Source organism: Salvia splendens, chromosome 6 (assembly GCF_004379255.2).
Source record: "Salvia splendens isolate huo1 chromosome 6, SspV2, whole genome shotgun sequence".
NCBI classification, from domain to species: domain Eukaryota; kingdom Viridiplantae; phylum Streptophyta; class Magnoliopsida; order Lamiales; family Lamiaceae; genus Salvia; species Salvia splendens.
Genome location: NC_056037.1, coordinates 26,899,739 through 26,971,827, shown reverse-complemented (window position 1 = coordinate 26,971,827; position 72,089 = coordinate 26,899,739). Strand labels below are relative to the sequence as shown.

Below are 72,089 nucleotides of genomic sequence, written 5' to 3'. Positions count from 1 at the left end.
CTTTCCCAGTTTCATTGTCTCGTTGTCCCCATCTATCGTTCTGATTTGTAGCTGGCTTGTGAGGTAAAATGCTGGGCCTTGGCAAGTCAAAATCTCTATCCCAACAATTTCCGTTGTTTGAATATCCAATATCTCATCCTTGCTCCACAAACCCATGCCCTGTGTCACGCTCATCATCGACCCAATCAGACCTTGGATTCATGCGAACGAGTGGCAGTGGATCAAGCAACAGATGTTCCTGCTTCTTAATTTGACCAGACATCCTTCTACCAGCCTTTATGTGGACTGCACTACCATTTTCCACCGACGGATTTATTCCCAAGGACTGTCCGGGTGGATGCATCTCATCCTTTGGACCCAAATGATAGCTTTCCTCTTTATCCTGAGTAGAATCATCATGTAAGACTTGCTTCTGCTTCTGGTTTAACCCATCCTTGTGTTTCTGTGATGCCCCGGATGAGACAAGCCTTGCAGCCTGCAGAGATGGGAAATCCTCACCTTTCAAAAGAATAGCTTTCTCTGCAGACGGTAAGAATTCTCGAGATACAGAAGCAGCAGCCCCCGTAGAAAGAGCAGACGGCTTTCCGGGACGTCCGTCGTAACGTCTACAATTGCGGTGCCACGACAGATATTTTTTTTGTGGATGTCCATCGGGATGTCCTTAGCGATGTCCGTCATTGTGCAGTGGGATATCCTTATGACATAACAGTGCAGTGGGAGGTCCTTATGACGTGACAATAGGTGTTTTTGGGATGTCCGTCTTGACATCCGCACCATTGCGGATGCTCTTAGTATGAGGAAGAGACATTGTACAGTTTCATAGATTTCTACTACTATTTGCTTTTCTTTTCATTTTCGTCTTTCTTTTATTTTTCTATTTCTATTTCTATTTCTATTTCCCCTCGACAATAAATTCCAGCGGGAACACACTTTTGCCTGGTCTTTTTATGTCAATAAATTCATAGAAATTTCCAATTTACATGTAGCAACTTTAGGGCATTAGCAGTGGGGCGCCCTAGAGCCCGCCCTATGCACCGCCACGTCAGCATTTTATCCTTCTACCCTTCCACCTGCAGTGGGGCGCCTATAAGCCGCCCTAAAGGCCGCCATATAGGTTTCACTATTGTTTTGTTAATTAATTTAAAATTTTCAAATATGTCAATGCAAAATAATTAAAAAATACCACGATTAATTAAAAACGGTAAATCCTATATTGATCAAAAACAGACGCTTCACCCATACATAAAAAAATGTTTTACGTTCATATAAAAATAATAAAGTGATCATAAATACGACATAAAATGATTATTCGTCAAATCTCAACCAGTTGCATGCTAGTACTTTCATACTCCATCCGTCCCTAAAAATTTGTCATATATTTCCCTTTTCATTTGTCCCTAAAAATTTGTCACATTTCACTTTTACCATTTTTGGTAGTGGACCCTACATTCTACTAACTCATTCACACTCACATTTCACTATAAAATTAATATATAAAAGTAGGACCCACCTTTCACCAACTTTTTCAACCCACTTTCTATTACATTTTTTAAAACCCGTGCTTGGTTAAATGGTGACGAATTATTAGCTACGAAGGGAGTAATTAACTTCACCGTTTTAAGAAATAAAACTGAATATACTGCCCCTCATCCATTTTATATAGAAGTTAAGTCTATTATTAGGTTGATTCTTAATCTTCCTCTGAATCCATGACTTAGCATAAATAATATAATCCCTATAACTTAATATAGGTGAATGATGAATATTACTTCATCCGTCTCCTAAATTTTGTCACAGTTTGATCGGGCACGAGTTTTAAGAAATGTAATAGAAAGTGAGTTGAAAAAGTTGTTAGGATGTGGGTCCTACTTTTAAAGTATTAGTTTTATAATAAAATGTGAGTGAGAATAATTTAGTTGAATGTGGGGTCTATTTCCAAAAATGGTAAAAAGTGAAATGTGACAAATTTTGTGGGACGAACGAAAATGGAAAAATGTGATAAAATTTCAAGGACAGAGGGAGTATAAGGTTTAAATGAGTGAAAATTGTTATCTTTATTATGGTGCGTGTTCTTTTGATTTTTTCTCTCCACCATAACTATTAAGGGATGGTTAGATCCTACCGACATGAAAAGGTGCATGAAGAAAAAAATATGACGTTGACTAATATTACAATATTGTTGGAACTTTAAAAAAGGAATGCTATGACTTTGACTAGAATTGCATACTTTAACAATGAATCTAAGTTCGACAATAATTAAGTGCAACCACAAGGAATTTTGGATAAATTATTCAATGTTGAAGATGAATGTCACAATAAAGTCTTTTGAATGTTTTACAATGTTCAAAAGTTGTCAAGATAAAACCCTAATATGGGTATTTATACTAAGAGTCTAAGAAGAGTAAAAGTAACAAAAAATGGAAGTCAAAACGTGGTTCCGTAAAAAACGCCCGGTTGGACGCTTTACTCCGGGCCCAATCGCCTGGTCGGGCGAACTCTTTGGACTCCAAACCAAAACACCAAAAATGCCCAGTTGGGCATTTACTCCTTGCACATTCGCCCGGGGGTAAATACTCTAGACTTCGAAAGTTATGCTGATCAAATGCCCATTCGGCGTCCATGTCGCCAAGGTCGGGTGATCCTCCTGTTCCCCTCTTCAACTCAGCTTTCAGCACTATCTTTAGCCTTCGGTCCTCCTGTCACGACCACATCTCCCCTAGTGTTAGTGAGCGTAGCTATATCGTGTCTAAATAATCTTAAAATAAAGGGATAAACATAAGGAATAAGTCAAACTCAAAACATTAATTTCGAAGGCGAAGATGGTACATGGTCAAAATAAAAATCAGAGTATAATAACCGGGTTCATAAACTCCTAGTACAAAGTCCTATTGCAGCGGAAGAGACCAAGACAAAGTAGCATGTGTGAAGACAAACTACTTTGGGCTACCTATTGCTACTTATTAAAAACCATTACCCAACACATTCGTCTCCTCGTACATTAACTCAATAAGCGTCGTTCTGTATGGTGACTGAGATAACGTGGCTAGTTCAAGCCATTCATTAATTATTTTATATCGTCTGACTGATGAAACCATTCCCCATATTAGATTTCATCGTCAGATACTAAGTTCTTTAATGCTTGCATCGATCGTAATTGTAGCCATTGAGCTAGCGGTCTATCACTATTTGAAATATCATCTAAGTAGGGTCTATCACTATTTGAAAACCGTTTTTCCTGTATGGGGTCATCTATAGGAGGCCTTTTCCCACTAGAAGCAATAAAGGGTCTGGACAATGCATTATTCTGAAAAATATCAGCTTTAAACCTATTAGGTTGGTCAAAGGCATGGCCATCCCGAGAATTACGATCTGTCCCTCTATTATTATATGAATCACATGAACTATTTCGTTGCATCTGTTGTCCTACAAGTCCCATGGTCCTCCTCCCAAATGCAGAATCCTTGATGCCATCATGAACAATGTCTCCTCCACAATAAGGTGGGGCATATTTGTTCTCCTTTGCCATATTATTAATCGTCATTCTTGCACCAATATCAACTCTATGATTTCCAATTTCGTTAACCCCATCTTTAGGAAGATATGTTCTCCATTTGTTGACTTCCTTACCTTCCTAACTAGGTGTCCTCACATCTTTGTTATACGGGTCCATTTTAAAGACTTCACTAGAAATAACTTTCCCAGTTTCATTGTCTCGTTGTCCCCATCTATCGTTCTGATTTGTAGCTGGCTTGTGAGGTAAAATGCTGGGCCTTGGCAAGTCAAAATCTCTATCCCAACAATTTCCGTTGTTTGAATATCCAATATCTCATCCTTGCTCCACAAACCCATGCCCTGTGTCACGCTCATCATCGACCCAATCAGACCTTGGATTCATGCGAACAAGTGGCAGTGGATCAAGCAACAGATGTTCCTGCTTCTTAATTTGATCAGACATCCTTCCACCAGCCTTTATGTGGACTGCACTACCATTTTCCACCGACGGATTTATTCCCAAGGACTGTCCGGGTGGATGCATCTCATCCTTTGGACCCAAATGATAGCTTTCCTCTTTATCCTGAGTAGAATCATCATGTAAGACTTGCTTCTGCTTCTGGTTTAACCCATCCTTGTGTTTCTGTGATGCCCCGGATGAGACAAGCCTTGCAGCCTGCAGAGATGGGAAATCCTCACCTTTCAAAAGAATAGCTTTCTCTGCAGACGGTAAGAATTCTCGAGATACAGAAGCAGCAGCCCCCGTAGAAAGAGCAGACGGCTTTCCGGGACGTCCGTCGTAACGTCCGCCATTGCGGTGCCACGACAGATATTTTTTTTGTGGATGTCCATCGGGATGTCCTTAGCGATGTCCGTCATTGTGCAGTGGGATGTCTTTATGACATAGCAGTGTAGTGGGAGGTCCTTATGACGTGACAGTAGGTGCTTTTGGAATGTCCGTCGGGACATCCGCACCATTGCGGATGCTCTTAGTATGAGGAAGAGACATTGTACAGTTTCATAGATTTCTACTACTATTTGCTTTTCTTTTCATTTTCGTCTTTCTTTTATTTTTCTATTTCTATTTCTATTTCCCCTCGACAATAAATTCCAGCGGGAACATACTTTTGCCAGGTCTTTTTATGTCAATAAATTCATAGAAATTTCCAATTTACGTGTAGCAACTTTAGGGCATTAGCAGTGGGGCGCCCTAAGGGACGCCCTATGCACCGCCACGTCAGCATTTTATACTTCTATACTTCCACCTGCAGTGGGGCGCCTATAAGCCGCCCTAAAGGCCGCCCTATAGGTTTCACTATTGTTTTGTTAATTAATTTAAATGTTTTCAAATATGTCAATGCAAAATAATTAAAAAATACCACGATTAATTAAAAACGGCAAATCCTATATTGATTAAAAAAAGTTTTACACAAGTTAGAAATAAAAAAAGTTGACTACTCTACAAAAGTTCCAACTTCCGGCTCAGCTCATCGATCATCCCCTGGAGGTATTCGGCTTTAGCCGGGTCCTGACATTGCATGAGGGCGTTATGCGTGTCCAACAACGTCCTCCGATTGGCGGCCGCTGCCAACTCCGCGTTCGCAAGTGCCGCCGGGGTCGGGGTCGGGATCGGCGATGGGGGGCGGCCGTGGCTTGCAAGGAGGATGTCTCCTTCCCCTTCCCCTTGTTCTTCACAACCTTGACTCCAATGGGATGTCGGGAGGACACCGGCGTGCCAAAACTCTCTTCCTCCTCGTACATCGTCCGATTGAGGTCCACCGGATATGCGCCGCTTTCGCTGCTTGTGTAAGCACCGGCTTCGGTGGTCCTCATCCTCTTTAGCACAGCCGATGGCAGAATCCCGCCCTGGAACTTCTGCTTGTCCTTCACGAGCGCCCAGATGTTGAAATGCTTGAAGTCGCCGTACATTGACTGGTACGACAACAGCGCTCTATCGCGAACATCGCTCAAGCTCTCGCCGCTTCCCTGCTCCCTCGAGCACTCCTCGTACTCCGCCGAGAACAGGTTGGCTTGCTTCTTCACCTGATCCCAGTGCTTGCGGAGCTGCTCCCTATGGCGCTTGTACGCGCTCGGCGGCTTCACCTCATTGTAGCACTCGGCGATGCGCTCCCAGTACGCAACCTGCTTTTGGTTGTTCGCGAATACTGGGTCCTCCGATATATCCACCCAACACCTCGCCAAGACGAGGGTTTCATCCGGTTGGTAGTTCATCCTCCCGGGGGCGAACTCTTCATTTGTTTCCAGAGGTGGCACCTTGTATGCCCGGTGCCAGTTCCGCTTCTTTCTGGCGGGGGCGGAGGGGGCGGCGGGCCAAGTTGGAGACGGCTTCATGTCAGACAGACCGTACGAATCCATACTGAATCCGGGATCGTACTGCGTGTTGGAGTTGAACGACCGATATTCGTCAGGGTCTGTACCCGGCCAACGTGCACCCCCAAACATCGGACTATTCGGACTTGGGTATTCACCGGAATCCATTTTATAGTGTAATTTGAGTGTGGAAAAGTGAATGGAAATGTTACAAATGAAGGTGGGGTAGGGGTATTTATATAAACAAATTTTTCGAAACTAAAAAAAAATTAAAAACGCGTTGCATCGTCCGCGCCATCGTCCGCGAAACGTCCGCAGACGATGCATCGGGCATCGTCCACGCACCCACAGTGGGCGGACGATGGCGCGCCTGAGGCATCGTGCGGCCTATCGTCCGGCCCTTTGCGGATGCTCTTAACTTAAAAGTTTAAAGTATTTATGGAGTAAGATCATTTACTACTATTTTAATAAACTCATCAAATTGTGTACTCGTTAGAATTTTGGGTAATTACACAATTCATATAGAATATTTCATTTATTTATATTGATTTAAAGTATTTATGGAGTAAGATCATTTACTACTATTTCAATAAACTCATCAAATTGTGTACTCATTAGAATTTTGGGTAATTACACAATTCATATAGAATATTTCATTTATTTATATTGATTTAAAGTATTTATGGAGTAAGATCATTTACTACTATTTCAATAAACTCATCAAATTGTGTATTCATTAGAATTTTGGGTAATTACACAATTCATATAGAATATTTCATTTATTTATATTGATACAAAATATTTGAAGTTTGCATAAATTATACTCTATTTGTTCCGTAGTAGTAGATGCATTTCTTTTCGATACACAGATTAAGAAAAAGATGTGTAATTTATTAAATAAAAAGATAATTAAAGTAGGAGAAAGGAAAAGTAGATATAGTAAAGTAACATAGAGAAAAGTAAGAGTGAAAAAATATATGATTTTTTATTAAAAACAGAAATGACTCTACTAATGTGAAACATTTAAAATAGAAAAATGACTCTACTACTATGAGACGGAGGGAGTATAAAAAGTTTTATCTGCATTTCAGTTTAATACATTCCGTCATATATGTTTGAATGTCGTTAACCATTGAACTACATTGTGTACGAAACATGAAATAATAATTAAATTTTTTGTTCCATTATAAAACAATATTAATACTTTTGTGCATCACATAGTTTATAACAATAGAATGCACTAAAATAAAAAGGGAGACATTTGTACACCGTGATTATTACCATGAGAGAATATGCTTGTTGCAGTCCAACATTCTAATCTCAGTGACAAAATTAGGTATGTATACTTTTTTTGGCATAAAAAGATCTCTTTAGATGATTTGAGAATTTCAATGTAGAGGAAGTACTTGAAGGCTCCAAGGCTCTTCATATCGAACTCTCAGTAAATAAGTCCGCCTTCAATTCTCAATCACAGGTGCATCATCACTTGTAATAATTGTTGGAGTTTGGTGCCCCTTGCACAACGAAAGACATGTATTCACAAATAAATTAGATCTATAGATCAATTTGATCAATTATGGGATCAATTAATCACATGTTAAACATTCAATGCATGCTAGAGCACATATAATTCACAAACAAGGAATCAAAATCATAATTCATGAATTTCATACGGTTTAGAATTACCGAACAAATTCTCCGAATAATCGACGTTGCTTGCACCTTCTCTGCGTGATGTTCTTCATACTCAACCACGAATCTTCTAATCTGTGTCCCAAACTCACACCTCCCAACAAGCGCTTGGTTAACGTCTTTAGCTTGACGTTCTTTGAGGCTCCTGATGGGATACGAACTAAACAACTAAACAATAATTGCGAGCCCAATAGCAGTGACGGCCCATCAGCCCAAAACCCAAGAAAGAGTATCAGTTCGGCACAACCAAAGAGTTCGGTCACAGCCTATAGCTCGGTAAAAGCCGACCAATCGAGCTCAACTCTCAGATCGGCAAAAGCTTCGGCACAACCAAAGAGTTCGGTCACAGCCTATAGCTCGGTAAAAGCCGACCAATCGAGCTCAACTCTCAGATCGGCAAAAGCTGATCGGCAAAGTTCAGCAGTTCGGTCTCAGTATTCGACCGAACAAGGAGATAGTGGACCCATGCAGGATCTCCACGACCTCCATTACACCCACGATCTATTTAGTGGTATTAAGCAGTTATCAACCCCCCTACCAGGGCTGCAAACCACGATCTTAGTTCGAATGTATAAATAGAACTTAGATCAGATAGACCAGGGTTAAGTTCTCTAGATTCTGAATCTCATATAGCAAATCAGCATTGTAATCTGTAAGCTAGATCAAGCAATACAAATTTGCCCTCTATTCTTCCCGTGGACGTAGATTTACCTCAGTAAATCGAACCACGTAATTTTCAGTGTTGTGATCTTCATTTACTACTTGCATTTATTCCCATCAAAAATTCGCTAAATCATCACTGGCGCCGTCTGTGGGAACGCAGAAAACCAAAACTGTGATAAAAGCGAGTTTTTGATCCTCTTCCACCAAAAAATGCGTACCAGATCACATAATACCCATACTTCCGTCTGTGATGAACGTGAGGAAGCTAGTCCAGCCCGTAGGTCTGGAAAACAGCCTCGGGAGAAATCTGCCTCCAGTTCTCACGGTGAAAGAACAAACCACTCAAAAAGTCATCGCACCGAGCCTCCCCAGCAGCTCGATTTGAATGAGGCTGTCAAGTTGTTCTTGGCTGAGAAGCAGGATGAGTTCTTAACATTCCTGCAAAAGAGCCAGAAGCCGGAGAAGAAAACGGCGGATTCTCCCTCCCCCTCCAGACATGAAAGTCACTACCGCAGTAGTGTCGTATCTTCCAGGAGAAAGAATCCTCACCACCGATATGTTCATTCTCCTCCTTGTTACCGAAATCACAGGAGAACTCCATCTCCACCATACCGTAGAGATGTCGGATTCGCTATGTATGGAGCGCTGAAGACTCCATTTTCGGATGATATCACCAGAACTCCGTTGCCACAGAATTACCGAACTCCGTCAGTGACTTATGACGGGTTAGTGGATCCTCATGATTTCCTGGGACGCTATCAGTATAATATGGCGAACCAAGGTCTCAATGAGGTTCATATGTGTAAGCTGTTTCCCGAGCTGCTCATCGGGAACGCAAGAAGGTGGTTTGATAGCCTCCCTCAAGGCAGCATTAGATCTTACAGAGATCTAATGGATGCTTTTCATAGGAGGTTCTTCCAGAAAGCTGAAACCCGAATCACTTCGGCTCAGCTGCTTTCTATACGTCAAGGTCGCGATGAAAAGATTAGCGACTTCATGACAAGATTCCACAAGGAATGCCTACAAGTAGATGATCTCAATGATCTACTTGTCATTTCGGCATTCCAAAATGGAATTCTGCCAGGAGCTCTCTACAGAAAGCTCGTTGAATGCAGTCCGCAAACAGCTCAAGAGATGTGGGACATTGCGGACCAGTTTTCTCGTGCTGATGAGGCAGACCGTCGAAAACGGTCTTTAGACAGCTCTTCCAGAGGAGACAAGAGGAAGCCCGATCATAGCGATCAGGGACATCCTCGCCGAACTCCTTTTGAAAGAATTCAAAGGGCACCGGTACAAGACAGATTGGGACCACGTCTCAATCCTGAGAAACCACCCGCTCAGTTCGTACCATTGAACAAGTCGAGAGCGGAAATTTTCGAACTGCATTCTGATATGTTCGAAAAACCAAAGCCGATGACGAAATCGGCCACGCGCCGAAGTCAGGATAAATATTGCTCCTTCCATCAAGACCACGGTCATGATACCGAGGAGTGCCGAAATTTGGCAGTAGATATTGATGTTCTTGTGAAAGCAGGGACGTTAAAAAAATACCAAAGCAAGCCGCCGAAAAAGAATAAGAAACAGAGAAGTGCGAACTGCGCTCCTCAGGATCCTAAAAGGCAACAGGATCCCGAAGACGATGACGAGCCGCAATATGATGGAGTAATCCAGACTATTGACGCTCTCCCAGCCGGGAAGACTAAATCGTCTCTAAAATCAGAGCGCAGAGGCTTCAATCGAGAGGAGCCAACACATAAAAGGCTGAAGAAGGAGGAAGTAATTACATTTTCAGATGCAGATCCCGTCCCGGCCATTTCTCCTCATCAAGACGCTATTGTCATTCAAGCTGGAGTGGCAAACAAACTGATCCACAGAGTGTTTGTGGATACAGGAGCGTCGGTTAGCATTCTTTTTAAAGAATGTTTTGATAAACTGGAAGTGGATCCAGTTCGGCTCAGTCCGGCCCCAATTCCTCTGAAAAGTTTCGCCCAGGAGGACACCCCGCCCTGAAGGTATTATCAGCCTTCCGATTACGGTAGGAAGAGCGCCTACTAGCTCCAGTACGGTGATCGAGTTTTTTGTGGTAAAAGCTCGATCCCCGTATAACATTATACTGGGAAGAGACTGGCTCAACACAGTTCGGGTCATTTGCTCTCTTTTGATCAAAGTCTGCCCGAGCCTGTTCGGCCTGGTGACGAGCAGCATTCAAATTCCTCTGCATCTCATCATAATCGCTGGACGCTTTAGAGAGTTCAACTGTGACGAGTTTGCAGAGCATATTGTTCCTCTGAAAATGGAAAAAGGAAAAAGTCAACAGAGGGGCCACAAAAAAATATAGGAAAGAAGCAAAGCCAGAAAATCAAGAAGAAAATTCACCTCTACAAAGTCCTTTGGCCATAAAAAGGGCTCAGAGATATGTTCCGAAGTGGCCGTAACCACTCCGGATCCATAACCCCCCTGGACAATGTCTCTCTCTGGCACTTTTGGGGGTTTCTGAGTCTTCGCCTTCCCCTTTGCCGAGGTCGATCCCGGCTTTTTTGGATCCGAAGACTGACTCGAAGAGGTCTTCTGCCTCTTCGGATTCTTCTCGGCATCAGACGCCGAGCTGGTGGTTTTCTGTTTCTCCGGCTCCTTTGATTCGGAGGATTTGCGACCAAGCCTGCTTAGCATGTTCACTGCCAAAAAGCAAGAAAACAAAGTTAGTTTTCGCCGCTAAAGCAGTAAAGCATAAAAAAGAAATCCTCACCCTCAGTCTCTTCGTCCGAAGACGAGGAGTCGAACACGAAGTCACCCTTGACGAGCTCAGATTCCAAATACTGTTTCCTAATCATGGGAATCTTATTGAGCCCGCCCTCGAGCTCGTCCAACGGTTCTACCCGAGGATGAGGAATTACGGACTTCGGCCCTCTCCAGGAAAAGTCCGGAGCCGCTGTCCTATTGTAAAAAAAGAAGCTATTTTTCCACATCGGCCATTTGGTTTTACAGAAGGCTCTAAAGGGCTGTAAAGGGATCAAGTAAAACCAGGATCCCTTTCTCTTAAACTGAAAGAAATTAAGGATTACCCTCAGAGACAGATCCTTTTCTAGTCTACGCAGCTCGGCAGCAAAGGCCGATAAGTGCCTCCAAGAATTTGGAGTCACCTGACCTAAAGGAAGGTGGAAAAAATCAAGAAGCTCTACAAAGGCGGGGGGAAGAGGGAAACGAAGCCCGCATTCTAAGCAGGCTTCGTAAACGGTGGCATAACCCTCCGGCGGTGAGTTAGCCCTATGAGTGTCGTCGGGAATCACCACTAACCCCCCAGGAAGAAAATATTTTCTGTGTAAGGATATCACAGTATCCTTACTCAAAATGCTGTGAAAATATTCTACCGTCTTCTCCCCGGACTTTTTCCGGCCAGAAGATCCCTTACCCCCCTTCCTACCACTACCTGATTCAGAAACAGTTTCAGAAGAAGAAGACATGATTCTTACTCTTTGATGGTCGAAAGTCTCTGAAGAAATTCTTGAAGAAGCGGAAGAAAATTTTACGAAAAAGAGAGAGAATGCAGAAGAAATAATCGCAAAAGTGTTCCAATGATGAAGAAAGGAAATATTTTTCAAATTCGTCGCACCGTTTCAAATCCCACTTTTTCTGGATTCTCTGGCCGGATTTGCTGTCACATTTAATGCAGACACGTGCAGAGCACGTCCCCTGACGTCAGCCTCCCCCTTACACTTATCCAAAATGCCGAAGTGATTCACTTCGCTTTTCGGGGGGGGTGGTGATGGGATACGAACTAAACAACTAAACAATAATTGCGAGCCCAATAGCAGTGACGGCCCATCAGCCCAAAACCCAAGAAAGAGTATCAGTTCGGCACAACCAAAGAGTTCGGTCACAGCCTATAGCTCGGTAAAAGCCGACCAATCGAGCTCAACTCTCAGATCGGCAAAAGCTTCGGCACAACCAAAGAGTTCGGTCACAGCCTATAGCTCGGTAAAAGCCGACCAATCGAGCTCAACTCTCAGATCGGCAAAAGCTGATCGGCAAAGTTCAGCAGTTCGGTCTCAGTATTCGACCGAACAAGGAGATAGTGGACCCATGCAGGATCTCCACGACCTCCATTACACCCACGATCTATTTAGTGGTATTAAGCAGTTATCAACCCCCCTACCAGGGCTGCAAACCACGATCTTAGTTCGAATGTATAAATAGAACTTAGATCAGATAGACCAGGGTTAAGTTCTCTAGATTCTGAATCTCATATAGCAAATCAGCATTGTAATCTGTAAGCTAGATCAAGCAATACAAATTTGCCCTCTATTCTTCCCGTGGACGTAGATTTACCTCAGTAAATCGAACCACGTAATTTTCAGTGTTGTGATCTTCATTTACTACTTGCATTTATTCCCATCAAAAATTCGCTAAATCATCAGCTCCTAAAATATACCTCATTCTCGGGATTTTCTTTAGGATGTCTTATGTACCTTAACATGATCCTTTTTCATCTTCCTTAATCTTCTCTATCCCCCAATTAATTGCAAGAATTTTCAACAATAGACTAAGATCAAGCAAAAAAAAATTAAGCTCTAGAAATATGCACAATTCATGCAAGATAAAATAGCCTCGCAATGCTATAAACATGAACTATGTGTATCAACAATCAAGCCAAAGTGATATTCAATTTTCATCCACCAAAGATCAAACATACCCAAGCACACCCAACAACTATTTCTTGCAAATATCCAAAACTCACAAATTCACCAAAAATAAATCCAAATTAAATCGTCACTCATCAATCTCCTATCCAAACTCACTATATATATATCAACAACAAAGTCATTCAATGAAAGAATTCAAGATCAAAGCTCAGAAATTAAAAAAAGAACGTACCTTGTGTTGATTGACAGCTAAGCACATGAATTTAAAGTGTGTGTGGGTGATTTATGTGGAGAAAATAAAATAAAAATAAAAATAGAGGGAATGAGGGTCTAGTTTTTCTTTTTTTTAAAGATTTTCTTTAAGAAAAAAAAGAAGTTAAAAAAAAAAGAGAAAAGGAAAAATTAGAAATTCACACGAGAAAGAAAAAAAAAAGTTTAAAGGAAAGAATTTGTTTATTTTTATTTTATTTAACTCAAGCTCTACGGAGAAAAACTTCAGCTCTACGGAGGAGAAAACTAAAGGTAAAAAATAATAAAAACAAGAGAGCAAGCATATTTTATATCTCACCCACGCTCTACGGAGTATATCAAATGTTATAGCAGATAATTGCATCATCCATAGGAGCGCTGAGTAATCCATTGTTGTGCTTCGTGCTCCTTGCAAAACAAATAAAATAAAAACAATTAAAACAAAACTATACAAAATATTACACTCCAAATTAGTATTATCAACCATTCAACAATATCAGCTTAAAGCAATAATATTCCCCGGCAACGGCGCCAAAAACTTGATGCACTATTTATTAGCACTAAAAATACCTGCAAGCATACAGGGTAGATCTAGTATAGCTAAAGGTCAGTACCGGATATCGAACACAGGGAATAAGATTGCAACTGACTACCATATACTAAGCGTCATATACTATCCACAGACACGTGATTTTTTGGTTTTATTAATTAAACTAGACTGAAAGAAATAAACAAAAAAACATAAAACATAAAAAGAAATAATACAAAGCAGGCTTAAGAATGTAGAATTTTAGGATCCAAAAACACAATCGACTTCCTTGAATTACGGTCTCCAGTGCTATTAAGTCGATCACAATTATAGATTAAACCCTCTCCCGAGGTGAGAAACCTGTAGATTAGGTGATAGGATTGAAGTCCCCTTCTAACCTTTAAACCTCTAACTCCTAAAAGCATATAAGATCAAATACCTCACTCAAAACCTCAACTCTTTCGAGTTCTATTGAATTAAGGTGTGAATTATCCCTTTTTCCAAGTCAATTATTTCGTCTCCCGAGTACTCTAATAAACTCTAACATGTATTCAAGAGGTAGCTAATCAATTGAACATAGAAAGCACCAGATAAATCAAATAACTGCAAGAGCTAACAAGGAAAATCAATCGAATATCTATACCAAAAATTCTACAAAATATGTTCCACTCATAGACAAGTAAAAACTACAATTAAAGTACGAGACATGAAAGAAATTGATAAAACCCAAGGTTGAATCTTCAATCTTCAGTCTTCTCTTGCCTGGATCTGCAGAGCTCCGCTCCAATGGAAGATGGATGAATTATGTGTGTATTATGGATTGGAAAGAGGTGTAGAGATGGAGAAGGATTGGAGGCTCTGAGATGAAGATTATAATTTAGGTTATTGGTATTTATAAGCTAGAAAAAGATTTAGAATGGTAAAAAGTATCCTCCAATTAATTGAAAATATAATATTTTCGAATCTGCAATTAAAAGGAGGGATTTGGGCAATAATTTCTTCATTCCTTGAATTTTCGCCTAATTTCCGTCAGCTTTGACTGCAATGCGCAATGTTCGTAGAATTGTCATAACTTTCTCCACAAAACTCCGATTGAGACATGCAAGATATCCACGCGAAGCTCTTTCGAAGACGAAGAGAATGACATGTAGTAAGCACTTATTGGACTTCAAAATCGCTTCCATAATGGGCTCGAACAGAGGCGGCTGCACCTCGGGCCTTTTTTCACCTTTTTCTATCATTTATCAACAAGCACATCAAAAATAACAAATGTATAATATATGCAATTTAAGAACATAATTTGCATGATTGACATTTAAAATAAGTCAAATCTAATCCTTAAAAACATACAAAATTTGTGTTTGTCAGAGGGGAACGAATTTTTTTGATTAAATCTCATTTCTAGCTAATCTCCTTTTATATAGAGTTATGATGGGCCAGATTAGAGATCCATGGAGGTTGGACTTTGGTCAAATCTGTTGGTGTTTTACTAACTAAATTGAGCCCGGATTTAATACAAGTCCAACAAAATATTATTATTAGCCACTACAGTAAAATACTCCCTCTGTCCCCTTAGAAATGAAACGTTTTCCTTTTTGGTCTGTCCCATTAAAAATGAAACGTTTCTAAAAATAGAAATAATACTCTCTCTACTTTTTCTTCTCTCTTACTTTACTCTCTCTTCATTCACTCACAAAACAACACTACATAAAATCCCGTGTCGAAAAGCAAATGTTGCATATTTAATGCGACGGAGGGAGTAATATTGATTGTCCGTCCAATCCCTAATCACAAGTAATCCGGGTTTTACCTCTTTAATTTATTTTTTCTCGTGTTTAAGTTATAAATATCCATTAATTAATTTAAGTCTACTATTTGATTTTAATTAATTAATATCTTTTTCCGTGAGTTGTATAGTTCAAAATCTTTATTTATTAATCTGGAATAAATTCCAACCGGACGAATTTCTGAATAATAAAACTTTTTTAGAACACCTCTTGAAGATATTATCAAATTGGACTCACCCAGCACACAATTCATTGCAATAACAGTACTAGCACCTCTAGACATTGATCGCCACTACCCAAGATATCAGGATTCTTGGATTACAAAAAATCTGCACCATTTGATAAATCAAAGTAGTGCATAATCAATATCGTATGCTCAATGTTATGTCAACAATTATTAAGAAATAACAATCACCGAGACCTCATCTTTCAGTAGATAGCAAGAAAGACTTATCTCAACTGTTAGATCCTTCAGTGCTATACCACACCAATGTCGTTTATTTCCTAAGGTAAGAAAACATGTAAAGTGACACTGCAACCATTCACGATTGGTAGTCAAAGTCTATTTAGGTTGTGAAATTATCTTCTACAAATGCCCGACTGCATCACCTTCTGTTAGCATCGTTCACGACCAGTCTACTATGCAGAAGAATTAGACTTGTTTGCTTTTATACATTTAAATGTTTTAGAAACATCTTATAAATGCATACGCAGACATCAGTGCGATAAAATTATTTCTTTTCGCTTTGGGTTAAAAGTGGGATTGTAGAGTTTATTGTATACAAACAATTCTATCTGTGCAACATGCTCGAAATATGGTTTTCAGTTAGTGGTGAATTCAAAAATTTTGATTCGGGGTACGATATATAGACATACTATAATACTCTTATCTTACATAAATTATTTGTTAAAATTTTAATTTATTTTTAAAACCTTTGTTATATACTAATAATTATACAAGCAAAGGAATAGTAGTAAAGGGGAAAAAAGGAAAAATTAATGAAAAAAAAAACAAAAACCCAAAAAAAATAGTAGAAATGGGCAAACAATGACAATAACATTAAAAATTATTAAGCGCCGCAGTTGATAGCATCTCTGGTAGAGATGCCCAAGATTTTCGGTTCCGGCGGTAACCCGCGGAACCATAACGGTCGGTTCCAGTTCCGAACCGGAACCGTGATTTTTTTCTTGAACCAAAATTGAAATCTGAAATCATCCATGGATTAATTAAGTGTAGCCTAAAACTGAAATCATCCTAATCCAAAAAAATTAGTTTACTTAGCTCAACATGTTAAATAGGAACTTTGGCTCTTTCCTTGTGTAATTTTAGCCTCATGAAAAAATAATAAGCCCAACACGAGTATTGGGCTTATTATTAAATGGATTACGAAAAATCTGCACCATTGGTGGTGGTAGTAGTAATAGTAGTGGTAGTGGCGGCAGCAGCAGCAGCAGCAATAGTAGTAGTGGTAGTAGTAGTCTCGATTTTCTTGATGATCGGAGGTCTAAATATTGTCCAATCTTTTTAAAATTTAAAGTAGAGGTACAAGACTAATCAAGCTTTATTCGGACTGAAGGAAATCAAATTTGAACTGTTAGATCTTTCGTCATTAATACATGAAGTGGTTGTTGGTTAATTTTAACAATAGTAGTGTTGGTATTCTTCGTGATCAGAGGTTCAAATGTTTTCCGATCGTTCTAAAATTTGAATAGAAGGTCACTGATACGAGGGTACTCGTATCAGTTCTGGCAGCGCGAAGTCGCCGGAGAAGGGTTAGGTTCGTTCGCGGGATCCGCCCGTCGAGCAGCCTAGGGTTCTCGATCAATTAGGGTTTGACGAGATGAACTTGCGGAAAATAAAGTACAATAAAAGATAAAGTAACGATAAAGGATAAACTGGATTGATATTTCTTGAATTGATCAAAATGACTAACAATGTCCACTATTTATAATAGTGGATACTAACTTAATGAGCAAGATAAAAGATATGAAAAAGATATGCAAATCCATAATTAACTAATTAATTAATTAATAATAATAATAATAATAATAATAATAATAATAATAATAATAATAATAATAATAATCGTATCAACTCCCCCACGGTTGAAATCTACCTTGTCCTCAAGGTGGGCACCATGAAGCAACGATGAGTGTCGAGGAATCCTCCTGGGTCAAACATACACCGAATAGTTGAGCGTCTCCCTGTATCAATGCATCCATGAATGCTCGAGCATAGAGTGTCATTTTGCGGAGGAATCAACTTCTTCATATCCTCAATGGAACCATCTTCGTCCTCTTTCAACAAAAAAGAATCAATCTTGTTGCTCAACATTGTAAAATCCAACCTGTTATGCTCCACCACATGTATAGGTTCTCGGCATGTAAAAACAACATTACATGGATCATCTATGCCATCTTTACTACCATAAATTGGTCCACTAACATCAACACTAGAATGAATAACATTTTTTCCTCTTTATCATTGTCAACGACAATTAATTCCATTGAGTCATACCCGAAATTGGAGTAGCACGACAGAGATATTGTGGCTGGTGGAGGCGGGATAGCAACGACAACAGGCAGCGAGCTTCTAGATGGATCGTGATGAAGATCAGCTGGGGCGGCGGCGGTCATCTGTGGTAGGGGACACGATATCGGCTCCGTGTACATGACACTGGCTGTAGGGTCTGGTGGAGGTCGTGTCGCGGCGTGTGGATCGCCCAGGCAGCGTTTGTTTGCATCCATCAGAGACGTTAGTTGCTTGACAGTAGCAGTCAAACGCTCGAGCTGTGAAGCTAAGGCAGCCACCGTTAGGTTCGGTTCAGATTCCGGCGTCACTAGATCACGTGGCATGTTGAGAGGCTCCATATGGCCGACATCGTTGGTCGTTGGGAGACATTGCCAATCCGGTTGATAGGGAGGTTGCGGATATAACAATGGCGAGTCTGGATAGGAGTATCCAAATTGCATGTTCTGGCTCTGGAGGTACCAACACGATGTGGGGCTCGGCATGAGCAGTGGCGAGAGGAACGGTCTATTGAACTGGCGATGGACGTAGTCAGTGTAGGTGTATGACATGATGGCGGAAATACCAAGGATGAGCTCTCAATGAAAGCACCAGATGATACGTGGGTACTCGTATCGGTTCCGGCAGCGCGAAGTAGCCGGAGAAGGGTTAGGGTTCGTTCGCGGGATCCTCCCGTCGAGCAGCCTAGGGTTCTCGGTCAATTAGGGTTTGACGAGATGAACTTGCGGAAAATAAAGTACAATAAAAGATAAAGTAACGATAAAGGATAAACTGGATTGATATTTCTTGAATGATTGAACTAAAGAACAATGTCCACTATTTATAATAGTGGATACTAACTTAATGAGCAAGACAAAAGATATGAAAAAGATATGCAAATCCATAATTAACTAACTAACTAAATAATAATAATAATAATAATAATAATAATAATAATAATAATAATAATAATAATAATAATAATAATAATAATAATCGTATCAGTCACAAAGAAAATTAAATTTAGACGGTTAGATCTTCTGTTATTAATTTCTAAATATGTACTGTTTTTGGATGTTTATTTCTAATTTGAGCACCAAAAATGAGAAGTCTATGTTGAACTTGAAAGGAAGAGCTTGATTTATTTTATTATGAGGATCACGCTTGAGCTTTGATTTTTTTTTTGTCGAAAAGTATGAAGTTATTGTAATGCTTGAAACAAAGTATTGGTTGAAATATTACATATGAGGAAAGGGATAAAGACTTTTGGATTGAAGTTCCAACTTAAAAAAATTCTCCTATATATGTTAGCTTGAAATTTTTTTGAATGGTGATTGAAAGTATTTTGCGGGATAATTGATGATGATAAACTACTCTCTATTTATGCCAAATATTGTGACATGTACGTATTGAAATCAAAATATTGTGACATCTTTGTGCATGATCATCTTCACCACTTTCAGAATCCCACCTAATGTGGGATAGTCATGTATTTATAGGAAAAAAAGAGTAGGAAGTGAGTATACATAGAGAACAAAAAGAGTAATTGTACCCGGATAATTATTTGATACTTCTTCGCAAAACTCTTTGAGCATTTTACTTTCTCACAAAATTTCTTGATTAGCAATTAAACACCATCAACCATTTTTAACCAAAACTAAATGGTACAACAAAATACTACTACATAACTACAAAAGATCGAAAGTTACGTTCCAACAATTTTGGATCAAACCCGACCTACTGCATTGATTGTATATGATTAGTATTAGAGATCCCTGTCGTATGATTACTATCAGTCTTAGAGATCCCTTGCTTGCAGAATAAAGATTAATGTGTATAAATTGTACCTGTATATAATTTCTCCAACTTTTAAATTTGATTGAATTATATTACAATATAGTTTTGTTATAATAATACTCCTATTATATATTCCTTCCGTCTCACAAGAATATACACTCTTTCATTTTTATTCCATCCCACAAAAATATGCACTTTTTAATTTTGGAAACCCTTTTATCTCTAGTGAAGTGAGACTCATTCTCCACTAACAATGTTTAATTTTTTTTTCTATACATCTCTCTTACTTTACCAATTTTGCATTAAAACATGTGCTGAATTCAAAGTGCATATTTTTTGGGGATGGAGGGATTAGCAATTTAAAAGAAGTGATATGGAAATTTTATACTGTATAATTTTGATCTTGATTCGTAATAATTGTACTAAAATATTTCATTAACTAATACTCCCTCTGCCCACAATTACGAAGCCAAACTGACCAGACACGGGATGGAAAGTATTATTGGAAGGTGAGTTCTACTTTTATAAATATTATTTATAGTGAAATGCAAGTGAAATAAAGTTAATGGAATGTAGGGTTCATTATCAACTTTAGTAAAAAAACAAATGAGACATTTATTGGCGGACGAACGAAAATGACAAAATGGGACGATAATTGGTGGACGGATGGAGTACTTATTTCTTAAAATTGTTGATATTTAAATTAAAATTTTAATATGTTCTTACATTGTTATGGAATAATTAGCATGTAATTAATTTTAAGTTAATTAATATGGAGTATTTGTATATTATTTTTAATGTAAAATGTCAAAAAAGTTTAAATATGTATGTACAATTTATGTACAATAATCATTGCAGATTAATTAAACTCCCGCTTTCGTTTCTCATTGTATTTTTCCTATTCTTTTAATTAATTTTCTTGATTACTTATTAATTTATTTTAACTTATTTATTTAAATATTTTAATTCTAGAACCAATAACTAAAAACAAAACACTCGACCAAATTAACCACGGTTAAATTACTATAAGAATGAAAACCATGTACGGTGTACTTGATTTTCTAACTAATTTTTAAAACTCATGTCAGCACTTATTAGACTACTTCCATAGGTGACTATGTCACCAATGTCACCCATATAAGACAAAAAAGCCATGAATAAAAATATTTATAAATGAAATTCAATGGCCCAACCCTCCCATTTCAATGTCACCCTGTCGCCCTTGGCAAAAACTGGGAGTCAAGGACACATATCATCTTCTTGTTGGATGTGAGATATTTAATTAATTTTAATTTTCTTTTACTACTTTAATTTGTTAGTATTATTTTATTCAATTACTTATATATCTTTTATTGTACTTCTTTTATTTTAATTACTTATATTTTTTATTATTTCTTTATTATTTGCTACTTTTTTATTGTGCTTCATTTTTTCTATATATATCCCGCTAAGCATGCAAAACTCTTCACAAACAAACTAACTTTCTTTTCATTCTTGTTTTGATAAATTTGGTTTCATGGATCCAAATTATCCACACTATCGTCCTTGTTTCCCAAACCATCAAAATTTCCAAAATTATCAACAATTATCAGAATATCCAAACTCTCAATTTTCTGCAAATCCAGAGTATTCACAAAACCTTGAATTTTCTTCAAATCCAAGCCAAATTCCTACATCTACTGAAATTTCCACGTCTGGAAATATCACCCTCAATTTGTTCGGAGATGTCCAACAAACGAACAAAAATCAGAGGAGCTCAAAAAATGTAAGTTGGGGTGTGAAAGAAAATATAGCACTTATGTCTTCTTGGGTCTACGCAAGCGAAGATAGTGTGCGTGGTAAAAATCAGAAGGGAGATACCTTATGGCTAAATGTCCATAAATTGTATCATGAATGCCAAGCACAAAATCCAGATGAAATTAACAAAAGAAATATGGACTCTTTGAAGGGTCGATGGAAACGACTTAACGGAAACGACAACAAATGGGTGTCTGCTTGCAGAGCTGCCAACGCCCTGTTAGGATTGGTATGCTGAAAAGCATATTTCGAGCATGTTGCACGGATAGAATTGCTTGTATACAATAAACTCTACAATCCACTTTTATCCCAAGGCGAGAAGAAGTAATTTTGTCGCATTGATGTTTGCTTGTGCATTTATAAGATGTATCTCAAACATTTAAATGTATAAGAAGCAAATAAGTCTAATTCTTCTACATAGTAGACTGGTCGTGAACGACATTCACAGAAGGTGACGCAGTCAGTCCTTTGTAGAAGAGAAATAGAATTTCACAACCTAGATAGGCTTTGGCTACCTATCGTGAAAGGTTGCAGTGTCAGTCCGCATGTTTCCTTACCTTAGGAAATAAACGACACTGGTATGGTATAGCACTGAAGGATCTAACAGTTGAGATAAGTCTTTCTTGCTATTTACTGAAAGAAGAGGTTTCGGTGATTGTTATTTCTTAATCATTGTTGATATAACATTGAGCATACGATATTGATTATGCACTACTTTGATTTATCAAATGGTGCGGATTTTTCGCAATCCAAGAATCATGATATCTTGAGTAGTGGTGATTAATGTCTAGAGGTGCTAGTATTGTTATTGCAATGAATCGTGTGCTGGGTAAGTCCAGTTTGATAATATCCTCAAGAGGTGTTCAAAAAAGGTTTTATTATTCAGAAACCCGGCCGGTTGGAATTTATTCCAGAATAATAAATAAAGATTTTGAACTAGACAACTCTTGGAAAAAGATATTAATTAATTAAAGTCAAATAGCAGACTTAAATTAATTAATGGATATTTATATCTTAAACACGGGAAATAATAAATTAAAGAGGTAAAGCTCGGATTACTCGTAATTTGGGATTGGACGGGCTGTCAATATTATTATACTATAGTGGATGATAATAATATTCTATTAGACTTGTATTAAATTGGGGCTCAATTTAATTAGTAAATGTCCAACAGGTTTGGCCCAAGTCCAACCTCCACGGATCCCTAATCTGGCCCATCATAACTCTATATAAAGGAGACTAAATAGAAGACAAAATTAATGAATTTAATCATAAAATTCCGTGTTCCCTCTTTTCCAGAGGAGACAGAAATTTTCATTCATTTCTGGTGGGAATTTTGTCTTCTGCCTAGTCAAGCCCTTTTTCGATTCTGACAAGCTTTGCCCACCCAAAGGTCGGATTCTGAGTTCGGGATACAGATTAAAAGGTTCGTGGTTGAGTACGAAGAACATCACGTGGAAAAGGCGCAAGCAATCGATGATTCTTTGGAGAATCAGATCGGTAATTCTAAACCGTAGGAATTCATGTTTTAGGTTTTAATTCCTTTTACATGAATTATGTGCGTTCTTGGATGCAATTCTGTGTTTAACATGTAGTTAATTGATCCCATAATCGGTCAAATAGATCTGTAATTATGATTTATTTGTGAATGCATAACTTCCGCTGTGCAAGGGGCTCCAAACCCCAGCACGCCCGAAAGAGGAGTGGAATGAGCGAACAGGATGTTGAGAACGAAGCTCATAGCATCTATAAAGGCGACGGAGGCAACGCCTTTCAAGATTTGATAGTGTTTAATGAAGTTATGAGTAAACATGAGAAGTGGAGTGTTCATGATGCAACATAGGTATTTCCTGACAATGAACATTTTGCTAATGAACAGGATGGTAGCAACTCAAAGAGGACAATGACTTCTGAATCCGGCGAGTATACTATCCCTTAAAATCCGGAAACTCCCATATCTGGACATTTAACTAGTTCCCGACCTATAGGCAGAGACAAGGCAAAAAGAAAAGGAAAAGGCAAGGTAACACAATCTGATTCTATTAATGCACAATGCGTTGCAGATCTTCATGCACTTAGGCTAGCTAAAGATAATGAAAACGAAATAGCAAGGGCTCGACTGCAGCTAGCACGTGAAAAGCTAGATAAGCCCTCTATGAAGATGTACCAAAAAATGTTGCTTAAGTTGTTGGAGAAAGAGCACTTGTCCCCAGAAGATCAAGACATGAAACGCAACCTAACGGAGATTGTGTTTGGAAAATGAATGCTTTTAGTTTGAGATGAGTTTGGTGTGAGAATAAGTTATGTAATATTAGTTTGGTGTGATCTTAGTTGTAGTAATATTTGTATGGTGTGCTTTTAATTATGTAATGTTAGATTTGTGTGATCTTAATTTGCTTCATTTGGATCTTTGTTTGCACTTTATGTAATATAAATTTATGTAATATAAGTTAGTGTCACATGCATTTTCTGCAAAAGTAAGTGGGATGTCACAAACATCATTTTTTACCACATGCATTTGCAGATATGAGTTTGATATCTATGCATTTACCAGTAAAAATAATTATTAAGATGTCAGGAACATTACTTCTCTCTCACATGCAAAATTAAGTGGGATGTCAGAAACAATATGTCACATGCATTTTCTGGCAAAAGTGATTGAAATGTCACAAGCGTAATTTCTTTATCACATGCATTTTCTGGCAAAAGTGATTGAAATGTCACAAGCGTAATTTCTTTATCACATGCATTTTCTGGCAAAAATGATTGAAATGTCACAAGCGCATTTTCTGGCAAAAGTGATTGATATGTCACATGCATTGCTGCAAGTGTGTCTATCAAATTTCTTTATAAAGTGATTGATATGTCACATGTCACATGCATTAATGCAAGTGTGTCTATCAAGTGATGGAAATGTCACAAGCATAATTTTTTTTATATGCCACTTGTAAACACTATTTAGTTTATAAATAGCTTGTGAATTCTTTTTGAAGATAACACCAAATACTCACTTCACTTCCAAAAAAATGTCTTCCAGTGAAAACTCATCACTTTCATCAGATTCAAGTTCTGATGATTCAAATACCATTGCACTCAATCAATGGGAAGAACGAGTTTCTCAACAAAATCATCAAATTTATACAGTTGTTGAGAATATGTTATCTAACATTCACAATCTAACTGCAGGGGTCCAAGCTTCTAGAGTCAGAAAAAGGTATTGTGAAAGGCAACGCGAGATTGGTGCTGAGCGTTTGATCAATGACTATTTAGGTCCCAACCCGACGTACGGACCAAAGGTGTTCCGACGCCGATTTCGCATGCACAAATCCGTATTCCTTCGGATAGTAGAAGGTGTAACTGCTAACGATGAGTATTTTCAGGAGAGACGCGATGCTGCTGGGAGACAAAGTTTGTCCTCTTTACAGAAGTGTACAGGAGCTATGCTGGTGTTGGGTATGGGACATCATCTGATGTCGTCGATGAATATTTGCGGATGAGTTCAACGGCGACAAGAGATTCTCTAATGCATTTTGTTGATGGTGTTATTTCATGTTTTGGTGCCACATATCTTAGAAGACCTACTGAACAAGATATGGCTAAACTTCTATATGTAGCAGATCTACGTGGTTTCACAGGCATGATAGGGAGTATAGACTGCATGCATTGGCAGTGGAAAAATTGTCCTAACGCATGGGCTAGACAATATACAGGGAGAAGTGGAAAACCAACGATCGTTTTGGAAGTTGTGGCATCATACGACTTATGGATATGGCATGCATTCTTTGGGACTCCAGGTTTGTGCAATGATATTAATGTACTCCATCGGTCTCCTGTTTTTGATGATGTCTTAGAAGGTCGAGCAACATATGTTAATTACATAGTGAATGGTCATCAATATAATAGGGCATATTATCTTACTGATGGCATATATCCTGCATGGGCTACATTTGTCAAGTTAATCACTTCTCCACAAACTCAAAAGCATAAGTTGTTTGCTCAACACCAAGAGTCTATTAGAAAAGATGTTGAGCGAGCATTTGGAGTCCTACAAGCATGTTTCGCATTTTTGCGAAGGCCGTGTCTTGTATGGGATAAGATTTTGATGGGAAAAATTATGATGGCTTGTATCATCATGCATAATATGATAGTAGAAGATGAACGTGATACATATCAAAATTATTATGATGCCACTGAGTTTATTCAAGATACGCATACAAGAGTACATGAAGAAAATGTTGAAGCCTTTTGCCATTCCACTCAACAGATCGGGAGCTTGTCATCATATATGACTAATCGAGCTCAACTCCGCAATAGAGAAGCTCATATTGCTCTTCGAGAAGATTTGATTGAGCGCATTTGTATTAAATTTGGCACAAACAATTAAATATGTACTAATGTTTATCTTGTTTAAGCTAGCTTTTTTTCCACTCTTCATTTGTATTTTGGTTTGTTTATTTCTATTATCGCCTTGTATGTTTTAATGTGTGTAATTTATTATTATATTGTGCTTTAATTATTTGAATATCTAATATTTTCTGTTTTAAATTTGAATCATATACTTTTTATTATAATTTTTAGACATTATTTAATATATCTAAATTAATTATAAATCAAAATATTAATATAAAATATATGAAAAAGAAAATATTTAATTGGGTTGGGTTGGGGTCACTGATGGAAGTAAAAAAGTTGATGTGGGTTGAATTGAGGGAGGGTTGTGTATGTGGAGGATAGAGAAATGAATATTTTATTAAAAGGTTGATTGGGACTGGGTTGGGTGAGTGTCAAGGATGGAGATAGTCTTAAAGATTATGGAGAAGATAGTAATTTAGAGTGTCCACTATAAGGCGGACAACTCCAATAGCCCCGCCTCCTTTTTTTTGTCCACAGCCCCAGTTTTTTTTGTCCACGCCCAAAAAAAAGTTTCCGCCACTATAGGCGGACACTTCCAATAGCCCCAATTTTTTTGTTTATTTTAATTCAATTATAATTTAAATTATCGGACTACACGTAATTAGAAAAAAACGGCTATAAGTGAAGAAATTAAAATTAAACACTACATTTTCGTCGTATTAAAGTACTGGAAAAATTATACAACGAAATATTAATCTATTGAACATCATGATGGTGTTCACACTGCGCCGCCACCTTCCCTACGTGCCCAAACTTCTTCAATCAAATCGGCCTGGAGTGCGGTATGTGTTGTGCTCCTGCGCATATCAGTGAAACGTTGGATCAAATATTCATTACTCTGTGGTACGCCCATCTGGATCAGCGCGGTGGCAACACCGTTACTTGTACTTGCGCCATCTTCCGGTGCCCAGCGCTCTGCAGAAAATCCTTCATCTTCTATTATCATATTATGCAATATGATACATGCTAACATAATATTCGCAACATCATCTTCATGCCAAACTCGTGTCGAGCACCGTACAATGGTCCATCGCGCTTGGAGGACACCAAAAGCTCGCTCAACATCCTTCCTAGCAGCCTCTTGTTTTCGCGCAAAATATTGTTTCTTCGGTCCAACCGGTTGGTGAACTGCCTTGACGATACGGGCCACTGAGGATATATCTCATCTGCCAAATAGTATCCCCTACTGTACTGCGTGTTGTTGGCTACAAAGCTGATTTCGGGACACTCCCCCCGGCACTCATCATTGAATAGAGGTGATGACTGAAGAACATTGATGTCGTTGTTCGAACCTGCAACACCGAAATACGCATGCCAGATCCGCAAACGGTAGTCAGCAACTGCTTCCAGGATCATCGAGGGATATCTGCCTTTGAAACCAGTAGTGAACTGGCCTTTCCACCCCACCGGGCAGTTTCTCCACTCCCAATGCATGCAATCGATGTTTCCTAACATTCCTGGGAAATCGTGAACCTCACCGTGCATATCTAGCAGTCTCTGGCACTCATCAGGGGTAGGCTTTCGTAGGAACTCCCCACCAAATATTTCCCGGATCCCCTTACAAAACTGCCTGAGCACCGTTAGGCTAGTCGTCTCACCCATCTGTAGGTATTCGTCGAACATATCAGCCGGTCCAGCGTAGGCAAGCTGCCGGATTGCAGCGGTGCACTTCTGAAGAGTAGTCAGCCCGATCCGGCCAGTGCAATCACTTCGGAGGGTGAAGCACCGGTACCGCTCCGTCAAATTCGTCGCTATATGGTTGAAGAGCCGTTGCAACATTCTGAATCGCCGATGAAAAATCTCGGGTGGATAACGGGGGTTATCCACAAAGTAGTCCGCCATTAGACGCTGGTGCGCTCCGCTATGGTCTCGTTGGATGGTCCGACGACGAGTAATCGCACGAGGGATCGCGACCTCTGTGATCTCCGCCGCGCGCCGCATCCTCCGCGTCGGGGTCGTTCTGCACCTCTTGAATCAGGGAATTCCACGCCTCGTTCCACAAATCGTCCATTTTAAATACCAATGGAATCCACAAATTTTAATGAGAGAAAGTATGAGTGAAATGAGGTGTATTTATAGGTAGATTAAATTGAATTTAAAAAAAAAAACAAAAAATCGTCTGCCCCGCCGCAAACCGCCCCCACTATAGGCCGGCGCGTCCTCGCACATTTCTCGGCGGAAGGCCTTCCGCCCCCTTTTTTTTGCCCGCTTCGGGGCGGACGTCCCGCCCACTATAGACCGCCCCGCCTTCTCCCCTGCCGGGGCGGCCGGCGCGCCTATACTATAGTGGACACTCTTATACTCCACTTTTCATAGAGTTTTTTTGGGCAATAGTACTATGAAATGGTTAAATTTTTTATTTAGATTAAAATACAATGCAATATGAAATAATACATTATACTTTGAAATCTAATTTTGACTTCAAATCTTTGACCCATTATTATTAAGATAGCTAAATTTTTGTTATAAAATAAATATAATTGGTCAAAGATGAAACTTCTTTTTTTTAGGAAATTTGAATGACAAATTAGCTTCGCTAACTTCAATAAGAGGTCTAGGACTTTCCTAATATAATAAATTGGAAAAATATATAAAACACAAAGTAAATAATATTCCGTATTAAATAAATTATTGTTTGCATTAAATTAGAAGTGATTAAATATAAATTAAATAAATGAAATGACCGTAAAATATAATAGTTACAAAGTAATTCAAAAAAACTGTTCACACCGTAAAAGGTTGGTGGAACCAACACCTTCACCATCTATTCATTCATACGCAATCATGCAATAGCTTAGAACCTCATAAATAATAAATAAATAAATAAATAAATAAACATTATAAACACTGCTATAACTAGTTGAGAATAACAAAATAACAAACAATATTGCATTCTTATCGAAAGCCAATTTTGGCATAAATAACAATCTCCAAAATTAAAGACAAAGTGTCATCCAAGAAGTTTCCTCTCTCTATCCAAAACCCCTCTTTTTCCACATTCTCTCTCTAGAAAAACTTATTAGCTAAAAAGACACATGGTTAATGCAATTTATCTAATTTAATAATCATAAAAATTAAAAAAAGAAAAAGAAAAAAAGAAGATATTTTGAGTTCCACTAGCGAACTAAAAGTCAAAGAATGTGTTGAACAAATCGCAAGACGACGGCGACGGCGACACCATCGGCGCCGTGAAGAGCGTTGACGGGCTCGGGATGAACATATTGAACGGATCCCAATTCGCCGGCGAAAATAGCCCCGGCGACGGCAGAAAGAATCCCGGCGAAATCGCCGGAAAACTCCCCGGCGCCGGCGACAAAATTCCGGGAAGCGCCCCCATCTCCACGTTGGTTTCTCCGACGAAATCGCCGACGGCGAAATTTCCGGCGTCGGCGGAGGGATCTCTCTCTTTGGGAGAAGTGGTTTTCTCTAGAGATGCCAGCCTGGCAGCGGGGGAGAGGGCCCCACCGGCGTAGGGGGAGGAGGAGGTGGAGGCGTTTCCGGTGAGGCGCTGGACGAGGCTTTTGTAGTCGTTGACGGTGGTGTGGATGACTTTGGGGGGGACGGCGTAGATGATGATGGGCTGGCGGTTTTCCGGCGGCGGCGGGGCGATGGGGGGTTTTCGGATTTTGAGGGAGTCTTTGTTGACTTTGAGGGCGGTGGGGCGTGGGCCATGCAGCTGGACCTCCTTTCGCGGGGAAGGGCGGTTGGTGCCGGCGGCGGCGTCGGAGAAGAAGTCCGGGAGGTTCATGGATGGGGATTTGGGGTGGAGATTCGGATGCAAAGTGGGTTGAATTATTGAATTGGAGGAAGAAGCTCTGTGCTTTTAAATGGCTCTACGTTGAAAAAGATTGCCCCGGAATAGCTGTATATTGGGTACATAGTATACGGGAACTATAGGATTTTTATTTATTCCACACAAATTTCGTAGTCTTATTCAGCCACAGCTGAGCATTTGGTTTTGCGCCTTTTTTTTTAACCCGAATTGAAAATTTTAAATTAGCTAAAAGTTTGAACCGAATGAAAAAAATTTAATCAAATTTTAGATTTTAGTTTTGTTCGGATAAGTTATTTAGTTTTCGCTTATTTTGCTCATTCTTATATTCAGCGGAACGCTATATGATAGCTTTGTCAAAATCTATATTCCTTCGTTTTATTAGTCTTGGAGCATTTCTTTTGAATATGGAGATTAAGGAATAGATATTTAAAATGTTAACTTAATTGATATTGAGAATAAAGTAGAATAACGTAAAGTGAAAAAGGGAAATAATAAAGTAAGATAAATGAGAACGTGCACAATAGTGCCCGAAAAACCTACCAAACGCGTGTGCGACGGTCCGCAGTGGACTCTGCAGCGCTATAGCGAGCGGTTTTCCGCTGCAGAATCCGCCGACAGATTTCAATTTATTTTTAAATTTTATTCATGATTTTTACTTTATAAATACCTCACTTCACACCTTACTTCATCACATCTTCACTCCATTCTATTCTCATGTCATTTATCTCTCTCACACCGTAAAAACTGAATCCAATTGTTCCCCTAACAAATCCCAGTGAATCTCTAGTATTCCTTGATAGTCCCCCACTGTTAGCCTGCCTTTCCCCAACTGAGAGCCATGAACCCGACTGTTTAGCAAGCCTACTACAACATTTGCCAATTGCAGGATGAGATCTCAACTTTTCTTGTGCGGGGAAACACGGATACATGTACCGACCGGTCATGGATACCTAAGATCTTGGTACCTCTGGAACGGATGGCTCCAACATTGACCCGAAGCCGATTTCCTAATCAACACCGGTGACTATAAAATTTTGGACATGGAGCTATCATAGTCCCCTCTTGAGGAGCTTACCAAGTGATACTCAAAGGGGAAGACCAAAGCTAAGGAGACACTTCACCCTGTCGGTCTCAAGAAGTATAACTTGGTGGAGTCGATCGTTTTGGCTAGTTGATGTGAATCTAACCATCACACATCATGTGACAAACCCGATCAAGGATCTACATCGTCCCATGACGAGGTCTATGATAAAACACTCATCTGCCAGATAAGCATCAAGGAGGAAGCTCGAGATGTGGATACCCCGAAGCCTAAAATTGTGTTCGAAGCCACTTGGGAGCACGACAAAATGGGATGACAGAGAGTTTTCCCAGCGCAGGCGATTGGCTAACCAGGGAACGCTCGGCCGGGCGTTTTGGATATTTCACAATAACATTCCAGAGAGTTCGCCCGGCTCGGCCAATCGGGCAATCAGCCAACGCTCGAGTCATTTTCTCGTGCAAGGATTCCAAAGAGTTTTCCTTACATGGGCGATTTGGCAAGCCAATAATGCTTGACCGGACATTTTAGTTGTTTTCTCTTGCAAGGAGTCAAAAAGTTTGCCCGACACGAGCCATTGGGCAAGCCAATAACGCCTGATTGTGCATTTTGCACATGATGCTTTCTAGAATGTTTGCCCAGTTCGGACAACCAGAGAACTTGGGAATACCCTACCGGGCGATTTGCCCGAAGATTTTATTTTTGGCCAAACTTGTTTTATTTTGCTCTATTTTAACTCCTAGTATATATACCAATGTTAGGATTTTGTCATGACAGTTTCCGAATTATTTGTAAATAAATATACTCCAATGTTAGGGTTTTGTCAAGGAGTATCAAGAGTCATTAATAATTGAGCAAAAAAAAAAATCTCCCCTAAATTGTTACTCCCTCCGTCCGACTTAAGATGACACGCTTTCCTTTTTAGTTTGTCCCAACTAAGATGACACATTTCTCACTCATAATAAAATATTCATCTTTCTTTCTCTCTCTATTTTAATACTTATTATACCCATTTTCTCTCTCTCCAATTAAACACTTTAACCAATAACTCCTAAAATCTCGTGCCGGCTAAGAAATGTGTCATCTTAGCCGAGACAGAGGGAAGTAGAAAATTTTAAAAAATAAAACAAAATACCGCAAAATATATCCACGGACTTTAGTCTTTAGTTATTAATTTGCATGTGTTTGGTATGTTAAATTGATTGTTCCAAAATCATACTCATAATTTTGACTCTAACTTAGTTGGTTGGGACCGATGGAATGCATTTTTGGGCTTACTAACTCGCCTTTCTTCGATCTTAACTCAATCCGAAAAAAGACCATCTACAATTGCCCAATTTTGAAAGCCCAATAATCTCCACATCTCAATTCAAGCTCACCATTCCCATTTTCTCGTCGCCTCTCTCTCTCCATTCTGAGCGAAATGACGAAATTCAGGAAGCTCAATCGGCCGACCGGCCACAGAATGTCCATGCTCAGGTATTCACAGCTCTCTGTGAGATCCTTTTGTATTTAGCTTTTCTTCTTTCATAACCATTTTTCATATTCTTCGCAAAGAAATTGACTAAAGTTTTGATTATGTTGAGCAGGACGATGGTGTCGCAGCTAGTGAAGCATGAGCGGATCGAGACAACAGTTGCGAAGGTTTCTGGAAATTTTATTTTTAATTTATTTTCTGTGTTTTTGAAATTGATTAGGGTTTTAGTGAGGTTTTGCTGCTTTATCTGTATTATGAAAATTCAACGATTTGGAGAGACGTTTGCTATAAATTCAATATGAAAATGTTGAGGGAAACCGATCAAGTACCAATTTCCTCTCGTTTAATTGAATTTTCTGGAAATAAATATATTTTTTATTTTCTGTGGTTTTGAGATTGATTAGGGTTTTAGTGAGGTTTTGCGCTTTCAACTATATTCTCTAATTCAACAATTTGGGGAGACGTTTGCTATAAATTCAGTACAAAAGTATTGATGGAAACCGACCAAGTACCAATTTCCTCTTGTTTAATTGAATTTTTTGTAATCAGTCTATGAAAATTATGTGTATTTATATGGAATGATGGAAGACTAAAATGTGTTTGAAGTTTGGTTGCCTGATTTATTATGATTCAATGCTTTTGGGGCATATCAGTTTTCATGACTAGAAGCTTGGTGTCATCAACATTCAAGAAATTTAATTTATTTTTGATGTTTATATTTTCTCTTGTTATCTTTTTAGGCAAAGGAAGTTCGCAGGCTTGCTGATAATATGGTACAGCTCGGAAAAGAGGTGTTTTATTTGTTTTATGCAATCTGAAGTTTTTACGAGCATAAAGTTTGAAATGACGGATATGTCTGCGGATTAAAAACACATTCGTTTTGAACGTCATACATTTCAAATCAGAATTTATACAATTTCCATCCTATATGTATCTCTCGATTTAATAAATGTACCATCACATTGCTAGTGACATTGATACGGACAGTTGTCGAGATATCGTGTATATTAGTGAAGATACAAAAGAAGATTACATGATATGGAAAATGTTGTGAATAGTATCTGAGTCACTTTTCCCTGTTTTTCTTAGTTGATTAATTATTTCATTGGCTCTTTATTTGAGAATCATGTTTCAGTAGGACTAGTCAATAGTTTATATTTTATTCATGTTAGGATTTGATTTCTTTTGATTTTTTTAAGATTTGTAAATAGGACTCCTGATATATTCATCCATATATACTTGAATGAACTTTTACTAAGTATTTTTTTGACCGTAGAGCATAACAGTTCAAATGCACCTTAACTTGGAAATTTCTATTCACTAACTGACTCAAAAAAGATGGAACTATCATGTTTACATTAACTTCTGCTATTATTCTAACTAGTTGTTTCATATCCAAAAAGACTTTCTAAAGGAAGTGTGGTTTAGCAGCATTTTAATCCCATTTGTTGATTGGTTGTTATAATTAAGGAAGGACTTCTATCAGTGATTGAATTCTAATTTTGTGATATTTACGTCGTTGAACACCTGATCTCGTTCCCAGTTTCTAACTCATTTTACATTGCTACAGGGTACGTTATGTGCTGCAAGGCGTGCTGGTGCCTTTGTTCGTGGCGATGATGTCATCCACAAGTTATTCACAGAATTGGCCTATCGATACAAGTGAATCTCAATCCTCTAATCTCATCCACTGCTTCTGGTACATGATTGCTATAACATATTTGATATGCATTGATTACAGAGACAGAGCAGGTGGATACACGAGAATGCTTCGAACTCGTATACGAGTTGGGGATGCTGCACCAATGGCGTACATTGAGTAAGTCCAGTCTTGTATGATAAACTCGGAGATCTTCTCCTCAGCATGTGTATCTCTCTTGCTCTTGCTGTACCAAACAATTAGTTTTTTTTATTCATTTTCTCTACACCTCAGGTTTATAGATAGGGAAAACGAACTTAGGCAAGCTAAGCCACCGACGCCGCCACCACCACAGAGGCCAACTGTGGATCCATGGACGAGATCGCGACTTACCAGACAATATGCGCCGCCTAAAGAGGAGAAGATCTCTGACTCCGGCAGTTGAGTTATGTCCTTCCCAAATTGCAGTTTGTCACACCTTTGTAATTTTGCAATTTTCATGAGCCTGAAATAGTTTTGTTCCTATTTGAATGCTGACCTGCAAAGTTTTTGGCGAAAGCCATAGAATTAATAAACACAAATGTCTGTTAGAATTTTTTATCTATCTCATAACCAATTCCTTTTAAACTGAGGAAAAGGAGAAATGTTTATAATTTGCTATGTATGTGTTGTGGTGAAACCCTGTTTCTATTTAAATGAATTGATCATTTTATTTAGAGAGTGTGGCCAGTAAAAAGTGCCATATATTTAAATGTCTTTTTTTTGTCTCATTTTCTATGATGTTAGTGCATTTCAATTGATTTTGCTAATACACCACATTTTGCATGATTCTATTAAACATCCAAAGGAAATATATAATCGAAAAAAACACGTAAATTAATTTGATGATACCAAAATGTCGCCTCCATTATCGCACATTGAATACCAATGATATTTGTAATAGACTAATATCAACATTTTCAGAAGAATTGACAAAATATGAAAAGGTAAAAACTCAAGCGAAGTAGCCTATACGTATTGTAATCTTTGTTAGTAAAAAATCACGATCCTTATGTTTAGTGCCGTTTGATTGTTATGTTCACTTACAGTTACAAGTCATGTTTATTTCATCTGTTAGAGCATCCACAATAGCGGCGAGCCCACCGGCTAGCTGATCCCTGGCGCTCGCCGGTCCGCTCGCCGAACCGTTGCAGTCGGCGAGCGCCAAATCGACGAGAAAAATGGCGAGCGCACGCCGATGCGCTCGCCGATCGGCTGGCCGCCATTGCAGTCTCCCGATCGGCAAGCGGAATTTTTTTTATTTAATTTTCGAAACAGTATATATACGCGATTTGCACGTCATTTTCATTTGCACCACTTGTTTTAACGAGTATTCTCTCTATCTTAATTTCTGTACAAGAGCAACAACGCGAAATGGAACACAACAACGAGCCTACTCCAGGGACGAGCGGGTCTCAAACTCCCACGGTACTCGGGGAGGTGGATGGGGTCCGATGGCCGGGTACTACAACATGTACCATTGGCAGCAGATGATGCCCAGGATGGCATCCGAGGGTGGTATGCCGGGATGGCAGGGGATGCGGGGGGGGGGGGGAGGGGGGGAGGGGGGCGGCGATGCAGGGCGGGCCGGCTATGTCGGGCGGGCAGGGGGTACCGGGGATGCAACCCGAGATGCAGATGATGCCGGGGTACCCGGGGATGCAGGGGACGCCGGGGGGGGCAATGTCTATCGCCCCAGTTTTGATTTTGTGACTGCTTCTTCGCACACATCGACCCCAGCGGAGACGCAGTTCACTGGGTGTGATACTTTCTCCTTAGAGGAGTTGGAGATAGATCTCAGGGATGCGGACACTCCCGTTCAAACGAGGGGAGTAAGGCGGGGTCGGGGCACGCCAAAGAAGAAGAAGGGGAAGAGGGTGGTCGGCGAGTCGTCGCAGCCGGTTGGTGACGACAGCCCGACACGGAGGAAGTGGACGGATGCGGAGAACGTCGCGCTGTCCAAGGCGTGGGTGAGTATTTGCGATGATCCCCTAGCCTCGAACAATCAGAGGATCGTCAACTTGTGGGCTAAAATAGCAGCAGCCTACAAGGCATTTTGCCCGGAGGGGAGGCCACGCAGCGGGGAGGAGTGCCGGAAGGGGTGGGACCGAATCCGGGCTGGGGTCTCCCGATTTTTGGGCTTGTACACCAACGCCCTCCGAATGCAGACCAGTGGCCAAACTGACGAAGACTGCAGGAGGATTGCGGAGAAAGCCTTCCCCGTGCCCGGGCTTTACAAGGAGTTCACCTACTAGAAATGCTACGAGGTGCTGATGGACTCCGAGAAGTTTCAGGCAGGTGTCGACGCTGGCTGACCGAAGAAGCAGCGCCTGAACTATACCGGTGATTACAGCGGCTGTTCCCACGACCTCCCCGAGGATGCACAGGAGTTCCTGTCCCCTCCCGCGTTTGCTCGCCGCACTCGCCCGATTGGTCAAAGGCGGGCACAACGAGCTCGCCAGGCCTCCCAGGAGGTCCAGTCGGCATCCCCCCCTGTTGGCCAGTCGACAGCCGACCTCACCTTCTTCGCGCGTCAACAAACGCGCTCTCAGATGTGGAAGGTCTTAGCTGAATGGAGGGCGAAAACCGACCCCGAGGAGAAGAGTTTTCTCCATGCGATGCTCGTGAGTATGCAGGCGATTTAACCTTCGCCGCGGCACACTTGGGGGGCCTCAGACGCGGGCTCAGATGCCGCAGATTTGGGGGTCCCGGATAGCGGCGACGACGGCGAGGAGTGAGGCGGAGGCGGGGGGGCTCGTGTGTGGAGGAGGATTTTTTTTTATTTATGTAATTTTTTAAAAAATTAATGTACTTTTTTTATAATTAATGTACTTTTTTAAATTTTAATATTATTATTGAGCATTCTCGTATCTGTGTCAAAAATTTAATTCCGTATTTTGTGTGATTGTTAATTATTTATTTTTATAATTTTGTTTATTGTGGCTAGGCTATTGCTTGTCCAGTTGCTTGTCCTGATGATGTAGCAGGAGGAATTTTTAGGGCTGCTGATGTGGCAGGAGGAGTTTGTGGCTAAGTTATGGCTGAGCTATTACTTGTCCAAAACCATCGTAGATGCTCTTATTGGATTGTCCTTTTTTTTTCTCAAAATCCTGATACAATCATTCAGTTGTCATATTTACTCCTCTCTGTGTCTTTTTTTTTATTACTATTTGGTTGCATTTTTTTTTCTCAAAGGCTCAATGCATATAACCATGTATTTTGGCTCCTCTCTACAATGCTATGATTACACTTTCATTTCACCTCTACTCTTCGCAACTAATTATATCTTAGACAAACTTTGCTTTAGTTTTTCTCACATTGTATCTCATTATTGTTTTATCTAATGAGTAATATACTCCCTATGTCCACCAATAAACTTCCCATTTTGCCATTTTTGTTTGTCCATCAATAAACTCTTCATTTGCTTTTTACTACTTTGGTAATATACTCCACATTCCACTAGCTTAATCTTATTCACATTTTATTATAAAATTAATATATAAAAATAGGACTATCTTTCACTAAACTTTTCAACCAAAGTCCATCGTTTGCTCTTGGGGAAAATGTATAATATGCAAATTACACAAGTGGAATATATAGATGGCCATCTTTCTTTAGCAAATTGAGAAGATATACAATGATTGCACTACACATGAAAACATTTGTGTATAAAGAATTCGAATTGAGAGAATTAAATGGATAACTCAATTTGTCATTATCTTCTATAATTACAAACACTTGAGATCCGATCTCCCATTTTCTAAGCATCCAATTTTATGAAGTGGACGACGTTATATTAAGATCTTATGAACATGGTAAGTGTAGATGTTATTATTTTATGCATTTAATGTTGGCACACGAGATCCTCAATCATAAGTGTGTTTAGTTTCTAGCATTTTGTGAATGAAAGTTTGGAAAAATTGAAGAGTTGAATTTTTGAAAGAGGAGATGTACAAGAGAAGGGTGCAAAAGGCTAGGAATTGGAAGAGTTGGTTTAAATTGAGGAAGGTCACAAAATGGAGATTCCTAGTCATAATATTTGTGGTTTGCCTTGTAGTTTTTGCTTACCATCCAATCGCTTCCGAGTAAGTTGCCCGTTTACAAGGATAGATAACTATTCTATTTTAGAATTATCTGACTGTGTTTTTATTAAAACAGGACATGGTCATCAGATGATGGGTACGAATCATCGGATTTGGAGATGGATTGGGACGAGATATCGAAAGTAGTAAATGAATTAGGAGAGGATGGAAAATTCAATCACATAGGCATTCTCAACTTCAACATCAAAGAAATCCATGAATGGAAGCAATTGATTCCCATGGCCAATCAGACAGTACTAAGCCTAGATTACGTGTCGAGCAACGCAACGTGGGAGACCCTTTACCCCGAGTGGATCGACGAGGAGGAAGAGGCGCAAGTCCCCGTCTGCCCCTCCCTCCCCAGAGTTGCACCGCCCAAGCAGCGCCTCGACCTCATCGCTGTCAAGCTGCCCTGCCACAAGTACAAGTGGTCCAGAAACGTTGCGCGGCTGCATTTGCAGATCGCGGCTGCCGATCTGGCAGCCGCGCACAAGGGGACCCAGCCCCTGCATATTCTCCTTGCCACGACCTGCTTTCCCGTGCCTAATTTGTTCAGATGCGAGGATCTTGTCACGCGTAGACGCAGCATTTGGCTGTACAAACCAAATTTGGGGAGATTGAGGGAGAAGCTTCGTCTTCCAATCGGATCCTGCCAGCTGGCACTTCCACTTATCGGGATAGGTTTTTTTTCTTCTTCTTTTTCAAATCCGAATAAAATATTTAGTCGTCCAAACATATTGCCTCTATTCACTCATTCATTCTTTTTAATGTTTTTTTTATTACAAACCAAACATCTTCCAATCGGATCCGCCAGCTGGCACTTCCACCTGTTGGGATGGGTTTCTCTTTTTCAAATCCTAGAGACTTTCGAATAAAAATTTAGTATTCCAAACATATTATTACATTCATTCATTTTTATAATGTTCTTTTTTTTTTATTTCAAACCAAACAGAAGAGCAACGATACTCAGTGTCGACAAAGAGGAGGCGGGAGGCGTATGCGACGGTGCTGCATTCAAACTATGTCTACGTTTGTGGAGCCATCGTGGTAGCACAGAGCATCAGGATGTCCGGGTCCGACAGGGACCTGGTAATCCTGGTGGACGAATACATCAGCACCTCCCACCGGGTGGGGCTGGAATCCGCCGGGTGGGAGGTGCGCACCATACAACGCATCCGCAACCCTAAAGCCGAGAAAGACGCCTACAACGAGTGGAACTACAGCAAGTTCCGCCTCTGGCAGCTCACGGACTACGACAAGGTCATCTTCATCGACTCAGACCTCCTCGTCCTCCGCAACACCGACTTCCTGTTCGCCATGCCAGAGCTCTCCGCCACCGGGAACCACGAGCATGTGTTCAACTCGGGCGTGATGGTCCTCGAGCCATCCAACTGCACCTTCCGGCTCCTCATGGACCATGTCAACGACTTTGAATCCTACAACGGCGGGGACCAGGGCTACCTGAACGAGGTCTTCACGTGGTGGCACCGGATCCCGAGGCGGGCGAATTTCCTGAAGCATTTCTGGGCAGGGGACGATGCCGCGGCAAAAGAGAGGAAGAGCCATATGTTCGAGTCCGACCCTCCCGGGATGTACGTTGTGCACTATCTCGGGAACAAGCCGTGGATGTGCTTCAGGGACTATGATTGCAACTGGAATGTGGAGGTGTTGAGGGAGTTTGCTAGCGACACCGCGCACGCGCTGTGGTGGCGGGTGCACGACGCGATGCCCGGGGAGCTGCAGCGTTACTGCCTGCTGAGGGCGCTGCAGAAGGCGCAGCTGGAGCTGGACAGGAGGGAGGCGGAGATGGGGAACTTTTCGGACGCGCATTGGCGGATCCGGGTCGAGGACGCCCGGCTGCAGACGTGCATCGATGAGGACTGCGACTGGCGGGAGAGGCTGCGCCACTGGGGTGGAAACAAGACTGCCTTGGCTAGAATGGCTAATTTAAATGCATAGACTCATCACTTTCTTACACTCATATAATTTCTCATTTTTTATGGTATCAAGCTAGTTAATTCTTACAAGTTACACTGACGGATTGATGGGCCATGCCATGGATACTAACATATAAAAGGACACTTTTGTGAAAATTTATAGGGTAAATAGTAATTTAAAATCATCAAGTTTAGTCAAAATCTGGTCTATCTCACAGAGATTAAAATATGCTAATTAAATCACTAAGTTAGTAAGTTTCAATTTTTTTAGTTTTTCTCATGAGTTGAATTTTAGATGGAATATTTGTTTATGTGGATTGAGATTTCAAGATGGTTTGAGATTTAAATCACGAATAAGATGCTTGCATAGTCCAAAATGTAATCACAAGGAACTTGATCTTATAGTTGGATTGACATTTCAAGATAGATTCAATGTGTAGATGCAAAGATTCCATATGAAATTCGACCCATAGGATAAACTAGAAAAATTGAAATTTCGTGATTTAATTAGCAGATTTTAAACTTGGATAAACCATATTTTGACCAAACTTGGTGATTTAAATAGCTATTTATCCAAATTTATATGAATGTTATTTAGATGGTTTTTATTGGTTGATCGTAAGATAAAAACTTTTGGACAAACAATGGTCCAATAAATTGCAGAAAAACTAGCTTTTTAAAGAAGTTTTTAAACACGTTTGATTAGAGCATCCCCATCCATGCTCTTGCCAAAGAGCATGGATGTGTGCCCGGACCTACATTTACTAATTTTTTACTCTATGCTCTTCCCCAAGAGCACAAGACCTACATCCATGCTCTTCCGCAAGGACATGTTCAAGGGTCCCACCATTCTATTATTCAATACAAATAAAAACATTTTCACAATATTAAAATGCATTAAAAATATCAAAAATACTATTACTAATTACTAAAAAATTAGAAATTACATAATTAAAAGCTTAAAAATTAAAAATTTCATAATTAAAGTCTAAAAAATAAAAATTACCTAATTAAATTCATAAAATTAAAAAACCACTACTCGTTGCCGAATTTCGCCCAAATGTGTTTGATTAGGTCTTCTTGTAGCTCAGTGTGGGTTTTGGTATCGCTATTGTGTGTCTTGTTTGGATCCTCTCGCGCACAGTCATATGCTAACCTCGGCGTGAGGGAGACCTTGCAGTTGAGCTTCCGACTTCATCCTCGTCGTAAAAGTTAGCCGCCATCGGTCCTTCGTCAGCTATAATCATGTTGTGCAAGATAATACACGTGTACATGATGTCGGCAATATTTTTAACGTACCACAGCCGAGACGGGGCCCTCACAATGTTGAATCGGCCTTGAAGGACCCCAAAAGCTCTTTCGACGTCTTTTCGAGCAGCCTCTTGACGCTGCGGATAAAGTACCCGTCTCGGGTCTTGCAGATTATTGAACGTGTTCATGAAAGTCGACCACCTTGGGTAGATACCATCGGCGAGATAGTAACCCATGTGGTATGGATTTTCGTTGACGGTGAAGTCGATCACCGGTGCTACACCATTCAAAACATCATTGAAGAGTGGTGAAGAATAGAGCATGTTCAAGTTGTTGGATCCGGCAACACCGAAATATGCATGCCAAATCCATAGACGGTAGTCGGCGACCGCTTCAAGGATAAGCGTTGGGCCGCCGCCTTTGTGGCCGCTTAAGTGTTGCCCCTGTTAAGAATATTAGTATTCTGTCCCACATCGGTGATGTGACATAGCCTAGCTTAGTCTCTTGTACTATATATATGTGGCATGTGTTGAGTAATAAAATACACCAAATACACTACTAATTTCTCTACTATGTCTATTTACTTTTCCGCTTATATCTATATTTTACTGTTCTACATGGTATCAGAGCGGATTCGAATCCGTCTCTAGAAAATTAGGGTTTAAAAAAAAAGAACTAAATTAGGGTTTCTGCCCTGCCCGCTCTACTGTCCCCACTCTGCTCTTCCATCACTACTCTACTCTACCAGAAATTATATTTTGTTCTGCTCTACTGCGCTATATTGCTGGGGTTTGGAGCCCCTTGCACAGCGGAAGACATGCATAAACAAATAAATCAGAACTACAGATCTATTTGACTGATTATGTGATTAATTGATTCACATGTTAAACAATCAATTGCATGCTAGAACGCACATTAATTCATGCTTAAGGAATTTAACCCTAATTCATGAATTCCTACGGTTTAGAATTACCGATCTGATTCTCCAAAGAATCGATGATTGCTTGCGCCTTCTCCACGTGATGTTCTTCATACTCAACCACGAACCTTCTAATCTGTATCCCGAGCTCAGAATATGACATTTGGATGGGCAAAGCTTGTCAGAATTGAAAGGACTTAACTAGGCAGAAGACTGAACTTCAGTTCCGTGAAACTGAAAATTTCGTCCACTCCCTGGAGAGAGGGAGCACGAATTTTTATCATTAAAATCAATTCATTTAGTCTTCTATCTAGTCTCCTTTATATAAATTAATGATGGGCCAGATTAGGGATCCATGGAGGTTGGACTTGGGCCAAACCTGTTGGACCTTTACTAATTAAATTGAGCCCCAATTTAATACATGTCCAATAGAATATTATTATCATCCACTATATTATAATAATATTGACTGCCCGTCCAATCCCAAATTACGAATAATCCGGGCTTTACCTCTTTAATTTATTATTTCCCGTGTTTAAGATATAAATATCCATTAATTGATTTAAGTCCGCTATTTGACTTTAATTAATTAATATCTTTTTCCAAGAGTTGTCTAGTTCAAATATTATTCTGGAATAAATTTCAACCGGCCGGGTTTCTGAATAATAAAACCTTTTTCGAACACCTCTTGAGGATATTATCAAACTGGACTCACCCAACACATGATTCATTGCAATAACAATACTAGCACCTCTAGACATTGATCACCACTACCCAAGATACCAGGATTCTTGGATTGTGAAAAATTCGCACCATTTGATAAATCAAAGTAGTGCATAATCAATATCGTATGCTCAATGTTATGTCAACAATGATTAAGAAATAACAATCACCGAGACCTCGTCTTTTAGTAAATAGCAAGAAAGACTTATCTCAACTGTTAGATCCTTCAGTGCTATACCACACTAGTGTCGTTTATTTCCAAAGGTAAGGAAACATGCGGGCTGACACTGCAACCTTTCACGATAGGTAGCCAAAGCCTATCTAGGTTGTGAAATTATTTTTCTCTTCTACAAAGAACCGACTGCGTCACCTTCTGTGAACATCGTTCACGACCAGTCTACTATGTAGAAGAATTAGACTTATTTGCTTCTTATACATTCAAATGTTTGAGATATATCTTATAAATGCACAAGCAAACATCAATGCGACAAAATTACTTCTTTTTGCCTTGGGATAAAAGTGGATTGTAGAGTTTATTGTATACAAGCAATTCTATCCGTGCAACATGCTCGAAATATGCTTTCAGTATACCAATTCTAACAATCTCCCACTTATACTCAAAATCATGCTTTCGAGTATACCCACTGCCAAAACTCTCCCACTTATACTCTAAGCAGGTCTCGGGCCTTGATACATTGAACTACCGTACTTTTCACCTCATGTGTAAAACATGTTGCCATATAGGCATTTTGTGAAAAGTTCTGCCAGGTTGTTCTCTGATGATATCTTGGAAACCATAACGTCTTGCTGCGCACTTAATCCTTAATTAATTTCATAATTCATCTCTATGTGATTGCTTAGCTTTATCAGATCGTGTTTCCCTCGAGTTAGACACATGGCTAGAGTAATCATAACAAAATATAATACTCATAGGCATACTCGGATTCACGTTCAAAGCTATCAGGAAATTACTGAGATGAACAACTACCTTAGCAGTTTCCGAAGAAACTACACTTGTAATTTTCATAATAGAGTGTGATGTAATCACCAATGTTTTAAAAACCGGACCGGCAAGCGAACCGGCGTCATTACTGGTTCACTGGTTCAACCGGTTCACTGGTCGAACCATTGGTTGAACCGGAATACTGTTTATATATATATATATATATATATATATATATATATATATATATATATATATATATATATATATATATATATATATATATATATATATTTATTTAGTAGTAAATAATAAAATTTAATCAAATGTTTTATCAATAGATATTATAGTATTATACATTAATAGTATTATTATAGAAAACAAGTCTTGTACTACTATATTAGAATATTTAATGACGTTAAGTTTAAATACAATAATAAATTATAATACACAATATTAAAAACTAGTATTAAACACTATGTATAATTATAAACTCCTATATTATAAAACATTAGTGATTGTAAAAGTATAATTAAAATATAAGAAATATATTAAAATTAACAATTTCTTAAAAGAATATATAAAATTAAAATGAATTATCTTAAAAGAATATAAAATTAAAAAGAATATATTTTTAGTGAATGATAGAATTTTATTAATTTTTTATCAAAAAATATAATTAAATATATAAATTATACTAGTAGTAAGTTATTGTAAATAAAAAATTTAATATTTATGTATAAAAATAAATAAGTTCATAGTATTATTTTCAAAAAGTAATGCGGCAAAATAATATTATACACAAAGATATATGAATAAACATAAATTAAAAACATATATTTAGTAAATACTCCTAGTATATAATCAAATAGTAGTAAACTTTTAATATAATTAATCACATATTCTTAATATACATATATACATATTAAACACGAATTATTAGTTTATATTGATAAATATTTCGTGTTTAACATATGAAAATAATTTATGTTCATATTACTACCAAGAAGTCTTTGTAGTGTAGTGGTAGAATTGTTGGTAAGTTCACTGGGAGGTCTTGAGTTCGACCCCTATCAAGGCCAAAATTTTAGAATAAAATTTTGAAAAGCATTTGAACCGGTTTTCGGTTCCCGGCCAGACCGGTCCGACCGGCCGGTTTCGGCGGTTCATGGCGGTTGAACATGTCACTGGTTTTATAGTGCTAACCGGACCGGACCACCTACCGGTTCGCGGTTGAACCGGTCGAACCGGCCGGTCCGGTCCGGTTTTTTAAACATTGGTAATCACACTCCTTCATGACTCAGTTTTCAACTCCGTTAACACATAGTCCAAGGATAACTCCATCATCAATCAATTATAAAATCGAGTTGATGTAACCTAAAGGACATAACATGGATGTCTGGTAAACTAGAGCATACCGTTTAGTCTTCTTCAAGTACTATAGTATATTCTTTACCCAATCCAATGTCCTTGGCCATGGTTAAAATGATATCATGCTTCTATGCCAACGGCAAAGCTAATATCTAACTTAATACACATAATAGCATATATGAGACTTCCAATTATGGAACTTGTCTCATTCTTCTTGATCTCATTCAATGTCGAAAAACACTTGACTAGAGACAAAATAATTCCGTCTAGAAAAAAAAAACTTTTTCTTGGAATTTTCAATGCTAAAGTGTCTAAGTATTGTGTAGATGTAGGATTCTTTAAGAAAACATACATTCTTTTTCTAGCAATCTAATGACACAGATGCTTAGAATGTAACTAGATTATCTTAAATCCATCATCCTTAAACTGAGTAGACGACCAGTTTCCTACGCTAGATAACCCTCTTAGTTGTTTACCAACTTTTATAGATGTCATCATCGTAGAGTACCAAGAATACCAAATATAGTGCACTTTCAACTTTCTTGCCCTGTATTACATAACCATTAAGATGTTCCACGCAGATGATCTCCTCAAGACTTCTACTTAAAGAAAACTGTCTTGACAATCATAGTACATACATCCTAATTTATGTAGGCTACAATAGACAATATATAGATCGACTTAGGCAAAAATGGCAGGCGAGAATATAATTCTCTCTGGGTATAACCCTTTGCCATTATTCTAACCTTTTGAGATCCATGCTTACACTTGCAGGTCCACTAGCTCCCACTGACTGAAATAGTCTATGGGTAGTATCGCAAGTCTTGCAAACATTCTTGTCTATTTAAGATTGTTATTTAGAATCTATCATCTTATCAAGAATGATTATCTGAATAAGTCATTGCGACCTTGTAGTTACAGAGATTATGTTCAAGTTGATCTAAGACTGAGTCTTAAGACTCTTTTAGACTCATGAACTTATTATGTTCGCAAAGAACGCTCCCACTACGACACGACTCTTACAATCTTAGGTACAAACGTTGATTTTCTTAGTGCATAAGTTTCTAATGATATGACTTCTTGGTTAAGATGGAAAATAGATATTCTCATTAGCTTGAGAATTATCATGTTTGTTAGGCTTGTAGTTCTCCTCATAATCTTCATCAAAGAATCTAGTATTCGTATAAACAAACACATATCTTGCCATGAAGATTATAGAACCTGTACCTTTTCTATCATTTGAGACAACCTTAAAACATACCTCAGTACACAACTCCAATTACTTGGATACCTTTTCCAAAACATGTGTTGGAATAACTCCACACCTTGAGATGTGCTGGACTAAACTTGCCTCTAGTCCACAACTCGTGTGTTGTAGAAGGTACTGATGTTATGATAGTTTCTTTAAGGTATAACTCGTTGTTTCCAACGTATATCCTATCAATGATAAGATGTTATTGAGTAAAACTGTTCACTTATCGAACTTGTCTTCGAGAGACTTCGATATCTTCTTATATGACTATCCCATTCTTTAGAAGAATGCTTGGAGTAGTCAACTAGGATTTAACTCCCACTACTGATCTTAACTCATTTGCTCGTCTCCTATGGTGTAAACCATTGAGACTTACTAGTCTTTCTATGTTGCATCTCTATAAGTATTCTGAATCCATTGAACCACCAAAGGATTCTAACTTATAGTGCATCAACCAGACTTACTTGACCTTTAAGCTATTTAACAAACAAGTTGTTAAAATCTTGATAGTCACTTGAGTTAGACAAAATTAGTTTGAACAATTACTAAGTATTTTCTTGGCCTTATGTTTAAGTATATCATAAATACTTTATCATTCATTGTTTAAGAAGTTGAACTGTCGTGTTAAACTCAATCTTTTTGCAATTATATTGTTTAGATACTATGATGTATAATTTGTTTTTCTATGGTACTATGATAGATATTCGATCCACATTTCTCAATAATGCACGCATTATCAAATGACATTGAACATCATTTAATCATTAACAAGTTTAGAAACTGAAACTGAATTCTTTCCAAATTAAACTGTACCAATAAAACAAAGTCTTATACATCAAAACAAAACAATAAAGTGAGCATAAAAAATAGCTCCCACTGCAACAACTGCCCAACTGGATCTAGATCTCTCTTTTAGAAATTGCATTGTTATCTAAGTCATTGTCCTTCTGTAGAAGAGGTCAATCCGACTCACAATGCATCTTCTCTTTTGCATTTTCACCTAATTTTTCGTGTCTTTATAGCTTTTATTGATGACAATTCAGCTCTTCCCTCTTTCCATTGCTAGTCTTCTGTTCGATTGAACTAAGACATAGGAAAGATGCAGCCTTAATGAATTCGTCAACTATCATGTTATCTTCCTCCAAAAGTAATAAAGTGAATATCATGTAGAAGGTTTCCAACTTTTAAGTAACAACCTTCATATAATCACGTCCTACTATATTTGGCGATGAACTGAGTGTAGAAACTATTTGAGTAAATTCCAATAGAATCTGGACATCGTCCTTATTGGATATTCCTGTTTCATCAATATAAACCAAGACGTGTCTTACTACTTAAAAGAAAGTAGTTTGACCTTCTATCTCAAAGAACTTGTCAGGCACAAGCATGAAATGCATTCTTAAACTTTCTTTATAGAATTTTGTCAAGGAAATAGAGGACATGAATTGGTGAATACAAACATTAAGTTTTCAGCAATGAGAATCTTATCCATTTTATATTTCCAGTCTACATAATTTTGGCCTTCGAGTTTGATTTCATTAAGGTTCGCAGACATTATTAAGAATTTGGCTGAGAAGAAATAAAACTATTTATCACATACTATGCTTGATACATAATCGCAAACAACCACAAAACAATTTATGTAACTCACAACTGTGAAAACCAAAATAAGTACGCCTCTAGGGAGGTCATACAAATTCGGATTCCAACAATTTCCTGGTCACAATACCGACGAATAGTCCAGAGACCACTAAGGTGGCATGAACGCCAAATATTGCATAAGCTTTTACCATAAATATTTGCATCCAGGAATTTCGTTTCTGTTTTGATACTCTTTCTAGGGAAGGTCGTACGCCACTAACAAAATTCCATAGCTATCTTATAAATATGTTTTAAACATATAAACTTGCAATTTTACAGGATTATGGCTCCCACTAGGGTGGGTCGCGATAATATTAGAAACATGCTTCTAGTTTAAACAATTTACTAATAAGAAGTATAATCTTATGAACTTGCTATTTCATAGGATTATTGCTCCCACTAAGGTGGGTCGCGATAATATTAGAAACTGCTTCATAAATAGACCAATTTATGGAGACCATATACAACGCATTGTTGTAATTATCGCTTAGTAATTTTAAACATGGTTTTTGCATAATTATCACATAAGTAGATAAGGGAGATAACCCACTTAAAATAGATTAACACCAAATAAACAGATAAATCCATTTAATTCATGGTGATTAATCATTAGATAATTATTTAAATTATTTAATAAATCTAGGAAGATTTAATTAAATAATTAATTGCTTATCTTATCCAAAATAGGAATCTCGGATTTGATAAGATTTATCTGGATAATGACTATCTAAATTAATTTAGGATTTATCTAGATAGAGTGGAATATATCTAAATCCTCTTAGGATTATTCTAAATTTTACAGGGATAAAATCAAATCCTAAAATTCAAGATAAGACTGACCTTGGATTATCATTATCTAAATCATACTAGGATATTTTCAAGATAGAAACAAATCTATCCAAATCCATAAGTTAAAGATAAAATCCAATCACTCCAAGATTTAAGAAAATCTTAGATTATTTAGAATAAGAAACTAGAATATATCATATCTATTAGGATTTATTCGAGATAAAATTAATTTTATCAAAATCCAATTAGATAAGGATTATCTTGTATTATCTTTATCCAAATTTATCTAGGATATTTTCTAAATAGAAATAAATCTATTTATATCCATAAAATTAGGATAAACTAGAATTAATATTAATTAATTCAACTAGGATTTAACTAGATAGAACTAAATATATCTTAAATCCAAAAGATAATTACAATACTGGATTAACAATTATCTAAATCTTCTAAGATATATTCTAGATAGATATATATCTATCAATATCTATAAGATAGAGATACATTTAATTATCTAAATCTAATAGGATATTTTCTAAATAGAACAAATTCTATAAATATCCACAAGATAAAGATAAACATGGATTTTAATTGTCCAAATCTACTAAGATATATTCTAGATAGATATAGATCTATCAATATCTACAAGATATGGATAAACTTAATTAATATTTATCTTAGTCAATCAAGGATTCAACAAGATAAAATAAAATCTATCTAAATCCATATGACATAAATAAGGATAAAATCCATAAAATAAGGATAAAATCCAAATTTATCTAGGATTTAATTATTCATCCAAATTTATCTAGGATTTCTCTAGATATAATTGAATATATCTAAATCCATAAAATAAGGATAAAATCTAAATTTAATTAATTATTTATCTAGTCTATCTAGGATTCATTTTCATAAAATTAATTTATATAAATCCATAAGACAAAAGAAAATAAATTAATTGTTATTATCCAAGTTTATCTAGGATTTATCAGGATATCTATCCAAATCCATAAAATAAGGATAAATTCCAACTAATCCATAATTTAATTAAAATTAAATTTTAGATAACCCACTCAAGATATACTCAAATCTTATTCAAAATTAATCTTGAATGAACTCAAAAATTAGTTCTAAGGATTAGGAAATCCTAACTAATTTTGAAATTTTTTCCAAACTAGTTCCTAGGATTAGGGAAACCCTAACCAATTTAGATAGTTGACGTCACTGAGCCCGGGAACCGCAACAACACAGCTCCCACTCAGACCGCCATTGTCGCTGCTGATCAGACCGCCTGGGCTTCTCTCAGCTGAAACAAAACTGCCCTAGTCCAAAACCCAATTCGTAGCTGCTGCGTTGGCGTGCGCACGACCTGCCATGATTGGAGAAGAACATGCTACTGCCACTACGTGTGATTTGATTCTCTAATTCTCAAATAGATTTCGATGAAAGTTAATCAAATCTTCAAACTATGTAATGATTACTAACCAAGGATATTGATTAATCAGTACACTATATTCACGTAATGAAAACAAAATTGAATCGCACAAAATAAATTATGCATTGATTCACCCAAAAAAATGCAGCGTCCAATTCTCCTTTCCGACGTCAATTGTTCATTGATTTTTTTATGTTAAAATATTTCGACGGAAACAATAACACAAAAAACGAAATCAAGAATGCATTCAAGCAATTCATATAACATGAAATTAATCCACATAATCAGAGCAAAAAATTGGCTCTGACAATTGATGGGGTTTGGAGCCCCTTGCACAACGGAAGACATGCATAAACAAATAAATCAGAACTACAGATCTATTTGACTGATTATGGGATTAATTGATTCACATGTTAAACAATCAATTGCATGCTAGAACGCACATTAATTCATGCTTAAGGAATTTAACCCTAATTCATGAATTCCTACGGTTTAGAATTACCGATCTGATTCTCCAAAAAATCGATGATTGCTTGCGCCTTCTCCACGTGATGTTCTTCATACTCAACCACGAACCTTGGTTTGGAGCCCCTTGCACAGCGGAAGACATGCATAAACAAATAAATCAGAACTACTGATCTATTTGACTGATTATGTGATTAATTGATTCACATGTTAAACAATCAATTGCATGCTAGAACGCACATTAATTCATGCTTAAGGAATTTAACCCTAATTCATGAATTCCTACAGTTTAGAATTACCGATCTGATTCTCCAAAAAATCGACGATTGTTTGCGCCTTCTCCACGTGATGTTCTTCATAATCAACCACGAACCTTCTAATTTGTATCCCGAGCTCAGAATCTGACCTTTGGATGGGCAAAGCTTGTCAGAATTGAAAGGACTTAACTAGGCAGAAGACTGAACTTCAGTTCCGTCACGAATTTTTATCATTAAAATCAATTCATTTAGTCTTCTATCTAGTCTCCTTTATATAAAGTTATGATGGGCCAGATTAGGGATCCATGGAGGTTGGACTTTTACTAATTAAATTGAGCCTCAATTTAATACAGGTCCAATAGAATATTATTATCATCCACTATAGTATAATAATATTGACTGCCCGTCCAATCCCAAATTACGAATAATCCGGGCTTTACCTCTTTAATTTATTATTTCCCGTGTTTAAGATATAAATATCCATTAATTAATTTAAGTCCGCTATTTGACTTTAATTAATTAATATCTTTTTCCAAGAGTTGTCTAGTTCAAAATCTTTATTTATTATTCTGGAATAAATTTCAACCGGCCGGGTTTCTGAATAATAAAACCTTTTTCGAACACCTCTTGAGGATATTATCAAACTGGACTCACCCAACACATGATTCAGTGCAATAACAATACTAGCACCTCTAGACATTGATCACCACTACCCAAGATACCAGGATTCTTGGATTGTGAAAAATTCGCACCATTTGATAAATCAAAGTAGTGCATAATCAATATCGTATGCTCAATGTTATGTCAACAATGATTAAGAAATAACAATCACCGAGACCTCGTCTTTTAGTAAATAGCAAGAAAGACTTATCTCAACTGTTAGATCCTTCAGTGCTATACCACACTAGTGTCGTTTATTTCCAAAGGTAAGGAAACATGCGGGCTGACACTGCAACCTTTCATGATAGGTAGCCAAAGCGTATCTAGGTTGTGAAATTATTTTTCTCTTCTACAAAGAACCGACTGCGTCACCTTCTGTGAACGTCGTTCACGACCAGTCTACTATGTAGAAGAATTAGACTTATTTGCTTCTTATACATTCAAATGTTTGAGATACATCTTATAAATGCACAAGCAAACATCAATGCGACAAAATTACTTCTTTTTGCCTTGGGATAAAAGTGGATTGTAGAGTTTATTGTATACAAGCAATTCTATCCGTGCAACATGTTCGAAATATGCTTTTCAGTATACCAATTCTAACAATTATACCCAAATTTGGGTTTCTACCACTACTATATTGCGCAACTGCTCCTCTGCCCAAACTAGGGTTTCTGACGTTGCTGCATTCTGCGCTATTATGGTTCTGCTATACCACTATTTCTGAAATTACAGTTCTGCTATGCTCTACTCCGCTACTCTGCCCAAACTAGGGTTTTTACATTGCTGCATTTTGCGCTATTATTTGCATGCGCTCTTGCTTGCTTTTTATCTACCTGTGTTCTTGTCAGCAGTTATTATTCTACTCCTCCTCTTACAGTTGTCCTCCTGCTACAGTTGCTACTCTGCTACAACTGTCACTACTACGCTGCATCTACTACTTCTGCTCTACAGTTGCTACTCTGCTACAACTGTCACTGCCCTGCATCTGCTACTTCTGCTACAGTTGCAACAACTGCCCTACAGCTTCTGCTACAGTTGCAACAACTGCCCTACAGCTTCTGCTACAGTTGCAACAACTGCCCTACAGCTTCTGCTACAGTTGCAACAACTGCCCTACAGTTGCTACTCTGCTACAGCTGATACTACTACCCTGCATCTGCTACAGTTGCAACTACTGTCCAGCTGCTACTCTGCTACAGCTGACACTAACTACCATGCATCTGCTACTCTACTGCAGTTGCTACTACTGCTCTGCATCTGCTACTGCAGTTGCTACTACTGCCCTATAGCTGCTGCTACAACTTATGCAACAGATGCAACTACTACTGCCCTATAGTTTCGGCTACTACTATTGCTGCCGATGTTTGGGGAAAAACATTTTTGAGAACTTTGTACCAAGCTGGACACAATATAGATGTTCCCGCTTGAGGGAGAGTGTTAAGAATATTAGTATTCTGTCCCACATCGGTGATGTGACATAGCCTAGCTTAGTCTCTTGTACTATATATATGTGGCATGTGTTGAGTAATAAAATACACCAAATACACTACTACTTTCTCTACTATGTTTATTTACTTTTCCGCTTATATCTATATTTTACTGTTCTACAGCCCCCTCCAAGCATTCAGGCAATTCTTCCACTTCCAATGCATGCAGTCAATGCTGCCAACCATACCGGGAAATCCGTGGACTGTTTTGTGAAAATGAAGCAACCATTGACAATCTTCGGTGGTAGGTGCCCAAAGGAATTCCTCACCGAAAGCAGAACGAACGATGTCGCAAAAATTTTTGAGGCATTCGATTCCAGTTGACTCACCCACATGCAAATACTCATCAAAGAGGTATCCAAGCCCCTTGGCCTAGCGGTAAAGGGTGCTTAGATACCGCGTCCATCCTGGAGGTCACGAGTTCGACTCTTGGGAGGCGCAACTTGGGGATTAATTTCCCTTGGGGGTGATAGTTTACTTGCTTGTACCCATGTTTGGGGGTGGCAGTTTACTTGTTTGTACCCAACCAGACAACGAAGCGCAGCTCGGTGGTAAGACGCTTCACCTCCGACCTATAGGTCGGGGGTCCGAGTCACTTCGGGGGGTAGATGGGGAACCATCGTTGATCCTCCTTAAAAAAATACTCATCGAAGAGGTCAGCCGTTTGCCCAGTAGCTAGTTGTCGGAGGGCACAAGCACACTTTTGCAACGCTGAGAGACTTTGCCGACCGGTTGCGTCTCTACGTGATTGAAAGTATTCAACACGGGCGAACAATGTGTTGACAATACGCATAAAGAACCTTTTTGACATGCGAAAACGGCGAAAGTAATCTTCTGGAAACCGCGGCGAGTCAGAAAAATAGTCGGCAACGAGCCTTTCGTGGGCTCCCTCCGGTCACGAGGGATGTAGCGGCGATTTGATCTAATTGGTCGAGGAGGAGGGGCGGGGGTGGCGGCGACGACATAGGCTTCATAGGCGGCATGATATTGTTCATAGTATTCTTGTTCTTCGCGCTCCGCTTCCGCAATGATATCGTTCATATCCATTTTTGAATTTAGAGAGTGTTTGAGTGAATGAGGAAGATGTAGGTGAGTTGTATGAAAAAATATGAATGAGGGATAATTTGATGTGAAAAATGAATGATGAATGTGTGTATTTATAGATGATTTTGGGATTAAAAAGATTTTAAAAAATAAAAAAATGGTAATAAAACGGCTATATTTTTGGGAATCCGAAAATATATTTTTTTTTAATTTTTAATACTCCATCTGTCCACAAAAAATAGAGCACATTTGCCATTTTGGATGTCCACAAAAAATAGAGCACATTTAAAAAGGAAAGTTTTCAACAACTTCTCTCTTACTTTTTTCTATTCTCTCTTATTAATAATATGGACGCCACATTCCACTAACACAACTTTTCTCTTACTTTTTCACATTCTCTCTTACTTTTTTCCCTTCCCTCTTACTAATAATATGGACCCCACATTCCACCAAAACTACTTCTCTCTTACTTTACCAATTTCACATTAAAACCCGTGTCATTCACAATGTGTCCTATTTTTCATGGACAGAGGGAGTATTATTTTTTATTTTTTTTAAAAAAAAATAGAAATTGCCAACGGCTAAGCCGTTGGCGAATAGAAACGCGCTACGTCGCCTTGCTTAGCGGCACGGACGTGCTTGATGCATCGAGCAGCGCCGTGCCGTTGGTAAGAGTACAGCGGCGGATAGCAGGGTGCCGCGCCGTCGGCACGGACGACGTCCTTCAGCAAGAGCACCGTTTGGGATGCTCTTAGGTGCACCAACATTAATTGAATCTATCTATGCATATATAAAACGATACTTTTCTGAAAATTTACATGAATGCCATTTAGGTGGAGAACTTTTTTTATTGATTGATCATAAAGTAAAAACTATTGGACAAATAATTGTACAATAAAATGCAAAAAAATTAATTTCTTAAAGAAGTTTGGAAACACTTGTAAATAGATGCACCACCATTAATTGAATTTGCATTTATGTGAACTTATTTTCTGATTGTAACATAGCAAGGGTGATTCTTCTTGGAATCCGACGACCGCTCGGGACAAACATATCAAATTAGCTAGAAATGTCTAAAATCTTTCGATTTATCTATTTCTAAAAGTTTGAACACTTAAACATTAGTTTTGAGTTCGATGTGTTGAAAACATAAAATAAAATAAAGAAAAAGATAGCTCACCGGGATAACGTCAGCGTCGCCAGAAGGGAGATGACACGAGCGGTGCGTACAGGCAGTGGCAACAAGGACAGATGCATCGGTTGTTGCGTTAAACCAAGGATTGACAGCGACAAGCACGACGATAAAATAATGGTTCGGTAAAATACAGAAAAACTAGCTTCATTACATGAATGTCATTTAAAGGGAAAACTTTTCTATTAGTTAAATCAAAAGACAAAACTATTGAACAAATAATGGTGCAATAAAATATAGAAAAACTAGCTTCTTAAAGCAGTTTTGAAATCTATACATATGCTTTGAAAAATAGTCTCATCTTTTCATTGCGATGTGTCCACAGAAAATAATCTCATCCAAAAATTAAAAGTTTATTTTAAATTATTAACACCTTTTTATCAACTTATTCTCTTTTTCTTTGTTCATCGTACTTTATCCACTTTTGTCATTATTTCATACTCCTTACTTAAACAATTTTCATGAATTTATTTTTAATGCACGGAGGGATAATATACTTTTACAATTTAAATTTTCTATAAATTTTTTATTTAAATTATGTTGTTTATTATTTTAATCATATATGAAAATTGATTTATTTGAAAAAGAAGTGAATAGTATCCCATCAGAGTCGGTTCCTATGCATGCAGCAGCTTCTCTACTTCCAAACATTTTGTATTCAAAATCAGATTTCAGCAGCAATCGATTTGCAGATAGGCAAAGCATGACATTGCTGTGAAGCAAATTAATCTATAAATTATCAAATAAAACCTGCAAAATCTTCCACTCAAATTCAAGCATCCCAATCCCAAACGCACAGCATCCCCTGAGGAAACGTCACTCATCCGATCCGATGACTAAATTCCGCATAAATCAATCTTCTACTGCACCTAAATCTGTCTATTTAAAGCCCAAAGTGAAGATGATTGTGCCATTTCAATTTGTGTATGTATGTATGTATCTATCTCCACTCGACAATTGATTGGTTACTTGACAATTGACCTCGCCTTTGCTTAACTTAGATTTCACTTTTCGAAATTTGGCAGAGCGGAGCTTGTATATAATGGGGCGCTTCCTAAATTGCTGCTTCACGATTCCGGTCGGTAACCAAACTTCAGATTCGCAGCCGCAGGTAGGGGGCGTTGACCAATCAGTTTTTGGAATAGTCAATTTTTTCTTCTCATTTTGATTTAATGATTATTTTTTTTGAAAATGTGATTTTAGGGATCAATCGACTTTATGGAGAAGCCATCCAGTAGCAACGCCAATGGTAAAACTCCTTCTGAGGTAATGATGGTTATCTGTTTTGGGCATTGTTTGAGCTGTTATCCTTGTTTGCCTATGAATTAATTTTTGTGTTTAAGTATGATCACACCATTAGTTCTTTTACATTGATCATATTTTGTTTGTGTTAGTGTTATGTGGATTCCTCTTCTTTTTGGTGCTTCATGGTGCTAGATGATTGAAAATTGGGTTTTGGATGAGCTTAGATATGCTGATATTTTTATGTTATGGCTTTAGAGAAAAGATATACTATCTGTTTTTGTTGATCTTATTGTGCAATGTCAAGAATGAGATTTGGTAGCATCATGTTAACCCCATCAGTAGTGGTATTTGGCTGATGGGCTTAAGTTTGTATTATAGTCTCTACGAGATGTTTGAAGATTAGAGAAAGGGGTTTTTTTAGTTTTATTCCTCCAGCTTTTATCCGTTGAGCAATGTTATTTATGGAATAACTTTTATCCGTTGAGCGATGATCCTTTCACGCGCCACCATCTAATCACTTAGTTTTTCTCCAACTTTTCTCTGTATTTTGATTTGTCTCTCAAAATATATATTTTATAATTTGAATTGTATACATTTTTTGTTTAAATCATGTACTGCCTCCCTCCCACGATAAGAGTCACATTTCACTTTTACCATAAATGGTAAGTAGACCCCATATTCCTCCAGGTTGAAGTAGTGTGATTTGATGGTTTTGGAATTTGCTTGCGTATTATCGGTTCTGCCGTCATCAATTTTCGGGGGCATCCGTTTTCTTATTTTTTAATTAAACAGCAAGTGTATTGCTTGAATTTAACCCTTTATCAGCATGAAAAGTTTGTAACATTTATAGGCCCTTCCGTCATACATTTCTAATTTTCTATCATCAAGTTCATACTATCATTTTTATCAGTCACTTTTTGGGATGTCTCTGGCAGAAGTCAAATGAGGAATTGAATGATACAACCAGCAGACCTGCAACTAATGTCATCCTGAACCATGACTTTTCTGGAGGACTTGATTCATGGCATCCTAATGGCTGTGATGGCTTTGCGGTTTCGTCAGAATCTGGTTATCCTCAAGGGGTTTCAACTAGCCTACATGGGTGTTTCGCCAAAGTTACAAACCGGAATGAATGCTGGCAAGGCCTCGAACAACATATAACCAACAGGGTTTCTGCAGGATCCACTTATACAGTATGTGCTTGGGTTGGAATATCAGGATCTGGTCAAGCTGTTGCTGATGTGCAGGCCACTCTGAAACTTGAATACCAAGACTCATCAGTTGACTATTTATTCATTGGAAGGTAAATTCTTTTTCTCTTTGAGTTTGATCCTATTGCTTAATATCATCATTTTGATTGCCTCTAGCCATCTTCAGGACTTCTGCTTCCATGGAGCGCTTTGAAAAGTTAGAAGGGAGTTTTTGTTTATCCACTATGCCTCACAGAGTTACATTTTACATTGAGGGACCTCCCCCTGGCATTGACATACTCATAAAATCAGTAGTAGTTTCTGCCCTTGATTCCTGTCAATATGATGTAAGTTTATCTGATATCTACAACCCACTTTCTTTAAATGACTGGTCAAGGGCTTGATAACCGGTAATTGTTATTTTCTCTTTACATTATTATGTTATGAGTAATGTTAGATTAATACATTATGGATTGAAGCTTGTAAAAAATGTTTAGTTTATTAGCTTGCATAATTTGCATGTGCCATAGTCCTTGGTTATTGAACATCTGGAAAAGCTTACTTTTGGAACATACTAATTTCATTCTTTACTCTTAGATATAGGCGAAGTTAAGCCTGATCAAGTATGTATTACCTACCAGCAACTTTGCAGGAGTTAGCTTCAGTTTGAATCTACTTAGTTGCCATTAAGATTTATTAAGTTAAATTCCCTCTAAGTTTAACCAAGTGTGCATTTCCATCCCTAAAGATTGTTTGGGAGCAATTGATTCCAAATCCTCAAATTAATGCTTCAACTAAACTCAGACTTCAGGTAGACTATAAAGAATAGAGCAACTACACAAGTCCTCTGTCAATTTCAAGAATCCATGTCTACTTCCTGGTTATAATCACGCAAGGACATAGGTGCAAAAACACTTGCCACTAACTTCGGCTTCCAACTCATAGTATCCATATTTCGATGCATCCTCGGGGGGATGCATGAAATTTCCCAAAAAGGTTAAAAGATAATGTAAATGTGCGAGTCCGGGTGCGTAAATTTTCCGACCAATTTTAGGCTGCTTATGGCGAGAATACACATAACTACGAGTACTATTAGAAAGCTCATTTGACGAACTTTCTAATTGTGCTTTAAATTTGACTAGTGCCACATGAAGGAGTAATTTTTCAATTGTCGTGCAGAGGAGCTATCTAATGGTGCTTCAAAAAATTAAACCGAGATAAGCCTATATTTTTTCTTTTGATTTAAGTGACAAGAATCAAGATCAATCTTTTTTTTGAGCTTGACATTCAGTTACTCTTGTGCAAGGTCAAGAATGAGATTGTGTAGCATCATGTTAATCTCATAGCAGCGGTGTTTTGGTACATATTATGGAGTACAACAGTTTTGAAGATTAGAAAGCTGAACTTTTTCTTTTTACTACTCCAGCATGAATTAGTATCATTTGATGATTTGAAATCTTCTTTCAAATGTATAGCTTCTTCTATAATGAATCGTCAGGGAAATCCCAAACATTTTTGGCAAGTGTGTAGCTTGATTTTCACCCTGCATCAGCCTGAAATTCTTGTTTGCTACATTTGTTGGGCCTGGTGCTGTAGTCTATGTGATATGTGATTACACATATCTATCATCAAGTTCATATCATCATCAGTCCTTTTCTTTTTGGCATATTTCTGGCAGAATTCGAACGAGGAATTGAATGATACAACAAGCAGACCTGCAACTAATGTCATCCTGAACCATGACTTTTCTGGAGGACTTGATTCATGGCATCCTAATGGCTGTGATGGCTCTGTTGTTTCCTCAGACTCTGGTTATTCTCAACGGATATCAGCTAGTCTAAATGGTCCTTTTGCCAGAGTTACGAACCGGAGTGAATGCTGGCAAGGACTCGAACAAGACATAACAAATAGGGTTTCTGCAGGTTCCACTTACACAGTATGTGCTTGGGTTGGAATATCAGGATCTGGTCAAGTTGTTGCTGATGTGCAGGCCACTCTGAAACTTGAATACCAACACTCATCAGTTAGCTATTTATCCATTGGAAGGTAAATTCTTTTTCTCTGATTTAAATCTGTTTCTTGAGATCACGATCTTGATTACCATGAGCCTTCTTCAGAATTTCTGCTTCCATGGAGTGCTTTGAAAAGCTAGAAGGGATTTTTTGTTTATCAACTATGCCTCAGAGAGTTATATTTTACATGGAGGGACCTCCGCCTGGCATTGACATACTCGTAAAATCAGTAGTAGTTTCCTGCCCTGGTTCCAGTCAATATGTTGTAAGTTTATTTACAAACTACTTTTTCTTTAAATGACTGGTCACATGCTCAATAGCCAGTAAGTATGTTTTTCTCTTGAGTCCATGTTTTTCTCTTGAGTCCACACCCTTAAATTTATAGTTCATTGAACTAAATTTTCCACTGGTGCTAAATAGAGTGCAATTACACCACTGCTGGTCTTTGGCCATCTAAATATTGTCAGGAAATATTCAGTATGCACAATCTATCTATATTTAAAGAAAAAGTCTTCTGCTGTTTTGATATGATACTCCTTCACCTTTCATATGCAATACTATACTGAAGTGGTCTGTTTGTTTTCATCTAACAGACCCAAAGCAAAAGTTCTCTCTGTGATGAGGATAGTGACATTGTACAGAACCCAAGATTTGATGATGGCCTTAATAACTGGTCTGGGAGAGGTTGCAAAATTGTTTTGAATGAGTCTATGGCAGGTGGAAAAATTCTTCCACAGACGGGAAAATATTTTGCATCAACAGCAAATCGTACTCAGAACTGGAATGGAATTCAACAAGAGATAACGAGCAGAGTGCAGAAGAAGCTTGCCTATGAGATTTTTGCTACAGTGCGGATATTTGGTAACAATGTCAGTAGTGCAGATGTTAGAGCTACACTGTGGGTTCAGACAGCAGATCTGCGTGAACAATACATAGGTGTTGCGAGGTATGTACTCTAACCAAAATGTGCCTGTTACGATCTTCAGTTTTTGTAAAGAAATTCGTATATCCTATCTCTTCTGGTGGATTGGCTTTGAGAGCAGTCATCAACTGGTAGACATTCCGAGTAACCAATGGCCAGACTGAACTTGCCAATATGAAGTCTTGAGTTTTCCTTTGAGAACTAGAGTTCCTAACAATTGATAATCACCATTTCTAAATACTAACTTACCCTATTGGCCTAGAGTCAGTCCATGATAAGATTGAGCCAAAAGAACCCACGAATAAATATACCTAGTAGAAATTTAATAAAATTAATATATTGTGCTCTGAAGTACCACTGGTTAAAACATGTAACATGTCATTTCGTCTGAGTCGTATTTTTTGGTTTTCATGGAAGACCAAATTCGTAGACATTTCTGAGTGTATTATCGTTCAATCAGTCTTGTATTAGGTTTTAGTGGATACTGTTGTTTTGTTCTTACGAGTTCCTGGATAAGATGCAAGGGAAAAGATATGACTAGAGTCACTAAACTGATGCACCAAGGCTTATTTTTCATTCTTGTTTTCACATGTTTCTTAATCACACTTTGTAACTGAACTGGGTAGCATATCTTGTCTGATTTATGCATGGGATTTTAGGTAATAAAATGTGATCAGCCCTATACAGTATGCATATTCTGTAAGTCTTTTTTCTTAGAAGTATGCTGGTTTTCAGTGTGCAGGCAACAGATAAAGATTGGGTGCAGTCGCATGGAAAATTTCTTTTAAATAGCTTGCCTTCACGGGTTATTATATATTTGGAAGGTCCGCCTCCGGGCACTGATATTCTTCTTAACAATTTAGTTGTAAAGCATGCTCCGAAAGCTCCACCTGCATCCCGACCAGCCACTCAGGTAACTGAATAATTAAACTGGCAGTCTTAGAATGAAGATAATGACTCATAGTTCTACCTTTTTTCTGCCTCTCCAGATCTCTCTTTTCGGATTTAATATTGTTGCTAATAGCAACCTTACACAAGGCACCAATGGGTGGTTCCCACTTGGAAACTGCAATCTTAGTATTGGCAATGGTGCACCACATATCCATCCTCCAATGGCTCAAGAGTCTCTTGGACCTAAGGAGCCATTGAGTGGTTGCTATATTGTTGTAACTAATCGTACTCAAACATGGATGGGCCCAGCTCAGACGATTACAGAAAGAGTGCAACTTTTTTTGACTTATCAAGTGTCTGCATGGGTACGAATTGGAAGTTGGACAACTAGACCTCAGAGTGTCAATGTGGCTCTTGGTGTGGACTCTCAATGGGTAAATGGTGGCCAAGTTGAGATTAATGATGATAAATGGCATGAAATTGGCGGATCTTTCAGAATTGAGAATCGAGCCACGAAGATAATAGTTTATGTACAGGGTCCGGATCCTGGGGTTGATTTAATGGTTGCAGGGCTACAAATCTTTCCAGTGGACAGATCTGCGAGATTCAAACACTTGAAAACACAAACTGATAAGGTTAGTTCTGAACTTCTGGCTTTTGGTGTATTAGAAAACTACTAAAAGTAGGTTTTCAGCTTTAAAACACATTTTATTGATTGTCCAACGTACGTTTGTGCTAGCACCAGACGATGATATTAATTTTTCAATTTTGTCAGACATGATAAAAAAACCCTGGTTTTTCTTGGTGTAAAGACTTTTTCCAGATTTCTATAAAATTTACTATCCATTATGTTGATATGTATTTTCACAATATTGGTATATGTTTAACTGTGCAGATACGCAAGCGGGATGTTATGTTGAAGTTTACCACATCAGATTCATGTCCTCCGTTTGGAACCTTTGTGAAAATTAGACAAACTCAAAACAGCTTTCCATTTGGTTCATGTGTAAGCAGGACAAATATAGACAATGAGGACTTCGTTAATTTCTTTGTGAAGAACTTCAACTGGGCTGTTTTTGGTAATGAGTTGAAGTGGTATTGGACGGAGCCGAACAAAGGAAACTTCAACTACAAAGACGCTGATGACCTTTTGAATTTTTGTTCAAGCCAAAACATTCAACTTCGTGAGCATTGTATCTTCTGGGAGGTGGAGTCAACAGTTCAGTCATGGGTACGAGCTTTGACCAAAAATGATCTGATGACAGCGGTTCAAAACCGTTTGACAGGCCTACTGACCCGTTACAAGGGTAAGTTTAAGCACCATGATGTCAACAATGAAATGCTGCATGGATCGTTCTACCAAGATCGTCTGGGAAAAGATATCAGGGCAAACATGTTCAAGATTGCACATCAGCTGGACCCGTCTGCCACCCTTTTTGTGAACGACTATCACATTGAGGATGGATGTGACTCACATTCATCACCCGAGAAGTACATTCAGCACATCCTTGACCTCCAAGAGCAGGGAGCACCTGTCGGAGGAATAGGCATACAGGGTCACATAGATCATCCAGTTGGGCCAATTGTCTGTTCCGCTCTTAATAAGTTGGCGATTCTTGGCCTCCCGATCTGGTTCACAGAACTCGATGTCTCTTCCACTAATGAGTATGTTAGAGCTGATGATTTGGAAGTTATGCTTCGCGAAGCTTTTGCCCACCCTGCAGTTGAGGGTGTGATGTTGTGGGGATTCTGGGAGCTCTTCATGAGCCGAGACAACGGACACTTGGTTAATGCAGAAGGGGACGTCAACGAAGCTGGTAAAAAATATCTTGCTCTCAAGGAAGAGTGGCTGTCAAAATGTCACGGCCATATCGATGAACAAGGCCATTTCGAGTTCAGGGGATTTCATGGATCATATGAAGTTGAAATTGTTAGTATTTTACAAGATGAGAAAGTGACCAAGACATTTGTAGTTGATCCAGGTGAGGATCCTCTTGTGATAACCTTCAATATCTAGTTATTTTTATTCTTTCTGGTGCAGATTGTTGTTACATGATTGTTACTTGGCAATGTAATATTTGATAATATAATAAACTGTTTTAGCTGTTGCTTTCTTTGTAAGATGAAATTGAATAGTACGTTAATGGTTGAACTGTTGACATACTTGAAAAGAGTAAAACCACCATTGGTTATTGTTTGTTTGCACATTAGAGGAATGCTCCTTTTTAATTTAATTATTACCATTATAGTGATCTAATATTGATTTACTTTTCAGATTACCAAATTTATGCTCCTTTCTATTTCCTCTCTCTATCTAAAGCAACTTGCACTGTTACTTTAGTAGAATAATTAACAAATTTGATGTATATGGATTATGTGGAGAGAATAAAGCGTAAAAGAGAATAATTCTTTTTGCTAAAAGTTTTAAATGACACAAATAATTTGGGATGACTTGAAATAAGCGTAAAAGAGAATAATTCTTTTTGCTAAAAGTTTTAAATGACACAAATAATTTGGGATGACTTGAAATGCAATTTATTGCTAGTAGCTTAGGATGGAGAGAGTAGTTAACCTATTCTATATCCATTAATTAATTGAGCTTTCTATTGGCCCCGAATATAATTAATTATTTTTTTTAAAACTTCCGTTGTTGAATATACTCCATAATTAATGAATTTTTTAAGAAAAATAAAACTTTCGTTGTCGAATATAATTAATTTCTTTATCCAAAGAAGGCTAAGAGTTATGAAGCTCTTATTTTATTTTGGAAAATTCCAACTAGCTACGTTTCTATACAGTATAGCTTTGTTCATAACATTCCTTGTGGGTCGGCAGACAGAGACCCAACTTTATAAAGTAACAATACTAACCCTTCTTGTATGCTAGTTACTACTATCCAAGATGCAATGAAATATTGGATGACGAAAAACCTTAACATATTGACAAGTCATTTTAACGTATAACCAACATCATATGTTCAATATTACTTCTATAAATTTAGTAAAAATGTAATCACTGATATCTCTTACTTGATTACTCAACAAAGAAGTGATGGGGATATAATAGACTATTACTATTTGAGTCCATTCGAAGATATCTAATAAATTGGAACGATAAAGAGAAGATTAACAATTAACATTTCTCATGCACAAGATGACATGCATAATTAGAGAAATACACACAATTATTAGATATTAATTACTCCCCGTCTTACTAAATATGACATACTTTTCTTTTTAGTTTGTCCCAACCAAGATGACTCATTACTATAAATGGAAACACATTTATCTCTACTTTATTCTCTCTCTTACCTTACTCTCTCCACTTAACGCACGAAATAGAATTGTATAAACCTCCTTGTCGCCCAAGGAAGGGGTCATCTTCCTTGGGACGGAGGGAGTACCTAATTACATTACAAAATCTAATTATACAAAATGGGCCTCTGATGCGCCTGGGCCTACCCTGTGCTTCAGATGCTCTCGGGCCTGGGTTTACAAAATAGCCCAATTAGAGCCCATTCCAACCAATCAGGCCAGACCCGCTTCGTTTCACTAATGGACCGGACCATACTGGGCCTAGGCCGAGCAGAGCCGGACTGGCACGGTCCAGTTGACAACTCTATTGTGGATGCTCTTATCCCGAGACGTCCCAAAAAAACCACACTTCACTTAGCCCAGAACGAAGAGAATATTATTTTCCATATTAACAAAAAATAATAATAAAAGAAAAACCATTTGTAATATAATTTCTTCTTGTGAAATAGGAAAATAATGATTTTACTATAAACAGACTTTTCTATACACATCCTAGCACTTCCACTATCTCTTCCTATACTCTGTTGAACATAAATATATCAATGTATATTGTAGAATAGATGCGTGACAGGTGAATTGTTCTATTTGTATAAGTATTTTTTATATTATACGTAGAATATATATCAGTATATCACAAATATATATATAATATATTATAGTTTACGAGATACAATACGGATTATATTTTGTTTTCTTTGTAGTCTATTAAAGATGTCACAATTTTTTTTAAAAAAAGTTTATCATTATTAATACTCATCCTTTTTAATTATTACTTTAACTATATTGTTCTCATTTAGTTTAAAAATATAATCATCTTTTTGTCTACTTTACACACTAAAAAATGTTCATAAAATCACGTGTCTATCTCCCAAACAAAACAAACCTAACAAAAGGAAATACAAAACCTTTTTTTTCTTAATGGAGGTAGCATAAAAATAGTTTTGTTGTAATTAGTCAAATAAATAATTAAGTTTATCAATTTTGTACCAGTCCACTTACTACTTTAAACGAAGGTAGAACTATATAGTTTCTATTCATGACATGTTAAATTTGATGTTGGATGTAAGGATATTAGTACTATGTTAATATACATATGTGGATGATCAAATTCTATAGATGTTGCAAGTAGGCTTTAAAATATTAAGATTAAAAAATAATCAAATTGGGTTCCCAAACGGTGAATACCTTTTCGATCCAAAGATATGAATGCAACGAAATAATTATCTGCCTACTTATTCATAATTCGTCGAGAAAAAAGAGGTGCAAAGAGCATGGGTAAACCCAATATTTCAAAGAATAGTTTCCATAATTAGCAAATAGTGAAAAGCTGCAATTCATAAAAGTGAGTAAAATAAAAAGCTCTTTCTTGTGAAAATCTTGAATGGACAAAATCCAACTCACTCAATTTCTTTAATAATGGGTATAAAGTGAAAGACTAGAAGCACCACTCACTCATATAATCCAAAAATAAAAAGACCATGAGCAAAATAAATAGATGGAAAAGGCATTAACATTTCAACTTCACCATGAGCAAAAAAATAAATACTCATATAAATGGACACAAAACTTGCATTCACTACCGAAACAATATCTCAAGCCCAGAAATTCTATCCCTGCAACACCTATACACAAAAATTTAAGAATGATGAGGTAATGGGATGATGATGATGATGATGAGACAACTGCTTTATTTCCATTGAAGAGAGGGAGAAGCTGACCTCATCCACTTACACATTTCTGAATTACACTTTCTTTCATCACCTCCCAATTTATATCTCTCCATGTTTTGCTTTTTATGTCTTTCCTCTCTAATTCTCCCTCTCTTTTCCCCCCTTTTTAACACTCTCTTGCTAATCAAATCACTTTATATTGGATTAATTAAAAATCTAGCTATCTACTCCTTGCGTTCTGTCTTAACAGAGGTGTTTTATTTTCTGCCCTTGTTTTTAGAAAAAATAATACTCTCATCGTAATTGAAAAGTATGAACATTTGGTTTGATACATGTTTTAATGTATAATTGGTTTAGCAGGAGAGAGATAAATAGAATTTTTTTTAAAGTATTGTTAGTAGAGAATTGGTTTCACCTCATTAAAGAGAAAAAAGTTTCTAAAACTAGAATGTTCATACTTTTCAGGGACGGAGAAAGTAATAAATAGTTGAAATGAAGAAAAAGTAAAATAAAAGATACTCCCTCCATTCTCAAAGAATATGCACTTTGAGTTCAACACGAGTTTTAATGTAAAATTGGTAAAGTAAAAGAGAGGTAAAGAGAAAAAATAATTAAATTATTATTAGTGGAGAATGAATCTCACCTCATTAGACAGAAAATAGTTTTTAAATTGGAAAGTGCATATTATTGCGTGACGGACTAAAAATGAAAGAGTACATATTCTTGTGGGACGGAGGGAGTAATAATTTAAAGAAGATACTCCCGTCGTTTTCCTAAACGACGCGGCGCCCTCCGGCGCGATGCTTGACGCCCACTCGCCGTGCCGCGAGTGGGTTTCGTCACGCTGACGCAATAAATCATTTTTTTTAAAAATGGTTTATTTAATAAAAAAAATTTAAAATTCGAAAACGGTAATATTACTTTTTTTTTACCGTTTTCCCAATTTTTTTTACTCTATAAATACTCCTATTTCATCCTCATTTTACACACAAACACACATCTATTATTCTCAAATCATCTCTCTTCCCACTCCAATTTTCATCTCAAATCAACTCTTTTATTCTTCCCCCAAAGTTAATCGATCTAATGGATCCATATGAGCAAATGCATCGAATAATGGAAGAATCACTTGAAGAAGATCGACGCCGGGAGGCTGAGGAAGCTGCGCCGCCCCAAAGACGCTCCCGGACTTACATCCATCGTAACCGGGAGGAAGCTGCCGCAAGGTTAGTACGCGACTACTTCTGCGATAACCCGGTTTGGGGAAATACCTACTTCCGTCTCCATTTCCGCATGCGGAAACCGCTATTTCTCTACATCGCAAATACATTGGCAGCCCGGGAAGAGTTCTTCCAAGAAAGGTTTGACGCCGTCGGCCGTCCCAGCCACACGACGCTGCAGAAATGTACTGCAGCAATCCGTCAGCTTGCTACTGGACAAACGACGGATGTGTTTGACGAATACCTCTACATTGGAGAAAGCACTGGGAGAATGTGCTTGATCCAATTCTGCAAAGGCGTCCTGGCAGCCTTCATCGACGAATTCCTCCGGAAGCCAAGCACGACAGATTGCCAGTTTCTGCTCCACCTTCACGAAGAAGTGCACGGATTCCCCGGGATGCTCGGCAGCGTCGATTGCATGCACTGGCAATGGAAGAATTGCCCTGTGGCTTGGAGGGGGTCGTACATGAGCGGCCACATAGGCACCCACCCCACCGTTATACTCGAGGCCGTGGCCGACTACCGGCTATGGATCTGGCATGTGTACTTCGGGGTCCCCGAATCGAACAACAACGTAAACGTGCTCCACCAATCCGACCTCTTCGCCGAAGTTTTGGATGGTAAAGCGCCGGCCATCAACTTCATCACTAACAACCGACGGTATAAAATGGGGTACTATCTTGCCGATGCCATCTACCCGAAGTGGCCAACCTTCGTGAAGACGTGCAGCAGGCCTGTGGACGCAAAGCAGGCTCTTTTTGCGCAGAAGCAGGAGGCTGCTCGCAAGGATGTGGAGAGGGCGTTTGGGGTTCTCCAAGCGCGCTTCAACATTATCAAAGCCTCGGCTCGTATGTGGTTTATGGAGAGTATGGTCGACATCATGTATACGTGCATAATCTTGCATAACATGATTGTCCAAGACGAAGAACCTGAGGTGGGAAACTGGTTCCCTGAAGCCCCCCGGAAGCTTCACCGCAAGTAGTACGCCTCGTAGTGGAGTGCATCTGTCTATACAAGAACGGTTGTCTATTCGAGCAAGGACACGTGACTCTACCGCCCACGCCCAACTCCAGGATGATCTAATTGAGCACATTTGGGCAAAATTTGGCAACCGGTAGACGCACATCATCGCCGTTCTTCTGCTTCTTTGAGCTTTAAAGATTTTGAATTTAGTGAGAGTGAGCGGAAGAAATTAAATTATGTATTTTTTCATTTTTAGGATTTTTAATTATGTTTTTTTATTTTTTAAAGAATTTTATGTTGTAAATTTATTTTATTTAATGAAATGTGTTTTTATTAATTGAATTTGTTGGAAAAAAATAAAAAATGAAAAAGAATGAATAGTAATTTAAGAGATGGTTAAGAGACGGATAAGAGATTGTGGGTTGCAGGTTCTGTCCCTTAGTTAAGAGATGGAGTAAAAAGTACAGTGAGACCCAAAAATAGTAATTTAAGAGACGGTTAAGGGACGGATAAGAGACAGCGTTGCAGATGGCTTTACCATTGAACAAAGGGAGTACATATATTTTATTCTTTCTTAAATTAACCAAGTAAATGAATTAATGTAGATATTATATTATAATGTAGATATTATATTATAATGTAAATGCTAATCGTTGCTACGATTTTTTTTTTCAAATCAACTAATTTGTGAACATCACGGCTCTCTTTTTCATCACCTCTTTGGATAACATATATGTATACTGTGCGTGAGTTGTGAATCAAATTATGATTAAAATTTATCGCTGAATTTATCTAATTATGTTAGTCTTATTGTATAGGAGTATATTTTTGTGTCTATATTGTAGTAATGTAAATATTCATAAACTTATAAAAGAACAATAGGAGTATATACTACTAGTTCAAAAGTGAAGCTATTTTTCGTATTAATTACTCCATATATGGACGAGGTGACATCGTAATTGGAATTGTTATATTTTAGAATTTTAAAATTTGTTACTGCTTTGGTTAAATTAGGCAAAATCACCTTAAAATTATACTTTTCCATCTCAAAAAACTAGATCACTTTTGTTATTTTGGTTCGTCCCATAAAAATAACAACTTCTATTTTAGAAATTTTTTCTCTCTCCAATAAAGTAGACCATAGATCTCCATTAACAATATTCAAATTACTTTTTCATTAGATCTCTCTTACTTTACCAATTGCGCATTAAAACTCGTGTCATATCAGAAGTGATTATTTTTACGAGACGAAAGGAGTACATGTCTTTATAAAAAATAAATTTCTTAGACAATGAAATAGTATGAGCTAATGTCAAATTCTAAAATATTAAAAATTCATAATATCTTGAAGACTGAATTGAGTATAGTTTTTGAAATTTACATGCTAGGTACCGATCAAATTGAATCCAATATTCCGGAGGATTTCAAGGCTCCAATCCAGACCATCTTTGATGTCACTCTTTTGTTTTTGTAGGCGTAGAATTCTTAACCATTTCGGCGTTAAATATCAATAAAATGATTTTATAAAATTTTAAGAAATTAAAAGCAATTAACTAACCTATTCTATGCTATTTTGAATTGTTATATTTCTTGTGAATAATAGTAAAATGAATCATCATAAGAAGAAAGTATACATTTAGTCATCATGAAAATGGTCCTAACTCTAATTAATTAGGATTCATAGGATTGATTCACGGATACAATTAGAGATGTATTGGACAGATTCACTATTAAATTCATTTTTATATAGCATTTATTAGCAGTCGAATGTGCATAGTAACATGATTGCATGATTCAAATAATAATTATTCAAAGAGGTGACAGTTGAAGTTGTTGTGGAATTGGGACTAATTAATGTAAATTAAAATGAAATAGGTTAAGAAAAGTGCACATTGAAATTATTCAAATTAAATAAAGACATTATTAATTTATCACTAGCAAATTGAAGGGATTCGTTTGTAAGACAATATAGAGACACTTTTTTGGGGTTTGACACATTATTAATAGTTTTTACGAATTCTTTTTTAACCAACCCCTGTATCATTAACTAATATATTATAATAATTAATTATTACTCCTATTTATGAATATAATGTTTACATATATAGATATTGCAAAAATGATTTGTTGTATCACTCTAATTAAAAAATAAAAACAGTCTGTTTTTATAACTGAAAAGTAGTACTATAATTAGCCTTAAGCTGAATAAATTAAATTGCTAATTAATTTTAAGAAATAGTACAAAATTTTCCCATATATATTTAGCAATTGCAAGATGTGTAAGAACCAAAGGTATTCTATATACATCATGGGTGAGTAATAGAACATAAAATATAGTCTCAGCCCTTTCATTACATTTTCTGGCCTGAATATGCAACAATTTAAATCTTATAAATGGTTGCTATGTATAAAGGTCATTTGCAAAATCTACCAAATTTCGCATTTGGATGATTTTCTTACTTATTTTGTTTACAGATACAAAATATTACTACCATTATTATGAGTTTTTGCAATTAAAATTTGTTGAATTTTACCTCGTACATCCAGTAGATTAGTAGCACGTTCCAATGTACACAATAGTACTCAATGCATCATTAAAGTTAGACATTAATTAGAACGAAAACATATATAATTCTTACGACATTAATTGATTAATGATAAAAAAGAAGAAACGTACGAAATATATTGAGCTCTTATTTTGGAAATTATCATGATCTCAGCCAGATGCAGTTCATCGAGTGGTCATTGTCACTCTAGAGAAATTTAAGAAATATTAGCCAAGCACTGTGACGATCGTGTCAAATTATTATTAATAAATAGTGGTGCATAAGAAGTAAAAATTAATTTCTTTAGCCAGACTTTTTCAATAAATTGTAGAGATTTTTTTCATGATTTTTTTACTTTTAAAGTAACTGCAACAGGAATACCAAGTGGATTCACAGTTGATGGAATACTCATACTAGAAACTATATTATAAATTTCTGATATATGCATTATTTCCTTTAATGATTATAGTGAGTTGATTTTTTTCACTAAGTATAGTACTAATTGTTTTTCAATTGTTTCTTTGTATGGTGTTTGAACATAGAGATTTATGATTCAATTCTACTGCCCCATTTTCAGAAATTAAAACCAAATTGAAAAATATATTAACAATGATAAATATCACCGTATACATGCAAATGATATACAATCATTCCAATTGTCGCATCAGGTTTCAATTTAACACTATTTATAACTAGGGTTAATTGCTTCAAAAAATTGTTCTATTTTTTTTTTATCAATTTTAATTAGTAATAGGAGTACTAGTAATACCACTTGTTGCAATTTTAACCTAAAATGA

General features: G+C 37.8%; 4 protein-coding genes and 1 non-coding gene across 10 annotated transcripts; 4 read left to right on the top strand and 1 right to left on the bottom strand.

Moving 5' to 3' along the window:
- Window positions 1-28,774: 28,774 nt before the first annotated feature.
- On the bottom strand, window positions 28,775-29,803 carry LOC121806653 (protein MKS1-like). Its single transcript, XM_042206770.1, has one exon. It carries the CDS (start codon window positions 29,645-29,647, stop codon window positions 29,024-29,026), a length of 624 nt encoding a protein of 207 aa, XP_042062704.1. The 5' UTR covers window positions 29,648-29,803; the 3' UTR covers window positions 28,775-29,023.
- Window positions 29,804-32,033: 2,230 nt separating this feature from the next.
- Window positions 32,034-34,583, top strand: LOC121806232 (50S ribosomal protein L17-like). 3 transcript variants are annotated; one of them, XM_042206207.1, is made up of 6 exons: window positions 32,034-32,192; window positions 32,303-32,357; window positions 32,931-32,963; window positions 33,761-33,852; window positions 33,932-34,009; window positions 34,124-34,583. In XM_042206207.1, the coding sequence occupies exons 1-6, from the start codon at window positions 32,137-32,139 to the stop codon at window positions 34,272-34,274; spliced, it is 465 nt and encodes a 154-aa protein (XP_042062141.1). In that variant the 5' UTR covers window positions 32,034-32,136; the 3' UTR covers window positions 34,275-34,583. The 3 variants fall into 3 exon arrangements, with proteins under 3 accessions (XP_042062141.1, XP_042062142.1, XP_042062140.1); XM_042206206.1 differs by having other exon boundaries at window positions 32,035-32,192; window positions 32,931-32,981; XM_042206208.1 differs by lacking the exon at window positions 32,931-32,963.
- A 3,118-nt stretch (window positions 34,584-37,701) lies between these two features.
- Window positions 37,702-39,977, top strand: LOC121806217 (UDP-glucuronate:xylan alpha-glucuronosyltransferase 1-like). Its single transcript, XM_042206182.1, has 3 exons — window positions 37,702-37,953; window positions 38,027-38,631; window positions 38,903-39,977. Exons 1-3 carry the CDS (start codon window positions 37,817-37,819, stop codon window positions 39,907-39,909), a joined length of 1,749 nt encoding a protein of 582 aa, XP_042062116.1. The 5' UTR covers window positions 37,702-37,816; the 3' UTR covers window positions 39,910-39,977.
- A 15,967-nt stretch (window positions 39,978-55,944) lies between these two features.
- On the top strand, window positions 55,945-63,772 carry LOC121809409 (endo-1,4-beta-xylanase 1-like). Of its 4 annotated transcripts, none has more exons than XM_042210011.1 (11): window positions 55,945-56,247; window positions 56,345-56,430; window positions 56,523-56,585; window positions 57,500-57,867; window positions 57,942-58,101; window positions 59,433-59,800; window positions 59,872-60,031; window positions 60,360-60,712; window positions 61,424-61,601; window positions 61,678-62,214; window positions 62,475-63,772. In XM_042210011.1, the coding sequence occupies exons 2-11, from the start codon at window positions 56,362-56,364 to the stop codon at window positions 63,594-63,596; spliced, it is 3,378 nt and encodes a 1,125-aa protein (XP_042065945.1). In that variant the 5' UTR covers window positions 55,945-56,247; window positions 56,345-56,361; the 3' UTR covers window positions 63,597-63,772. The 4 variants fall into 4 exon arrangements, with proteins under 4 accessions (XP_042065945.1, XP_042065948.1, XP_042065944.1 ...); XM_042210014.1 differs by having other exon boundaries at window positions 55,945-56,251; window positions 57,503-57,867; XM_042210010.1 differs by having other exon boundaries at window positions 55,945-56,251.
- Window positions 63,773-64,660: 888 nt separating this feature from the next.
- LOC121810133 lies at window positions 64,661-64,768 on the top strand. The gene has a single exon (XR_006052391.1). It is a non-coding gene; the product is annotated as a U6 spliceosomal RNA (small nuclear RNA).
- Window positions 64,769-72,089: the final 7,321 nt, after the last annotated feature.

Bases quoted from the DNA above. Each gene is read 5' to 3' on its own strand.
- LOC121806217 (XM_042206182.1), top strand. From the start codon at position 37,817: ATGTACAAGAGAAGGGTGCAAAAGGCTAGGAATTGGAAGAGTTGGTTT. The intron at 37,954-38,026 runs GTAAGTTGCCCG...TTATTAAAACAG, and splicing joins TACCATCCAATCGCTTCCGA to GACATGGTCATCAGATGATG. The intron at 38,632-38,902 runs GTTTTTTTTCTT...CAAACCAAACAG, and splicing joins ACTTCCACTTATCGGGATAG to AAGAGCAACGATACTCAGTG.
- LOC121806232 (XM_042206206.1), top strand. From the start codon at position 32,137: ATGACGAAATTCAGGAAGCTCAATCGGCCGACCGGCCACAGAATGTCC. The intron at 32,193-32,302 runs GTATTCACAGCT...TATGTTGAGCAG, and splicing joins CACAGAATGTCCATGCTCAG to GACGATGGTGTCGCAGCTAG. The intron at 34,010-34,123 runs GTAAGTCCAGTC...TCTACACCTCAG, and splicing joins GCACCAATGGCGTACATTGA to GTTTATAGATAGGGAAAACG.
- LOC121806653 (XM_042206770.1), bottom strand. From the start codon at position 29,647: ATGAACCTCCCGGACTTCTTCTCCGACGCCGCCGCCGGCACCAACCGC.
- LOC121809409 (XM_042210011.1), top strand. From the start codon at position 56,362: ATGGGGCGCTTCCTAAATTGCTGCTTCACGATTCCGGTCGGTAACCAA. The intron at 56,431-56,522 runs GTAGGGGGCGTT...ATGTGATTTTAG, and splicing joins CTTCAGATTCGCAGCCGCAG to GGATCAATCGACTTTATGGA. The intron at 60,032-60,359 runs GTAAGTTTATTT...TTCATCTAACAG, and splicing joins CTGGTTCCAGTCAATATGTT to ACCCAAAGCAAAAGTTCTCT.